The sequence below is a fragment of the Pecten maximus genome, chromosome 5 (assembly GCF_902652985.1).
Source record: "Pecten maximus chromosome 5, xPecMax1.1, whole genome shotgun sequence".
NCBI lineage: Eukaryota > Metazoa > Mollusca > Bivalvia > Pectinida > Pectinidae > Pecten > Pecten maximus.
This window is the reverse complement of record NC_047019.1, coordinates 13,501,626-13,573,714: the sequence shown is the minus strand read 5'-3', so window position 1 is coordinate 13,573,714 and position 72,089 is coordinate 13,501,626. Positions and strand designations below refer to the sequence as shown.

General features: G+C 37.0%; 1 protein-coding gene across 1 annotated transcript; it reads right to left on the bottom strand.

Annotated features, from left to right (window-relative positions):
- Nucleotides 1-14,227: 14,227 nt before the first annotated feature.
- Nucleotides 14,228-50,085, bottom strand: LOC117328317 (mucin-2-like). The gene is made up of 2 exons (XM_033885840.1): nucleotides 49,831-50,085; nucleotides 14,228-15,916 (listed from the first exon to the last, which is right to left on the bottom strand). The coding sequence occupies exons 1-2, from the start codon at nucleotides 50,083-50,085 to the stop codon at nucleotides 14,228-14,230; spliced, it is 1,944 nt and encodes a 647-aa protein (XP_033741731.1).
- Nucleotides 50,086-72,089: the final 22,004 nt, after the last annotated feature.

Genomic DNA, 72,089 nt, shown 5'->3' with positions numbered 1-72,089 from the left:
CAGGGGCTTGGGAATTTGTTACAGTTGTTTGATTGAAATTCGGTAAAAATTACATCCCCGGTTCACTATATAATGAACACCGGGGGTGTCATTTTTATCGAATTTTAATCCAGCCCCCCCCCCCAAAAAAAGTCTGGGAATGTGCTATACACAATAAATGAGGTCCAAATACATGTAGATTGTTTCTAATTCTCAAGTCCCTGTGATTTATTGTATAACAACCTACAGTCGACAGTCGAACATGGTTATCTCGAGGTCAGCGGCATCACAGAGTAAACACTTCGAGATATCTCGAGTATTTGAAGTTACAGTTTTGTGCATTTTGCATTTCTCCATTTTGAGTCGGCTCCAATTCTTTCATAACATTTCATTTATGTAACACAACATGTTTCGATATCGTCGGCTAAATTTATACCGATATTAATTAGATAATTAAATCACAATGCAAATGACCATCCTGTTTTTCTTCGTGTACTATTGTCACCATTTGTTTAAATATGTATTTTCTAACTCTTTATTGCTTATGAGATTAAAAGAATTGCCATTGCGCAACAACTATTTATTTATATATTTATTCATTTATTTATTTATTTCAGAAAATAATATTTATAGTATGTGTTTTTAGGCTAAAATATATCACATGTTCTGGAAATTAGAATAAACTTTGATTTCTATAAAAATATCTTTAATCTGTTACGTTCTGTGACAATATATTTAAGGTTATTTCTTGTGTGTCATTATCTATACGAGATCATGATACAATGAACCTTGAAGTGTTGACACACTTACACACTCCACGTGATGATACGCAGATTTTTGCAGCGTCACGACTACGTTTGTGTCAGTTAGGTTTACGAGACAAAGGATGACTGAAACAGATTACCCAACTCGCGTCTAACGACATACCTCATTAGCAATTTAATCACCCTGACCGTCCAATGGTCAGGATGCGGCTGTCCCATCTCGTAGTCCAGATCACATCAGCCAAGCTAAGGGCGAGGCCGTCTAATGTGAAAATCTGAAATTGAAAACGGGCCGGGGATGGATGCTCAATGAGTCCGGGATTCTTCAAGCTCAAAAACCAGACAGCAATCAGTCAAAATGTCTAGTCCAGAGAAAACTAGGCCATACTTGTGCAGGTGCATTATGACAATTGTGCTCTTTAGTTGAACATAAAGATCAAATTACAAAATACTAACAATTAATTCCTGTAATGTACATAAGTAAATAATACGACTCCGCGCCGGTTGATTAATGTCGGCGTAGCATTCATAAGCTGATAAATATCTCGACAATAATTTACAGATAATAAATCTGATGGTACTGTCTCGTGCAGTTATTATCTACAGAGGACCATGGTCGTATTGTCTCGATACAATTTACTACGGTATCAGTTTTTTTTTCTTACCGAGGACACAATTTATATCTATTTGAATTTGATCCACTGCAATGTATATATACGTTCCTGGTACTTCCAAGTCACGCGCTCGGCTTTGGCTAGTAATTGAAATTATATCTTAATTGCTAATTGAATAATTAGGGACGCTGAGCGCTGATTAGGGTAGGATTTCAATAAAAAATGGCGTAGGCTGTATGTATACAATCCTATTGGACCATGTACTTTATGATAATTCACAGCACAATTTGAGACCTTTCGTATCTCTATTGACATATATACACGTTAAAAAAGAATGACGTCATGGTATCACGCGCTGATGACACCAACCAGCATATTAACATAAAACTACAACGAGAAAATGCCAAAATGCCGAAGGTCAAGCAATCTGAAGCAGCTGCCTATCGGACTTTGAATCCGTAAAAGTGACACAATGCATACTGTAATAGTCATACGGGTTTTCGATTGGTGCGAACCTTTGATTTCTAGGGGAGGGGGATCGGAGGGACATTTTTCATATTAAGTAATCATGTTGCGTACTACGAGACTAATATGAATATATTGCTAGCGACTGAAAAATAAAGACACAAAACCCAGAATTGCGACAACTTCCACTGGCGAAATCTGGACTTCCGTCCAGTATCACCAATAAATGACCTTGTGTCAATATGGTTTAAAACAATTCCCAATAAAATAAAACCAATAAGGCCTGCCAGGATTTAGATATTTCTAGTTTCACAATTGTTCCATTGTTTCTGATATTAATCTCTTGCATTGAAAAGTAGATTTTAAACGAACGTTTATTTAAACAATAAGATGAATTAGTTTTCATTTGAATGTGGATTTGTGGGGTACAAATAACGCGTTTTGTCCATTCACAAGTTTGGTCGAGAAGCCGAAGAGATTTCTGGTATAGCAAACCCTGAGCGGGATTTCTGGAAGTACCATGCTCTGCATTATGGTACCCCAGTTATGGCAATTTGTTAACTTTTTGTTTTAGACAAATTTAACTACCAATTATCTTGACCGAACTAATCGCACGTTTTTATGTGTCCAGTACATCAACGAGCGGTCATTTACGATCGTGTATTGTGTTTCAGAAGCTGGGAGATACAAACAGCCGACCCTTTGATCAAAAAACATCTGTAGATTCTCCAGGCCAGTTTTGACAGGAGGTCATCTTTGAAATTCTTTGAAGTATCAGAAGTTCTAAAAATACCCAGGAAAATTACCCTGATATACAAATGCAGCTGACTGAACTAATTTGTGTGAAAACCTATTTGGTTTCGTTTGACCTCGCTATCGTTTATAAGCATCACGCTAAAGATAAAAAGGCCCGTGTTTAAAACACCACAGCTTACAGCAAGGCCAGCAATGTTTGAGATATCGCATCTGTCAATATATCAACGTATGTATATACATGTTTGTATGTGTGAAAAATAATTTTTGTGATAGTTAATGATAATTGTTGCTTCATGCACGAATTGCATGTGTTACTTCGATAATATTGCAGTTAGCATGACCCAGCAAATGAAATGCACTTTTGAAAGTTTTATTTGAAATTGAATACTGAGCTTGAGATACGATATCATTGCAAGTTGGCACATTGCATGCTTTATTTTTTGAACTTTGAGAAATGAGCACATTTTTTAGCGCCTAAACTTAAAAAAAAAACACTATATCTCTCCATCCGAAAAAAAAGTTTGCTGAGCTGTATATTTTCATTTCAGAGCTTTTACGTAGCAGTCAGTCTCCCCCTCTAGATCAAGGTCACCGTGGTTATGCCGTCAGAGATCACTACGTAAACAAATACTTCAGCTACAGCAGCCGAATTGTTGTAATAAGGTCAAGGTTTTGTCATAAGAGCTTAAAAGTATTTTTCAGACAAATTATCAATTACGGCGCGCCATCTCCCATTTAACCGTTCATTATACCGCCATTTATGCACTTGGTGTATTTATTTTGGTTGTATGTCTATCATTTGCCGAAAAAAAATGAAATAGTTTTTCTTCTTGTTTCTGTCCAAAACAGTTAATTAAACAGTGAACATGCACTTGCGTTCTCTCTTCTTATGTGTATATTTTGAACCAAGCAGTAATTAAAACATGGCATACAGGTTACGGTAAACATCGGGGACAACAGTCCACCAGCAGCGTATATCACCTGGTAACATACAGGTTACAATAAACCTCAGGGACAATAGTCCACCAACAGTGTCTACCACCTGGTAACATACAGGTTACGGTAAACCTCGGGGACAACAGTCCACCAGCAGTGTCTACCACCTGGTAACATACAGGTTACAGTAAACCTCGGGGACAACAGTCCACCAACAGTGTCTACCACCTGGTAACATACAGGTTACAGTAAACCTCGGGGACAACAGTCCACCAACAGTGTCTACCACCTGGTAACATACAGGTTACGGTAAACCTCGAGGACAACAGTCCACCAGCAGTGTCTACCACCTGGTAACATACAGGTTACAGTAAACCTCGGGGACAACAGTCCACCAACAGTGTCTACCACCTGGTAACGTACAGGTTACGGTAAACCTCGGGACAACAGTCCACCAACAATGTCTACCACCTGATAACATACAGGTTACAGTAAACCTCGGGGACAACAGTCCACCAACAGTGTCTACCACCTGGTAACGTACAGGTTACGGTAAACCTCGGGACAACAGTCCACCAACAGTATCTACCACCTGGTAACATACAGGTTACAGTAAACCTCGGGGACAACAGTCCACCAACAATGTCTACCACCTGGTAACATACAGGTTACAGTAAACCTCGGGGACAACAGTCCACCAACAGTGTCTACCACCTGGTAACATACAGGTTACAGTTAACCTCGGGGACAACAGTCCACCAACAATGTCTACCACCTGGTAACATACAGGTTACAGTAAAACTCGGGACAACAGTCCACCAACAGTGTCTACCACCTGGTAACATACAGGTTACAGTAAACCTCGGGGACAACAGTCCACCAACAGTGTCTACCACCTGGTAACATACAGGTTACAGTAAACCTCGGGGACAACAGTCCACCAACAGTGTCTACCACCTGGTAACATAAGGTTACAGTAAACCTCGGGGACAACAGTCCACCAACAGTGTCTACCACCTGGTAACATACAGGTTACAGTAAACCTCGGGGACAACAGTCCACCAACAGTGTCTACCACCTGGTAACATACAGGTTACAGTAAACCTCGGGGACAACAGTCCACCAACAGCGTCTACCGCCTGGTAACATACAGGTTACAGTAAACCTCGGGGACAACAGTCCACCAACAGCGTCTACCACCTGGTAACATACAGGTTACAGTAAACCTCGGGGACAACAGTCCACCAACAGTGTCTACCACCTGGTAACATACAGGTTACAGTAAACCTCGGGGACTAAAGTCCACCAACAGTGTCTACCACCTAGTTACATACAGGTTACAGTAAACCTCGGGGTCTAAAGTCCACCAGCAGTGTCTACCACCTGGTAACATACAGGTTACAGTAAACCTCGGGGACAACAGTCCACCAACAGTGTCTACCACCTGGTAACATACAGGTTACAGTAAACCTCGGGGACAACAGTCCACCAACAGTGTCTACGACCTGGTAACATTTAGGTTACAGTAAACCTCGGGGACAACAGTCCACCAACAGTGTCTACCACCTGGTAACATACAGGTTACTGTAAACCTCGGGGACAACAGTCCACCAACAGTGTCTACCACCTGGTAACATACAGGTTACAGTAAACCTCGGGGACTAAAGTCCACAGTGTCTACCACCTGGTAACATACAGGTTACTGTAAACCTCGGGGACAACAGTCCACTAACAGTGTCTACCACCTGGTAACATACAGGTTACTGTAAACCTCGGGGACAACAGTCCGCCAACAGTGTCTACCACCTGGTAACATACAGGTTACAGTAAACCTCGGGGACAACAGTCCACCAACAGTGTCTACCACCTGGTAACATACAGGTTACAGTAAATCTCGGGGACAACAGTCCACCAACAGTGTCTACCGCCTGGTAACATACAGGTTACAGTAAACCTCGGGGACAACAGTCCACCAACAGTGTCTACGACCTGGTAACATTTAGGTTACAGTAAACCTCGGGGACAACAGTCCACCAACAGTGTCTACCACCTGGTAACATACAGGTTACTGTAAACCTCGGGGACAACAGTCCACCAACAGTGTCTACCACCTGGTAACATACAGGTTACAGTAAACCTCGGGGACAACAGTCCACCAACAGTGTCTACCACCTGGTAACATACAGGTTACAGTAAACCTCGGGGACTAAAGTCCATTGTGTCTACCACCTGGTAACATACAGGTTACAGTAAACCTCGGGGACTAAAGTCGACAGTTTCTACCACCTGGTAACATACAGGTTACTGTAAACCTCGGGGACAACAGTCCACTAACAGTGTCTACCACCTGGTAACATACAGGTTACGGTAAACCTCGGGGACAACAGTCCACTAACAGTGTCTACCACCTGGTAACATACAGGTTACGGTAAACCTCGGGGACTAAAGTCCACTAACAGTGTCTACCACCTGGTAACATACAAGTTACAGTAAACCCCGGGGACTAAAGTCTACCAGCAGTGTCTACCACCTGGTAACATACAGGTTACAGTAAACCTCGGGGACAACAGTCCACCAACAGTGTCTACCACCTGGTAACATACAGGTTACAGTAAACCTCGGGGACAACAGTCCACCAACAGTGTCTACCACCTGGTAACATACAGGTTACAGTAAACCTCGGGGACAACAGTCCACCAACAGTGTCTACCACCTGGTAACGTACAGGTTACGGTAAACCTCGGGACAACAGTCCACCAACAATGTCTACCACCTGGTAACATACAGGTTACGGTAAACCTCGGGGACAACAGTCCACCAACAGTGTCTACCACCTGGTAACATACAGGTTACAGTAAACCTCGGGGACAACAGTCCACCAACAGTGTCTACCACCTGGTAACATCCAGGTTACAGTAAACCTCGGGGACAACAGTCCACCAACAGTGTCTACCACCTGGTAACATACAGGTTACGGTAAACCTCGGGGACAACAGTCCGCCAACAGTGTCTACCACCTGGTAACATACAGGTTACAGTAAACCTCGGGGACAACAGTCCACCAACAGTGTCTACCACCTTGTAACATACAGGTTACAGTAAACATCTGGGACTTAAGTCTACCAACAGCGTCTGTCACCTGGTAACATACAGGTTACAGTAAACCTCGGGGACAACAGTCCACCAACAGTGTCTACCACCTGGTAACATACAGGTTACAGTAAACCTCGGGGACAACAGTCCACCAACAGTGTCTACCACCTGGTAACATACAGGTTACAGTAAACCTCGGGGACTAAAGTCCACCAGCAGCGTCTACCACCTGGTAACATACAGGTTACGGTAAACCTCGGGGACAACAGTCCACCAGCAGTGTCTACCACCTGGTAACATAAAGGTTACAGTAAACCTCGGGGACAACAGTCCACCAACAGTGTCTACCACCTGGTAACATACAGGTTACAGTAAACCTCGGGGACAACAGTCCACCAACAGTGTCTACCACCTGGTAACATACAGGTTACAGTAAACCTCGGGGACTAAAGTCCAGCAGCAGTGTATACCACCTGGTAACATACAGGTTACGGTAAACCTCGGGGACAACAGTCCACCAACAGTGTCTACCACCTGGTAACATACAGGTTACGGTAAACCTCGGGACAACAGTCCACCAACAGTGTCTACCACCTGGTAACATACAGGTTATAGTAAACCTCGGGACAACAGTCCACCAACAGCGTCTACCACCTGGTAACATACAGGTTACAGTAAACCTCGGGGACAACAGTCCACCAACAGCGTCTACCACCTGGTAACATACAGGTTACAGTAAACCTCGGGGACAACAGTCCACCAGCAGCGTCTACCACCTGGTAACATACAGGTTACAGTAAACATCGGGGATTAAAGTCTACCAACAGCGTCTGTCACATGCAATCTTAAAAGATTGTGCAATCAACACACAATCCGTTAAAATACAACTGGAGACTTTGATAAAGTAAAGCCAAAAACGTTCAGCTGTCCATGGGCAATCCCTGCTCAAGATGTGTTAAATGCGGTTTATTCGACTCTGCCAAACTGGTGACATCAATGGCGCAGATGATGTTGTCTCTGATGCTACGGATACTTTTTCGAAGTTATCGACTGATTGTTACCGGAAGTTAAATTCGTGGATTTTCTGCCGACCCTTCAACAGAGAAGTTATTGATGGTAAATTGCCTTTAAACAATATCGCCTATTTGTTGGTTGTTGGCATTGTTCACTGGTTTAGCTCACAGGCGCTTGCATAGAAAATATTTTCTATGCAAGCGCCTGTGGTTTAGCTTAGATTCTACGACTTCCAGGATGGAACCTTTTCTGGAAAACTGGGCTACACCATTCCGTGACCGCGTTTCCTAGCGTTCCGAGAAACTGTCATTTGGGCGATTGATTTTGTAAGTTATTTAAATCGATATCGAAATGTTCTGTAAGTTGTTTTATATGGATCCTGGGGAAAGACTTTTAGTAATGTGCAATATCTTTACGATAACACCGAACTGAGATACTGTAAACCTACTCATTTTCGCGTTTGATTACTTTCGCGGGCGATTGAAATTCGCGAAAATCAATCGCCGCAAAATAATTTCATCCATATGTACTAAAGACCTTTTATGACTGTAAATCGCGAAATTATATCTCCGCGAAAATAAGATGATTTTCAGTATGTTTGACCAAATCAGACTGTGCTTATAGGTGAATGAAGTGTCCGCCGACAAGTCACGCCGAGATGATTTTGTTATGGACAGCGTACATAACGCGTATGTTTCACGTGGGAGGTCTGGACTGTCCGAACCAATAGCTTTAATCCATCCCACGACAATAGCTATCTGTATAATCTGTGTATCGTACCCCCATATATTGTTAAACGAAAATAGGCAGTGCAATGTGCGATCATGCTATTAACATTCCGGAATATAATCGGCCATTGTAATGAAACGGCAATTTTTCATGAATTATTTTTTATATTGTTCAAGTCAGAAAGTAATTTAAACTGACCGCCAGTTCATATAGGTTTATGTAAAGAGACGCAGCTGGTCGGGATTCTTACACAAGCTTATCCTACCTCTCCCCTTAAAACTTATTACCAGAAAAGAAGTCCAAGAGATGAAAATTGGAGGTCACAATTCATTTATTTATTACCTAAAAATTTAAAATATCCTAGAGACAGGTCACACACATACTTATTGATAAGATGGTCTACATCAGCAAAATCTATTTTCAAAACATATATAATACAAGTTTATGCAGAAGTTACATGGATGTTAACATAATTGAAAAAAAAAAATCGTTTGTGATCTAAGACACTGTTCTATCACAGCACAAACACTCACATAAACACCAACACCAACACCATCACCACCGCCCTTTCCCCACTTCCGTTCACATCAGTTGCCTCTTCCGATAGCCTTTACCCCAGAAACTCTCGAAGAGACGAAGATTCATCACGAAGAATATTGCCTACAATTTGAACACAGAGTTATGCTTCTGTGTCTTGCTCCAGGGACCGTATTATGTCTCCTAGATCATTTAATCGCCGTGGTAACTATTAGATAACTATCTGTACTAACACTTGTTTACCACTCGATTATCAAACATGTATGACAAGATTTGTAGCTACATTTTATTTTTGCAAATTCTGAGATTTGTCTTTATAACGACGATATGGCAATTTTTACACAAAAATGCCAATTTGAATGAAAAGTTATTTCAGTTTTTGTCATTATACATCTAAAATATCTGTTTCCGTGACAGGTCTTTGAGAGGTATAAAAAGCTCAGGCGAACATTTGTAGATCAAAGTTTGTCATTCTTAAGGTGCGAAACATGTCTTTCGAAAATGAATTAATTATGAACAAAAACTAAATTGCCTTTTCATCATTTTTTTTTTACAAATAGTTAACCATATGATCGGAGGATGTAGTGAGTAGTTACTAGTCACCGTGCATTATCGTGTAAACTATTAAGTTAACATACCTTATCTACAAAAAGTGATGCGATACGTAAAAAGGCATTGTCGAAATAATTTAAGGTATGAAACATGAAACATCGTTTTACACCTTTTAAAATTACATGAGCGGAGTTCAATTGGGTAGGTGTGTGTCCAGCCCGGCCGGAACGCCTTTCGGACCGCCGGCGAATTACTCTCGCGCGCCCTGTCGACTTTGGTGACACTTTAATATATATCGACTGCTAGATCCAGTTTCAGAGCAATTTATTTACCCGAGTGTACACGTAATTTTATCCACCAAAAGTTAGATGTCAATAAAAACCTCATTACTGCGATACATCAAAAACGTGATTTTTTTTCTACATATCCGCCCACAAAAAGCTTATATCTTATTTTCCGGATCAGAGATCACGCGTTCAGCTTCAGCAATTAGAGGCAACCTACGCCGTCACCACGCTTCGGATAGACGAGAGCCTACAGTAGAGGGAGACACGGATCGTCTCCAACGTCGTCGGCATCGTTGTCATCATCATGTTGTCTCTATATCTTCGTCGTTGTGATCCTTCTAGTCATAATGACGACGGTCATCATCATCATTGTGGTCGTCGTCAGCCTTCAAATTATCGTCAAAATCATCGCCGTCGTCGTCATCATCATCATCATCATCATCATCATCATCATCATCATGTCGTTGTGGTCGTAATGGTGGTGAAAGTAGTCCTCATACCATCAACGTCGACGTCATCTTTATGATAATCATCCGTATTGTCGTGTTCAAGAGTGGATTTTAACATCATTTCGTCTATCTACAACAGACTATCTTCAAACATTTCTCTTCTACAATTGAATTTAAAATCCATCCTCTCCTTTTCTTTCAGTCATTCTCGTTTAGCGCCTCCTCGCCCCGAAATGACCACAGGTGAGCCCCACAGGGCCTTTTCCCCGTCAGCCTTCTCCCCTGGTGGTCCGTTTTACGAGCCTGTACATAATAAACAAGTCCTACCCAATGGACATTTTAATACTCACACGTGCGATCACTATTTTGTCACTCACGTCTGTACGAGTAATTGGTCATAAGAACTCTATCTCATCTATACACGGCTTAACAGGTGCGCTGAAATTCCACGCAGAGTCTCAAGGGGATTGCAAAAATACTCAATTGATTCTAAAATGGAATGCACATCTTGAGGTAGTGTTATTGTCGAATTATTAGCATCGAGGAAAAAAAGCATTGAACCGCTGTAGGTGTAAAGGTTTAACACTTTAACTTCAATGTTGGTTTTGAAATAGATAGAAAGCTCGTCACGATATACAATTACAACGTTCATTGTTTTTTCAAGCAAACATCTTTAGATATTAGATACGAGGAGAGAGTGAACTTGATTGTGTCACAAAAAAGGAAGCCAAGGAATCCTTTTATTTGTTTAATTTTTGTGTGCACCTTATTTTCCGATCTATGCATAAGTTCTGGCCGGGATAATAATAACAGCATTGCTATTTCGATATGGAAATCCGTTCCATTTGGAACAAATATTCATTTAATAACATATTTAGAGATTAAAGTTAGCTGCATTTCATTTTAATTTGGAGAGACGTAAATGTTCACGTTTTTTAAGTAATTAAACCACAAAAACGATCTTCCCGCGAAAATAAGGCAATTAACAGTAACTGTATTTGTTTCGTATACTCAACTTTAATCTTTCACGTTTCAATATTAGCAATAAACCTCTCTCAAAATGAAGTGATTATCATTAGCCCCAGTTGTATGTTATACATATCTGCATGTGTTTAAAGTACATGGTTTAGTATACTGTTAATATGTTTACTAACGGATCCCTTTAATAACGCACAAGAAAATTAGTTTTCCACAAAAGGGAATTCAAGTCCCTAGATAGATACAGTTGATGAGCGATTTCATTTGTAGCTATTGAACAGAAATCCAATATGTTCAACAAAGGATCAGATAAATTACTTTCAGCGGCACAACATTGCCGGATATTGCGAAGTTTTATCCCTTTAATCAGTTTCTACAGACAACGAAAAAAATCAAAATAATCAAAGCAGGGTGGAAACCGAAACAATTGTCTTCTAGTTCTAATATAATCTGTAGACTTCTCGAAAACCTTCAATGTCTTATTACGGTGATTAGAATAGACTCTCGAGCTCTGTTCTTATACACCTGCCAATCAATATCGTACCTGTCATATGATATACACCTGTACTTTAGCGCGAGGTAGAGTTTCCAGGACCTATTTGTCAGCAGGTAACCATGGCAAACATAGACAGCCACAGGTGTTTTAAAGTATACCCAATCCCCCGTCTACGGCTAAAGACATGATCAGTTTTCAATTTCAATTTCGATGGCTTCTGACGTAAACAAGTACGTTGCTAATTAACTTTTCACTAGAACTTCAGCTAGACGATGAAAACATAGCTAGTTAGCATTAAATGCTGAGGGGTAAAAGTCTTGACAGGAAATTATTCTGGCGCTAAAATGAACACGGTAAAATGTCAAATCTAGGTTAAAATCATAAACATTTCCCTACCACTTAATGCACTTTTAAATGTAGCAATTTTGAACCCATAACCAAACAGCAGTATTTTTCCTGACAGCTACGAACACGGATGCAGGTAACCGAATCTTTCCTCCCGATAAAACCTGATGACATAAATACAAGTCTTTAACATCGGCCATTTAAACACATCCTACAACCCTTCAATTCTAACCTTTTATTTCTGCTTCATTTAAAATCTGTCTGACACGTTTACAGGTGCGCCAGTCTAGTTAGTTTGATAGTGTGTCCGTGTGTAGGGATATATACCACTGTACAATAGACACACATGGGCAAATGTGCAACATTGTCAAAACACAAGGGGGAAATCAAGGGCGAAATGTACAACAGTCAACAAACAAAGGCACATGGGGGTCTAAAGGGGGAAATGTGCAACAATCAAATCACAAGGATTAATGTGCAGAAGTGTCTTAATACAAGCGGTCTAAAGGGGGAAATGTATAACAGTCAACTCACAAAGGCAAATGTACAGTAGTGACACAATGGTCCCTAAAGTGGGAAATGTGCAACATTGTCAAAACACAAGGGGGAAATCAAGGGCGAAATGTACAACAGTCAACAAACAAAGGCAAATGTGCAGTAGTGTCTTTACACATGGGGGTCTAAAGGGGGAAATGTGCAACAATCAAACCACAAAGTTAAATGTGCAGAAGTGTCTAAACACAAAGGGGGTCTAAAGGGGGAAATGTTCAACAATTAAGTCACAAGGGTTAATGTACAGACGTGTCTTAATTCAAAGGGGGTCTAAAGGGGGAAATGTTTAACAATTAAGTCACAAGGGGTTAATGTACAGACGTGTCTTAATTCAAAGGGGGTCTAGAGAAGGACATTTGCAACAGTCAACTCACAAAGGTAAATGCGCCGTAATGTCTTTACACAATAGTCCCTAAAGTGGGAAATGTGCAACAATCAAATCACGGGGGGTAAATGTGCAGTATTGTCTTAACACAGGGGGTCTAAAGGGGAAAATGTGTAACTGCCAACTCACAATGGGGTCAATAAATCAATCAATCAATTTTATTGCATTCTTCCACCAAACAAAGGATTGAAAGAAAAAACAGGAATTTGTCCTTGCAGTAGAATTTATTTTATATTTCAAAATAAAACAAACTTCACCTTCCATAGTATTACAAAGTTTACATAGACGGAGTTGTCGGGGAATGATTTTAGTACTGTCCACTTCAACCTCCAAGTTGCGGTTGCTAAGGTTTAGGTTTGCCAGCAATTTTCTATATCCAAACATCCATAATGATAAGTAACTTTCCTCCTACTACTTTTTCTTGATATTTTGGTCAATTTGATCAGAACAGGACTTCAGGAGGGGTAAGCATGATGGAAACATGATTACATGGTATAACGACTGATATCAAATGACGCTATTGTAATAAGCACTTGAATATGGAGTATGTGTCATGTAAACAGCGTAGGTTTGGAATGCGGGAATGTTACTATCTAGAAATGCAAATATAAAATAAAAGTGGAATTGAAATCCCTTATCATACAGTTCAGTGTAAGTTATTAGTTGATTATGTCCAAAATATGGCAAGGGTAAACAGCTGATCTTGATGGTCGGGGTAAGAGGCTGATGTTGATGGTCGGGGTAAGAGGCCGATGTTGGTGGTCGAGGTAAGAGGCTGATGTTGGTGGTCGAGGTAAGAGGCTGATGTTGATGGTCGGGGTAAGAGGCTGATGTTGATGGTCGAGGTAAGAGGCTGATGTTGATGGTCGAGGTAAACAGCTGATCTTGATGGTCGGGGTAAGAGGCTGATGTTGATGGTCGGGGTAAGAGGCCGATGTTGGTGGTCGAGGTAAGAGGCTGATGTTGGTGGTCGAGGTAAGAGGCTGATGTTGATGGTCGGGGTAAGAGGCTGATGTTGATGGTCGAGGTAAGAGGCTGATGTTGATGGTCGAGGTAAACAGCTGATGTTGATGGTCGGGGTAAGCGGCTGATGTTGGTGGTCGAGGTAAGAGGCTGATGTTGATGGTCGAGGTAAGAGGCTGATGTTGATGGTCGAGGTAAGAGGCTGATGTTGATGGTCGAGGTGAGAGGCTGATGTTGATGGTCGAGGTGAGAGGCTGATGTTGATGGTCGAGGTAAGAGGCTGATGTTGATGGTCAAGGTAAGAGGCTGATGTTGGTGGTCAAGGTAAGCGATTTATGTTGATGGTCGGGGTAAGCGATTTATGTTGATGGTCGGGGTAAGAGGCTGATGTTGATGGTCGAGGTAAGAGGCTGATGTTGGTGGTCGAGGTGAGCAGCTGATGTTGATGGTCGAGGTAAACAGCTGATGTTGATGGTCGGGGTAAGAGGCTGATGTTGATGGTCGAGGTGAGCGGCTGATATTGATGGTCGAGGTGAGAGGCTGATGTTGATGATCGAGGTAAGAGGCTGATGTTGGTGGTCGAGGTGAGCAGCTGATGTTGATGGTCGAGGTAAACAGCTGATGTTGATGGTCGGGGTAAGAGGCTGATGTTGATGGTCGAGGTGAGCGGCTGATATTGATGGTCGAGGTGAGAGGCTGATGTTGATGATCGAGGTAAGAGGCTGATGTTGATGGTCGGGGTAAGCGGCTGATGTTGATGGTCGGGGTAAACAGCTGATGTTGATGGTCGGGGTAAGAGGCTGATGTTGATGGTCGAGGTAAACAGCTGATGTTGATGGTCGGGGTAAGAGGCTGATGTTGATGGTCGAGGTGAGAGACTGATGTTGATGGTCGGGGTAAGAGGCTGATGTTGATGGTCGAGGTAAGAGGCTGATGTTGATGGTCGAGGTAAGAGGCTGATGTTGATGGTCGAGGTAAGAGGCTGATGTTGATGGTCGAGGTAAGAGGCTGATGTTGATGGTCGGGGTAAGAGGCTGATGTTGATGGTCGAGGTGAGAGGCCGATGTTGATGGTCGAGGTAAGAGGCTGATGTTGATGGTCGAGGTAAGAGACTGATGTTGGTGGTCGGGGTAAACGATTTATGTTGATGGTCGAGGTGAGAGGCTGATGTTGATGGTCGGGGTAAGAGGCTGATGTTGATGGTCGGGGTAAGAGGCTGATATTGATGGTCGAGGTAAGAGGCTGATGTTGGTGGTCGAGGTAAGAGGCTGATGTTGGTGGTCGAGGTAAGAGGCTGATGTTGATGGTCGGGGTTAGAGGCTGATGTTGATGGTCGGGATAAGCAGCTGATGCTGATGGTCGAGGTAAGAGGCTGATGTTGATGGTCGGGGTAAGAGGCTGATGTTGATGGTCGGGGTAAGAGGCTGATGTTGATGGTCGAGGTAAGAGGCTGATGTTGATGGTCGAGGTAAGAGGCTGATGTTGATGGTCAAGGTAAGAGGCTGATGTTGATGGTCGAGGTAAGAGGCTGATGTTGATGGTCGAGGTAAGAGGCTGATGTTGATGGTCGAGGTAAGAGGCTGATGTTGATGGTCGGGGTAAGAGGCTGATGTTGATGGTCAAGGTAAGCGATTTATGTTGATGGTCGGGGTAAGAGGCTGATGTTGATGGTCGAGGTAAGAGGCTGATGTTGATGGTCGAGGTAAGAGGCTGATGTTGATGGTCGAGGTAAGAGGCTGATGTTGATGGTCGAGGTAAGAGGCTGATGTTGATGGTCGAGGTAAGAGGCTGATGTTGATGGTCGAGGTAAGAGGCTGATGTTGATGGTCGAGGTAAGAGGCTGATGTTGATGGTCGAGGTGAGAGGCTGATGTTGGTGGTCGAGGTAAGAGGCTGATGTTGGTGGTCGAGGTAAGAGGCTGATGTTGATGGTCGAGGTAAGAGGCTGATGTTGATGGTCGAGGTAAGAGGCTGATGTTGATGGTCGAGGTAAGAGGCTGATGTTGGTGGTCGGGGTAAGAGGCTAATGTTGGAGAGTCTGTAGTGTCCTTTGTTTGCAGTTCTAAGGATAAGGATATACCTTATATACATGGTCAATAAACTTATTCTTTATCAATATACCTCAAGGCGAATTAAATGTACTTAGATTTAAAAAAAAGTTCTGATAAGCTTATCTATGAATTCAGTCTCGTATAAAATAAATAAATAAATAAAGCCTTTAGATATGTGAATAATCTGTTGAAAGATCTTGTCACAGTACTGGATAAAGATACTGTAAACTAGAGATGTAATGTTCACAAATTCAACCTCAGTATGTTTCATAATGAATGCCTTGGCCGAATTTCACGAGTAGGGCTCACAACCATTATATTAAAATATCGCCGGGCATTTCGTTCTTATTAAAAAGGAAGGTAGGCGTTCTTCAAGTTTAGAACGAGATATATGGGAGCATGCAGAGCGACCATATTTCTTTTCATAAACTAGCCTGATTTTTTTTTAATATTTCTTCAAGAATCGACATTAATACCAGTATACGGCTGACAATGCTGTCTCCAAGATAACGAGGAACAGAGCTGTCAACGTTAAACGCCAATCAAACGAACAAGCTCATAAAGTTAATGTATCGTGTACGACACGAGGTTCGACTCGATAGATACTAAAATCAGCTTAAATCCGTAAGTTTCTGTGTACTATTATGGTATATCTTGTATATATAGGTATTCCTGACCGGCCTTTATATATGGGCAATTTAAAATTTGGAATTGGATAATTGTCGTCTTTATATAACCTTCTACAAAAAATAGCCATAAATTCAATTAATCATATATTAAATGAAAATTAATATAATTCAACATCTTGGCTCAAAGTATTGCATAAATGACACATATGTGAAAACTACACATTTAAACATTAATTAAGTCAAAGAAACAGTATATTCCGAATCATGAATATAAAACTGCACCATTCAGCTGTTTGTGTCCTTCTTAGACTTGTCAGAGATGTTAAGAACAACATTAGCTTTTCGTCCTTCTAGGACTCTTTAGTGATACTAGGTGTACAGGTAAGCTGTTTCGTCCTTGTAGGGCTTATCCGAGATGCTAGGGGCAGCCTTCAGCTGTTTCGCCATTCTATGATATGTCAGTGATGCTAGGGACACCATTCAGCTGTTTCGTCCTTCTAGGACTCATAAATGATGCTAGGGACATCATTCAGCTGTTTCGTCCTTCTAGGACTCGTAAGTGATGCTAGGGACACCATTCAGCTGTTGCGTCTTTCTAGGACTCGTCAGTGATGCTAGGGACACCATTCAGCTGCTTGTGACCTTTAATGATTTGTCAGTGAAGTTAGGGACACCAAACAGCTGTTTATTCCTTCTAGGACTTGTCTGATATGTTAGGGAAAGCATTCGGCTGTCTAATCCGTTTAGGACTCTCCAGTGGTGCTTGGGGCACCAAAGATCTGTTTCGACCTTCCAAGACTCGTCATTGATTCTTGGGACACCATTCAAGCTGTTTCTTCCTTCTAGAACTCATTAGTGATGCTAGGGACACCATTCAGCTATTCCGTTCTGTGACAGTATTCAGCTGTGCGGCCTTCTAGGACTCGTCAGTGATGCCAAAAGTGTCGAAATGCTGTCGAGCAAAACAAAATGGGCCAACAAATTTCAAAATATTGTAGAACATGTGCAATAACCCCATAAATAGACCAGTTTCATAAACATTGCATGTATTTGAATACTTTTAACGGGACGTGAAATGCACGTGCACATTCTGACCTGGTGTCATCATTCAGTAGAACTAATGTATGATTTACACGGTAACGACAAATCCCGTGACTAAAAACCCACAAGGAGAGCTTACTTTCTAAATACCTTCTGTGCAATGACACCGAATACTTATGACAAAAATAGAAAATAACAGTTTTATCTTCGTTAACATCGAGAGTGTTTTCTTTCTTAATTTTGATTTTTTTATTTCTAATATTTTTTCTTTTAATAATATAGAATAGAGACATTTCATTTCATCAAGCAATATTGATATTACAGAACTTACTGTCAGCTGACAAGAGAGAAGCGTCTCTGTATTATATTGTGTGGGTACAATACAAATGACAATGCCTGCTTTAGAAGGATGACAGTACACTCGTCCTGGTTGAAGGAATGTGAGAGGCATCACTAACACATGTGTTGAGATCTATTTACGTAAACTCAATTCGACACATTTCAAGTATGCGTAAAATTTGCACGCGACATCGGTGCATGAAAGGCTGTTTGTGAACCGTGAACCATTCTGTACGCATAGAGAACAGATATGTGTTTACATGCGTGTCTCTACGATTACAGAATTTTATATTTAAGATAACATCATAGATTTATCTACAAACATCCATCCTACATATTTCGTTATCATATTATTTTTATGATGCTTTAAGTTCAGGAAATGTCACAGCTGTTTGTAATATTAAAATTAATATACGGCATGTCAATAAGAAATAATTTCCTCTGTTCGCAATGCGTACATAATTATATCAACTTTTGGAACTGGACATTGTGTGACCGGGACACCTGTTTAGATGACCTTTAGGGAACACTTGACTCCCTGGGCGGAGAATCTGTAAGTGAGCTAATAGTTCTGAACGGTGTTTTCCCCGATGAAAGCTTTGGTGCTATATTCTACTCCGCAGTTCACGGATGGGGGATTAAAGTGTATGTGTGTGTAATTTACATTAGTCCGTCTCCTTTCTGTGTAACAGTTTAAGGTTGCTAATTAAAGACCCTATCTCGTCATTAGAGTGCCCGGGTGTCCGCTAAAGTGTCTGGTTCAGAAAGCCATGACCACTAGAATCATCCCATGTGGCCACTTCAGGCACCACGTGAGTAATTTAGCTTCATCACGGCATTGACTATTTCACGTGCGTCTCTTTTCTCCAGTAAATGAACACAATTTAAGGTATGCTTACGATGGAGGTATGTTCCTCTTGAACCACGCCCCAGAGATCACAGGTATACATGTCTAGAGAATGTGACAAAGACCTCCCCCTAATGTTTCCCACTTCACCGTATCAGACGGAGAGAAGATGTTTGTAGTTCTTTTCATCTTTGTAAGGAAAAATATCCATTTCCCTTCGCTTAAGAACGTCTACATGACAACGACTGAAATGAACATCAAACGACAATGTACAAACGTAAATGTTTGAAATGAAACGTGACCCTGCCATCGAGAACATATAAAATCCACAACAATGTTTCACCCAACCAGTAATTATAATACACCCCACGTTGATATATATATTTACAATACCCTCGTCTAAACTGTCAAGAATCGTATTTAGCTGTGAAAAGGTCTGGGTATCGTTTTTATTCACGCTGTATAAAATATATAGCATGGTTCTGTAGTTACATTTATACCGTTATAGATGAGTTAAACCATGAGTGTAACATTTCAGAAACTGTCCTTTGAAGGCGGATGTGATATCAGGAAAAAACATCCGCTAGACAATTTCATTAAAACATTATTGATTGACTTTTATTTATCTATTTGTTTATTTATTCATTTCTTTCTTTCTTTCTTTCTTTCTTTCTTTCTTTCTTTCTTTCTTGTACATGTATATACTTTATTTATTTTATTTATTTTTTATAGAGTGTTGGGTTATTCAGCAGAAAAGACAACGTTTCAAGGGGCAATTAACAATCATATTCTAGTTTTATGAATACGAGCCTGGATGTAACTAAGGTGAGCCCTGCATGGTCTTTATTATTTTTATTTGTACTAAATATGGTTAAATGCATATAACAGCCATAGCCATGTAGTGAAAATACCCGAGGTCATGACTTAATAACATATTATTAAACTATAAAGAACTTCATTTGTAGTATTTTATAAGACAATGCAACACTTTTTAATCAACTTAAATACACATTGCAATATAACACAATATAGCACAGCTGTATTAACACAATCAATATAAACCAGATATAATGTATATTCTTATTTATGTTTCTCTATACTAAATGTGTTTGAAGGCAAGAAAATAAATTGAAATTGAATTTCTGCCTGGCACAATGAAACGATACCTAGAAATAGCATGAAAGAGGTATGAGCATTTACATGGACACTTTGAACAGTAAAAGTAGCCAGAGTTTGTAACTACTATTTCCCAGGCAGATAAATGATAAATGATATTTTATATTATACATATTATCATGCAATATATTGTTGTAGATGATAAAACTTGCTTTATGATATCATTGCCGTTTCCCTGCACTTCCAATCGGTCTCTTCTTTCACCCCACTATGTATAAAATGTGCTGTTTATGTTTGACCTCTTGTAACACACGTGTGTGTCTGAGTGATCAATACAAATCTGAAATATGATTTCCAAATTCGTTTCACTGTATACAATGTACATAGGTGTCTATTGTTGTTGTTACATTGATGAAATAAATTGCGGAGGAGGGCTTCTATAATTTGCCATAACTTGTGCCCAATCTTCTTGGGTTTTTTTTAAAGAAGCAATAAAATATGTTTAAACAAAAACAGTTTTATTATACATCATTATATTACTACACTTATGGCATGTCTTTCTCAATTACATAGATTTGTATAATTTTATGTATACACTATGACATAATTATACAGATTTCTGATGATGAGATGCGGGTTCCTTATATAGAGTATAGCATTATATAAGATAGAGTTATATTAGAGAATAACAATACAATAAAACATTATAAAATCATGCCAATAATGTATGACATGCAGACTTATTATAAAGTATCATATTACATTTTGTTTATAATATTATATAACATTTATGTCCTGTCACTTGAAGTCAAGTACAGTCCACATTCGACACGGGGAAATAGCCACTGCTCTTTAAGAATTGAAAGGAAGATACGATTATCAATTTCCTTGTTCGGATTATCAGGTCACCGAAACCGGAACCAAATAGATTCCAAAAGTTCACTTCCCGTTATGATGTCGGAAAGGAAGCATTTCGACGGCGCCGACAAGGCATGTGCCAAAAGGTTGTATTCGTTACTCGCATAACTCAAATATAAGTTGTTGTTTCAAGCGTTGTGTTGGCGATATCTATTTATAATGCGAATGCAATAATATTTTTTCACATTAAGTAAATACATTTATTTTTCCAGTGAGCATGTATCGTACTCGCTTGAAATAAACTGACGAAAATCTGTATGAATTATTTAAATTCGATTACAATGCGAATATAATCATAACTCTTTTTTCATTCAGCAAATAAATTTTTTTTTTCCAGTGAGATGTATTGAACTCGCTTGAAATAACTTGACGAAAGTCTTTCTCAATTGTTTAAAATCATCTGTTATTGGAAACCACAACTGTAATTGGAAACCACAATATTACCTGTTTGTCGTTTGTTATTGTGATCCAATAGAGCTAAAACCATTGTTATAATCGACACAACTGTCATATTGTGCTGTAATTTGTCTCCCTGTGGTTAAACAATTTATTGCCAGAAGCTTAAATACATAACCAGCCTTTTGTATTAATAAATGAATTATTGCACGGGGAGGAACGTCAAGGTGCCCCCCTCCACGAACATTGGCCCTCCTTTCAATCTAAACACTCGTAAACACACTGGTGATAGAAACTCGCGCCATCTACAGCCATATTTGTTTTGTATCTGATAATTTCGTGATTTGTTTGAACTGGTAGCTGTATGTTCCTGGTCACCGATTAAATTGGAGTCATGCAGAAATTGACATTAATTACAACTATAGCTGACATTTTCATTGCTATACTAAATTATTTCAGGTGAGCTTTCGAAATAGCAACGATTTTATCAATTTTATATCTCTAGTCATTTGATGAGTGTACAGAAATGAAAATTAAAAACTTGTAGAGTAATTAACTTTTCCGAGATACATCACACTCCAGGCTGTTTAGGTGCGAGTCAAGTGTACCAAATGAACTTACAACCCTTCAAAGTAATGACATTAGCCGATAGATCTAGAAATGACTGCATGTGTTGTGCAGTACATTCGAAGATAAGATCTACATAGTGTAGGTTTGTGTCTTTATAAACGATGATGTAAAGAATAGTAAGTAACCACAGCTTCGGATGCAAATGTTTTCCTGAAAGATTTTATTGCTATGTATCGTGATTTTCTACCTGATATCTTCGTCAAACGATACATCAACGGGCTTACATAAGTCAATTACACGCGACGGGTTATACATCTATTTTTAATCAGAATGAGGTAAGCCGTGTGTGTAATCACGAAATCGTTTGCAGAATTATAAAATGTTTATAAAGTTTTCAAAGTATCGTAATTGTGAATGTACCGTGTAAAATGACAAGAAAATAGTTTTTGTATATTTAAACCAATTATGGTACACCTGGATCACTTTTAAGTTGTGTTTTTTTTCGGAACGCATATGAATGTTTAAACTATATAATCACCAACGCCAAGTGCGGAATTTACAAGAAGGTAACATGTTATCTTCGAATTACCTTATTTATAATTTAGTAAAAGGGACTGTAAAGTCTACCTCAACTGCTCCATTTTTATTATAAGGAAATCACTTAAACCATTGTTTGGTTAACGATCCAACGCTTTCAGCGAATTAAAATGTCATTGTCGGAGTCATTTAAGGCTAATTTTACGACATGACTGTCTCTCTAGTTCCTGTGATGAACTCATTACTCTAATAAACCTATACTGTAGCGATTTCTCGCTCCATAAATAAAAGAAAGTGCCTTCAGTACCAACCCTACATATGCTTGCTTGCTAATTCCTTGGCAGAGTTAATAAGTAATAATTATTCTCATAAAGTCTTTGACTCATTAGAAAACTCAAGATTTTATCACATGTTTTCGAAATGATGGTTAATTGGGACAGAGATGGGTCATTACGGTGCAATTATATAATATTGAAAAGTGGTAATAGTGCTGGTATTATTAGTGTTGAGTATAGCTATTCCATTCAACATCTGCTTTCTTTGGTAAAACAAAGGAGAAAGCATGACAATACAGGATATATAATTTCCGAGTCAGCATTTATACAGACATTACTTAGAGTTTTAGTATCTGACATAAATCTGGTTCCGTTCACTTGATGTTTCCACAAAGGTTCTCTCCGAACCATATGCCTTATCACTTTAACACTGCACTGTTCTCTAACGGCGATGATAAAAACTCAGACACGCTCAATTTCCGGAACTCTGACCCATGTCCAACTCCTTTTGGCCTTATGTAATCGCCGTCTTTCTAGATCCGGTGCGTTATCACAGATGAAGAATTGGGCGCACGTGGCCGACCTGGTCTCCCACCTCTGTTTACTAAAGTCGACTAATTATCATCAATACACACACAACGATTTTTATATTTGTGCCAAATTGCAGATAAACAGCTTATAGAGTTTCGGTGATAACCTCGACGAACCTTTGAGAAAGTTTGCTTTAACCACTTCCGGTGTTTTCGTTACCGAGTTGTAGATAACGTTTCGTGGCAGATCTGTCGATTTGTTGACCTAGTTACCTTTAATTTATTGCAACCTTAACACTCACTCAGAAAGGTGGTTCTTGATTAAAATACATGGACTGAAATGCTCACTTGTGAATGACCGACACAAAATATATAATATTCGGCAAGACATTGTAATCTTTTTTTTAAAAAGAACACTGAATTTATTATTGCGTGACTTACAAACTTTACACTATCATATTAAAGCTACCCCCCCCCCCCCCCCCCCCCCCCAAAAAAACATAAGAAGAAAATAAACATTGAAATTTCTCTAATACAATTTGTAGCAGCTCAGATACACCAATAGATTTTCAAGATGTCTAGATTTCATGTGTGCTGAGCTGTAAATTTTCCGCCTTCCGAGCAATAATGATATTGTGACAGAATAAAACAAAGCTGAATTTTTTTCGTGCCATTTGGTCATTTTTCAGTGTACTAGGGCAGAGGGTGGCGACGGACAACTGACCCGAAGCTAGCCACAGTGTATGATGAAAAGTCCACGCCAGCAGATGTAAATATATCGCCCGCTCTCGTCAAGTGATGGATGGTAGGGGGCGCTGTTGTCGGAAATGATGAAGATAATATGTCATAAGTATCTAGGCAATGACATACTGGGGATTTTATTTATATTAATTTGTCCAGGCAGTAAAAGGTGCTCGTTAAACACGCCAAACATGTCTAAAGTTTATAAATCATTTCATTCCTCCTTCTGGAACCGCTAAGGTACAAAAAAATAATAGAGCCACAATCTTCGACATCCAAGAACTAACATGTCGAATATAGTTTGGCATATTCTTCTCTGATCCGCGAATAACAAAGTATTCTCTCCTGATGTGCTTATCTATTTTTCACAGAAAAAACTATAACAATAAGGAAATTCATGGAACCATTTTCGTGGCCATAACAAAGTCTCGTTGTTAGCTCTGTGACTGGTTGCAGGAGAAAATAGTTCATCGCATGGCTGATGAGCAGCACAACCATTACTGAAGATCAGATGAACGAGGCGAAACTACGCAATTTTACCTCGATGATGCTACAGTCTTAATTACTTAATCACTATCTGCGAATATATGTTGACAATTGACGTCTGGGTATTATCAAGTAATCCTTATTTACTGTCACAAGGGGCCAACAACCCTCTCATTCACTGACGCAGACTGATGTGACCCACCGTAGCCGGAATGTGTGGAACATGGCCTTGTCCCTTGCGAACTAATTCAATGATATTCAGACTTTCCTCCGTAACTTTCTATAGAGATATCGACACTAAAGTCCTCAGCCTCACTGACGAGACATAGACGGATAAAATAGCGATATGATGCAGTTTAATTCATATTGGGCTCTTATGCATTTAACTCTTTTCTTTTTACCTCTTTGTACTGAAAGGTACTGAAACCTGTAGTTGCTCTGTACAATCCTTCTACCAAACTAAAACCGCCATTATTCTAGGCCTTCGATTGTTAAACTGTACTTTAACTGAAAATACTGTATTACAAGACATATTACTATTTCAACATAGATAGGCCATATTTATATTATTTTGAACATACATCAATCTCTGTGCCGTTGAGTTATGTTATTAGATTTTGCTGTTTCTTTTGTATGACACTATTTTTTTGTAACGTTGGAAATAACTTGCGACTGCGTAATAGACAGTTTTGGCGATATTAACTAAAGAATTTCTTTTTATTATTCATTTCCAAATTGTAATATATTTGCTGGGAGATTAAACAGTTTAAATCAATTTTAGAGTTTTACTTAATATTATATACATGTACAATTCAACGAAATTATAGACATGTCATTGTTTGTGACCTAAAACTAGAATTACACGTCTCGAGATGACAGAGTGACAGCTGTGTTGTTTTTAACGTACTCAATGCACATATTCAAAATTTTCTTATCAATTGTTACAGTAATCTTAGCACCCCTCCCCGACTATGTAGTACAATTAGCTTGCGTTATCCATGTATGTTAGCTACACAGATGTGCTACACAAACACGTAATATATTTTATGAATGAATGTCCCTCCCTGCTGCGTATGAAGCCAGAAACAATTTACTTGTGTATATATATGTTAATTTTCAGAGGATGTAAGTCAACAGCTTGTTGTAAATGGGAAATTTCTACGTTCATAACAGAGGATGTAGTTCGTGACTGATCCTAAAGTATACAGATAAGATAATCTCATTATAGACCTGGGTGATATACTTCACAGGTGGTAACATGGTACAATGTCACCCTGTCCCCTTCTGTCTCACTATCCAATCCTCATTATCTCATCTTTTCACTTCCCCTTTCTTTGCCTGTCCCATTCCCCCTTATATTTTGCCCCGTCCAAATTTTCTCTCCATGACACGTTCCCCTTATTTCTTGCCCCGTCCTAATTTTCTCTCCATGACCCTTCCCCTTCTTTCTTGCCCCGTCCCTATTTTCTCTCCATTGTCCCATTCCCATTCTTTGTCTCGGCACCCCTTTCTCTACCTGCCCTGCCCCTGCTCTGTTCTTGTCCCGTCCCACCTTTTCTCTCCTCTTCTCCCGCCATCCTACTATCTAACAGTCTCATCTTTATCCCTGGTCTGTCTAGCTACCTTCTCTACCTATTCCGTCACCCTTCTATCCAATTGTCTCATCTTTATTCCTGTACCTGTCCAGTTACCTTCTCTACCTATTCCGTCACCCTTCAGTTGTTCTTCCCCTAAACCCTTACTCTTGCTATCCCTCCACTTATCCATAAACCACATTCTGCAACCTATCTTCTTCTCGTGCAAAAAGCTGTAGCCACATCTCCCGTATCCCTACTCAATTATACACTGTACCCTTCATCTATTCGTCCCTGTACCAGATGCCATGTTTGACTGTATATCCCCTCCCCTACCTTCCCTACACTACGTACCACATTCTGTATCCCCCACCAACGTCCCTCTATCCCCCGCGGCCCCTCATCCTGTGTCAATACATCAGCTTTTTCGATGATGTATCACAGCTTCATTGTCACTCGTTTATAAAAATAAGTGCAGTCTTGACAATTATTAAAATAGCTTATACATGACAGTTTTCCCAACACGCTAGCCAGGTGGCAAAGTTATGGGATTGGAGGGTTTACATAAAATATATGTCATGTTAAGGACCGCTTGTTTGTGAAGCAATGAAAACTGTAGGTAAGTAACTGGGTAGTTTAAAAGTCTGTTTAGGATTTTAACGTCAATAAATTATTGCTAAATACTAGCCTGTAAATTGAAATTTTATCGTCTGGTTTTCTTTGCCCTTAGGACTAACGACAAGAGAGATGTATAAGGCGATAAACCAGGTATTGGGTATTTGCGATTGACGACTTACATGTTTCAAGACCGTTGCTGCTAGCCATTGGACCGCAGAGAGCATCATTTATGACAATCAAGATCAATGTCTTCAACAAAAAATGCAAAACAATGTCAAAACCTCTATATAAAAGATAACAAACCCAAAGTTATAACTTTTGGCAAGCCATGCACCAATTAAACATTTTCTTCAAACCAGGCATCAAATTATTCCTGACAAATCACTGACTGAGGAATTGTTATATATATTATTTTTTGAAGAAGGGGTCAACACAACAAAAAACAATTGCCTCACACTGATGGTAGACTTGTATTCTCAAACATATATTTGAAGATAACTGGATGACACGAAAAACGGCCCATTGTATTTTATTTAGTAATTCATTTTGAAGATCTTATCCTCTATACAAGCTGCTATCATGTCCTGTTTGTTGTATTGTTGTAAGATCCGTCTATACTCAAAGCCATTTAGGGTTGTGTTTAACACGATAAAAGAAGATTGTTTATAGAAGGAAGTGGTGTACTGCTTTATTTTGATCTGATTAGATGATGACACTCGGTTTTAGTTCCGTGAACAGCTATTTCAATCATGTTCTATGTGTATTAATCAATGGTGGAAATTTGTAGATAATTATACGAAAAACATTACGATCAAAGGTGCAAAGTGACAACTATACCAATGGGGATTTCACATCATTCTGAACTATGACAGATTCACCACACCAATTCAATTTTCTTGTCATTCATACCGATAAATAGACCTATATGCGATCGATTTACATCATGATCCGGGGTATGTGTTTATCCTTAAATTACACGCTCGGGAATCCTCTATACGTCACCAGGGTTACGCGACTGTTGTATCGCTCGAGGGGCGGCGTTCGTGAAAATGTGTCGCCAGACATTGCACTTTTATCATTTAGGTCCGGAATACATGGTCCGGCCGACAACCATGGTGTACTTTTAAACGCATAACTGTATATAATTGTCAACACAAATAGAACTGACCGTAAAATTTATAAGGGTAATGGTCACCAAAGACCAAGGGATATATCGCTATTGTCATTTCAACTAGCGTTTTTATAAACGCAGAACATGTGTGAAAGAGGAGGATTTACTTCTGTTTTTGTTAAGGTCGTTATTGCGTGTAATACTTCGTCTGTGGTACACAGTTTACTGAAATAGTGCGCATTGCATCACTCGTATACCTGCGCGCGCGAAAACAATAATTATGTACTTTTTGAGACTTAGCGTTTGTCCAACGCTTCAGCCTCTTTTGAAGAGTTGTTGCCCTTGATATGGTAGTCTCTGTATATTGTTTGGATTAGTTTTCTCGTCGTAATTTGTACACGTTTCAGGTTTGTAGTCCGTTGTAGTTACGCATGCATCACGTCCTCAGGTTGTCATTATTTGTGTTCTGGCGTAGTAAGTCATACACGTTCCAGCGTTGTGGAGATTCGAGGGTTGTGACGGCCTGATGTATCAGAATTGTGATCAACCAGGCAAGTATTTAAATCTTTAAGGATGGCCGCGCTCAATTGAATCCTGCAACAAAATTACTTTTGAGTCATCAGGTTTAAGTGTTCACATGTTTAGACTCTAAGAATTACAAATGACGTAAGATTTGAAATTGCATTTACATCAATAAAATCACGAAAAAAAACACATTGATCGCAAAGTTTTAAAGGTTCACAATTCGGCTTACGAAATCTAACGCATGACCACTTTGAATCGTAATTACTGTTGGACGTTTAAACAATAGACCCAACAAAAACTTTAATACAATAACAAATCATACTGGAAAAAGTCTATAATCAAAACAAGTATACATAACGAACACTATAATGATGTTTTAAGATAATTTTGTCATCCAAATACAATGTTTAGCCTTCATGGTATGCAATACATTTTGATTACACAGTAAGCACATATTTTTTGATAGAAATTTATATATCCACATTTAGTTATTTGAGATTTTGTGATAATTCTTTTTAATGATGTACATTATAATTTGAAACGAAACATCTCTGTTTATGCTCCTTTATGTTTTAACTTGACAAAATCAGTTATATTTATTTGATTGAAAACACCCAATATCAAAACATATATAATTGGAAGCGTTATTGCCATTATGGTAACAGTTTGGAGATTGAAATCTCTTATAGAACAAATACAAAAAATAATAATAAAAAATGCTGATATTAAAACGAACTGTAAAGTAGAAAAAAAGGAATTTGTTGTTTGTCATGTGAATCTCTGCTTGCCTTGTGGGCAAATTCAACGCAAACAATTTCCCTTTGAACATTTCAAAAATGTAAGCTTAACATTTAAACTTTAAATCTGAACATCATTAAAATTGAAATATGTCCCGAGCATGTCGCTTTAAACTGAATGTGCGCGTTTGGAACTTTTACTTCCCTTTGTTGTTCGCGAGATGCTCGCCCGATAACATCATCTAGTCGGGATCTGTCACACTTCGGTATTCACAGATAAAATCAAACATACCTTTTATTTTTTCACACTGACATGAAACATTTGCCCATAACGGTAAGCGGTTTCAGAGAGAGCTATTCTTTCCAATGCTCAAGATAACGATCAGATCAATTAAGTTCAAACATATTCTCATATCATAACGCTATCGGTGAGTCATTTCACATCTTAGTAAACTGATGTCTGACTCTTAATTTTCCCACGTGAAAATTTTGTTACTTATTTGTTAAATAGAAAGATTTTTTAATATTTTTTTTTCAGTCTGTATGTTTATGTATATGGAGAATTACAAACACTGAATGGTGACCAGCATGTATATATGTTATAGTTTGTATTTAAGCTGCTGAAGACGCATTGCTCACAGTGTGTGATTCATATGCGAATGTTTTCTTAGATCTTGAGAATTTTATGTGCATGTAAATTGCTCATAATGATTCTGAGTATAAAATTGAGTCAACCGAAATGTGATAAAATCTCAAAATGATTCAGAACATATTTGATATACTTTATAACATTGACAATTGAAAGGTGAAAATAATACTAAATGCTTTGTGGCAATCATTATTTGTTTGGCTATATAGATGTGTAAGTCATACGTTATTGTAGCATTAATATATAGACAATGCTAATCTTTATTTTACCATTGATTCTAGCTAGAATGTAATTATTTACAGAAGGAAATATCTCGTTTTCTAAAAATATATGTACAATGAATGTAGCCCTGTCTCATACTCAATTTGTGATTTGACGATATATTTAGCAATAAGTGATGATAACTTCAGCCCTATGATTAACGGCCATACAAATATCACACACTAAGGAACAAAAGGTGGGAATTGTGAAAAAGGTACACAAACTATGAATTATACATGTACAGATGAATTACAAAAATATACAACAGGTGTAAATTGTACCCGTACAAATGGCCAACCGGTGAAAATTGTAGTTGTACAAATGGCATATAAAAACATACAACGGCTGTAAATAGTACCCGTACAAATGGCATACAAAACAAATACAAAATGTGTGAATTGTACCCGTACAAATGTCATACAAAATTATAAAACAAGTGTAAATTGTACTCGTTCAAAAAGCATACAAAAAATACATGTAAAAAATGAACCCGTACAAATGGTATACAAAAAGATACAACATGTGTGAATTGTACCCGTACAGATGTCATACAAAAATATACAACATATGTAAATTGTACCCGTTCAAATGGCATACAAAATTGTACTTGTACAAATGTCATACAAAAAGGTACAAAATGTGTAAACCGTACCTTTAAATGTGAAAATAGCAACATATAGAGAAATATTTGATATAAAACTGCATCCTATACAACTGTTTAATCCTTCTAGGACTTGTTGTTATTATTTTACTTATCATTATCACTATTTCCTCCTAAATGAAGATCTTATAAACAGAACACACAATTGAATTAAGACAATTATCTTATAAATATGCATAGTTACTTTACATGTGGTAATAATTGAATAAATACTCATATTGAAAAGGTTCTTACTAGAGTGATTCACAATTTAAAACTCACTTTTCAATATATTCGACTCTATTACACTGTAGTTATAAGACTTCAATCAAACTTACAATAGGCATTTTCTAAATAAACCATTGCACTTAGTCTTACATTCAAACCATCGTTATAATAAATATTCTCTCTAACAAACTCTTTCCTTTAGACATTCATTCAAATCACACGCAATAAATATTCTCTCTAATACACTATTTCAGTTAGACATACATTCAAATCACACACAATAAATATTCTCTCTAACATACTTGTAGAGATCAAGAGAGGAAGTCAGGAATCTCCAAATAGACCTTAACAAATACAAATAGAACAACATACGCACTAAACCATAAAATAATCAATTTCGTACTGGAGGTAAAGAGAGGGTTAGATGGAATGATACGATCTTGTCTAGTGTTTTTATCTTAAACATAATTCTATTGCCATAAATGATACAAATAAAGGCCATAGGATATTGTTTTATAAAATGAACCCAACAACCATTATACACGACCCGTTCTTGTATTTCTCTACACACAGTATACTGTATATAGCGACGGCCGTACACTTTAGAGGATAAGGGATTCGTGGTTAGACAGAGGACAAGAAGAGATTGAAGAAGCAGTTGACATTTTGTTTAAATAAATAATTCCGTGTATATCCTGCACCTCAAGTGAGTCAATTTTTCAGTATTCGCATGGGTATATTTATTTAGCTTTCCAAACGGCAACTTATTTATATCCATCATCTTAATCCAAGATCGTTTTGACTTCACACGTTTTTTTCTTCTTTGATACAGTTTCTATTTCTGTTATTTTTATCAATGTTTCAATGCAACGATTTTGGATGCAATATCTAATTTATATTCACGGACATTCAATGTATCAGAGTGTTTAAGTTTTGTCATTTTTCGTTGAGGTACTAATTAAGACAAACGTACGTCATCAGTATGAATCCATACCCCCAGATCTTATTTAATACATAAAGACGCTTTGAACAGTAATGCCATACATATGTTAAAGTGCTTAGTTGCAAAGATTTCGTGAGAAAATTTCAGCTGTATCATTGACTGGGATATACATTTCATATATAGGTGTCTTCCTATTGTGCTGTGCTAATTGTAGCATGTGATACAAAGGAGAATGTCTTCCAATACTTTTAATGTTGTTGCAAGTCAACAAAAGAAGGGATGACACCGGAACAAAAGTCCTCACCCACTGCAGACATTCTCACGCTTTTAGGCGATAGTTATTGAAATTCGGAGCTTTTAAGGCAATTAAATATCATAAATAGATGTTACATAAATATTATCATGTTTACATCTGATGGCAAAGGGATGAAACAAATTGTTTGCTCGGTCCAGTGAACGATATCGATGTCTAGGTTCTCTTGTATACTTATATTGAATAAAGCGTCTTAGTTACAGTGATTTCCTCAGGATAAATGTCGGGCGTACTTCAGTAACTAAGGTTTGAGAAATGGCGTGCGGTGTAATGATATTCAAATTACCTTTATCATTTTTTTTGCTATCTCTATCATTATTTTTTTCCGTATCTATGATGCTTCAAATGCTCATGAACAATAAGTTAGATTACTTTTAATCTTTGTAATGGATAAAACTGAAAACAAATATGTATGTTTGTCCTCAGATTCAAAAGGAATACCCCAAATAACTTTATAAATCATTGTTTTGATGTTGAAATATACCGGGATATGGTGCTGACAGAGCTACGAAATAAAAAAATTTTTTACCTTCGAAATAATGACTACCCCCACACTCGCTTGACTGTACTTATAATTTCATACAGTTTACACTAAAGATAAAAACTACTTCAAATCTTGAATTAAAGAATTTTCTCAGTTCAAAATAAAAAGATATATATATCTTTCCTTGCATATTGTCGCTTTGTGTATGCTTTGTTAATCAGTGTCAGAAAATACTATTGAAAAGAAATACATGAACAAAAGGCTTTGTCTAACATCAATTAAAATACTGCATTCATACACTAAGATTCGCGGAATTAATGAAAAACAAGTAACATAATCTTTGCTTCTAAACTATAGGTTGTTACTAAGATTTTAAACGTTCTTATGTGAAATTCCGATACAATACAACAAAAACGCGAGACTGTTCATCAGGACACTGTACTTTACCTCCTTTATGTTTCCCTGTTAGACTTTGTAAATGATAATTTTGATGTGCAGTATTTATGTGATGTTTGATTTACTTTCTTCTAAGATGGATACACAAAGACATAAGTTGTTTATGACTAACTATACGGACTTTCAACACTTGCGGTTTTTCTGACTCGCTCACTAACTGGTCCAATTGATGTCCAGTGTTTTGCACTCCAATAACTTTATAACCATGACGTGTTTAAATATGGGAGTATAGACATATCCAAAGGGCAAATGAACTCTTTTTGTGCAGAGGATGAATATGAACATGCCAGAGTGATGCGGCATGAAGTATATTTAAGCCCGAAGCTGCTGTCAAGATCTGTATCATTCCGCGTCCGTCGATACTACTTGAAACTTAACCACGCCCTGGGCCTCTAGCGAATACACCTAACACGACCCACCTGGGACCCGACCTCCCCTGACATATAATATACTATAGTATACTATAGTCCTCGAGATTTACCGAAGACTGTATACACTGTATCATGTTTTAATTTTTAAACGTTCTTGACGGTCCTTTGGTTTGTTTCATTGTTTGCACTACTGTATCTCACTCTTATGTTTTTGAAAGGTGTTGATATCTTTTATTATCCTACAGCTAAACTATATTTTCGTTCAGTTTGAAAGCTTCAATCGATAAGTTCCGCATTATTTTGAAACTGTTAAAGTGTATTATAACTAGAAATATTATATATAAAACGATCTAATTTGATATTTTCTCAGAATTTAACGCACGTCATATCTTTCCTGTAATAATATATACACCAGGAAGATCCGTTTTAAAATTTTACTTATATCTGATTATTGAATACGGATGTTGAACGCCACGTATATATTTTATATAACGCTCGTGCTGCAACTCCGTTCTAAAATACGATAAAATGACCGAATCGCCTTGTTACGTGCGAACATAAAATATCCTCATTTCATTAATAGTGGTCTCCGCTGAAGCAATTAACACTTTTTTTTATGTAATTAAATAAAATACTTATATCAAATGTCTCTGTCCCTTACTAGATTCCACATTGGCCTGAGTTCCGAAACAAGTGTAATTACACACATTACTCTGGAAATTATGCTCTGACCAACTCGTCCGTCTGTCAACGTAACATGCAAATAATGGTATCAGTCTCCGCCACACACAAAAAAATCCCAAAGATACGTTTTGGAAAAGTGTTGATTCGTTTGAATGACGTCAAAGAAGAGACAGAATTAACTTGTGTTTTGTTCAGTAAAGTAAAGAAAATGGACAATTGGAGTATAGTTTTACTATTTTTCATTTTATGAGGGATGGCCACCTTAAAGGACGTTAGGCCATGTCTTCACACATCTGTATAATCAGAGACATAATCAATCTACCTATCATATCAGACGAGCTTGTTTATCAAAACTGATCTTTATTACATTCTGATATTTGCCAGTAACGCCCCGCAAGAGAATTGTACAAAAAGTCTTAATACTTTATGATTTATATATTTATATAATGAGCTGGTTGGATGCGTCTTTTTCATTTTATGCCACCTTCCCGAAGTAATGTACTAAAAACACAAGATACCAATGTATAAACACTTTAGAAAAAAATAAATAATAAAAAAAAATTAAGCTGTTTCGTCCTCAAAAGGGTAAACAATATTGGTACTTAGCTAGATGCATCGGCTCAAAATTGGTTGCATGAAATGTCAACACAAATTTGGATGGGTAGGCGAAATATCCCCAGGATACAGTATATGTTCATTATATATCACAAATTCGATACCAACTGCCTTACGAACGGACTGTAGATTATTCGGGCTTAGTTTCATCGCCTGGGCACGCTTATCTCATTAGGAACAATGAAATGTACTACTGTACACCAATCTTTTGATAAGTAAATAACATACCCTTTAATCCAATGAGCATTGAATGCTTGGAGACGCTAATGTTGACTTCCATCGTGGGAAAGTAAACTTCCCCTGCATTACATTTCAAAGTGCATTACATTTAATTGCAATTACATATAATTAACTTGTCTAATCAATCCGAGCTCAACATCACAAACATTTTTTTCCGGACTTGAATCACTTTCCTAACGCTACTGCGGCTAAAAATCATCCGTGCATTATATAGACGATTTTCTAAGCATTTAAACCATAAATTATTTCTTTAATCCACCGAGTAAGAGGGTAATTTATGGCGACGCAAGGCTGTTGTGTATACACACTACAGCTTGGCGCTGCAGCAGGGCTCATCCCTCGCTGAATTTGATTTCGTTGATGAGGGTGGCATTTTCGGAGTCCCCCGATGCATCCACGTGGGTTTTATAAAGGCAACATTGTTGAGGTAGTGGCTAGATTATCCGCAATACCTAATAACCTGTTGTTTCCCATTGCATTTGATATGTTATAATGATATTCGCTCTAAAAGTCTTCTTGAATGTCTTAAAGTAATGGTAGATTTTCGTAATTTTTCCGTCTCTGGCATCAAATTACAAACAATTTGCAATAAAATGAAATAGACGTGGTTATGATAATAATGATGACACCATATTTCGAATCTAATATTCATTGTAACACTCATTCTGAAAAAATCATGTTCCAGAAATTGAAACAATCACTGAAGAGGAATGCCCTTTTAAATAATATAGAACATTGTTTTTATCAGTTTTGGAAGAAAAAAACAACAAAAAAAACAAACAAACAAACAAACAAACAAACAAAAAACAAACCTTGATGGATTGTGAGCCAATGCAATTTCAATACTTCCGAAAATATAAAAATGGCATGACGGAGCTCAAGTGTAGAAACCCATAGCATGACTTGCAAATTTATGGTCTCAAATGACGACCTCGTGATAAAAGAAACGACTTAGCCACAAGAATAACATGAAGATATGATTTAGGAAAGTGTTCAATCGTTTGAATGACGTCAAAGAAGAGGAGACGGGAGCAGTTCCCAATCTTTGTTGATGTCCTTTACCCTTGTCGAGCAGTACACTAGACCGTTTAGCAATTTAAAAAAGGAAATGGACATCTGACAGAGAAAAATATTTAGTATGGAAGTTGATAGTTTTCCTATATCTTACTATCTAAAAGGAAGGTCAAGAAAATACAAAAAGACCTAAATAAATGTTTGAATATAGAAGGCCCATACAGCTAATTTGAAACTCCGTTTCAAACTTACATACGATATCTAATATCGCAGTTTTAATTATCCATCCTTTTTATTTAAGAGAAGAAATTCGAAATGAAGAAAGTTGCTCAGCATAGTAGGGCCTTTAGACACAGTTTTAACTTATGTTTAGAAGTAAACAAAATAACACTGCCTCAGACAGATATTTTCAAAACGTTCTACCTCAGATAAAAATTAGTTGTACTGTATAACAGACATTTGCCATATAATGAAAATGATATCTACAAAACGAGCACGAGTTATGTGATAATTTACATATCAAAACGACTAGGGTTTAAAGTCATGAACATCCATACATTATCTATGTTACATTCGTAATGGGAATCATGCACGAGTTTCTCTTTTTAATGTCGATTAAGTGCTTCTCGGTGAAATCTTGTTAGTGCAAGTATGTCATCATTAAGCAAACTGCTATCTTTAATAGTTCAAGAAGAGAATTTATTTGAATTTGTTTTTTATGTAATCAAATATCAGTCTTCTGGTTAGTGTTTTAACAAAATATTATAAACACAGTTTTTTATTAGATATTTGCATTAACATTACCTAATTAGTTTTCTTTATGATTGGGAATCTAATTTATTTTTAACATTGGTCTCTTCTCCTAGATAAATTCGCTTAGACCGTAGGGTCATATGGTAAGTATCAGCATTGAGAACCAACCCATATGTACTCGGTCAAGCTTGTATAATGTTGCCAAGTTTTAATTTGAAACTCGTGGCATGTGTTATTTTCCAACAGTCCTGAACATTTTGAAAGGATCATCACAGAAAAGCTTTTAAGCGAATCTGTCAAACTCCAAATGGTCATTATACGTATGTCAACGGTCATTACGGCCTTGTCAGTTTCGATCTACGGCCCACATGTGTGTATTCGTATCCAGCATGTTGTTGAAATAAACCTGGACAAAAAATGTTTAAAATGCCATGATCGTAGACCAGGTCTGTGTTTAGTTTTGCTTCATACCATATGAAACCGCTAGTCCATTTTGTGTGCATTCCGCGGGCTTGACACTTTGACACGAGATTCGGACGCTGTCTCTGATTGGCACGCCCAATACGTGTCAGCATACCGAAGGCCCTGATTATGTATACCGTGACTCAGTGTTTACGCATATATGTCTGGCCTGGACAGCCATTGACCGGCACGACCGAAGCATATAAACTAATAAACAACACTCATTGGCAAACTGACATTCCTGCCGAAATTGTGCATTCAGATAATTGGGTCCCGATGTCATGCCAATAGTAAGCTTTTCAGCGACCCGGATTGTATATGTTAATTTATTAATGCACGTGTATATCATTTAATCTTCTACTTGGCATGCGCATAAATTTTCCGCCATGCACATTTCTACAGAGCATGGAATGAGCAATAATCTGCCCCGTCGCATCACGGAATGGCGATACTGCAATCACAAATCCGTTTAAAGGAAATCATATATCCTATTTTAACGATAACACTGGAAAGTACCAGAACTGACATCAAATAAATCGTATAAAATATGGCTCCTTCATCATTTGGAAAGGGCGGGCGCATTAAATAGATAGAGGATACAAACTCTTTGTCCACTTACGTAGTTGCTCGCAGGAACAACGAAAAGAACCACGTCTGTATGTATGTGCGATATCAATAGCACGTGCTGTAATTCCAGCCTCGGTTTGGATGACTATCTTTCTGTTTCTGGAATGCTAGTGTCTTTTTTTTTTTGTATGGATGTTGGATAAGGTTTAACCTGAAGATCGCTTTTTATGAAATCAAAGATGCGTATATATATGGTTATAGTTGTTGTATACATACCATGGTTATTATAATAAGTCGAGAGGGCCTAGTTATCATGTTGCTATAGAGAAACCATCACAAATTACTAGTATTTTAAAGTTGTAAGTCTAGCTTTTCAAAAATGAAAGCAATAATGCAAACGAAAGAAAGAAAGAAAGAAAGAAAGAAAGAAAGAAAGAAAGAAAGAAAGAAAGGTCGTCCTTGAGTTCCTAATACCGGTGTGTCGGATACATTCCGAACATAATTGGCGATAAAATGGACAGACAGGTCCATTACGGATATGTAGATGAGGGCGTGACTCACAGAGGAGAAATATCTTGTCTGTCCCCTGTAGTTCTAATGAGGCGTGTCCTCAGGTACATCGTCTCCATGGTAAGGTGCACACAGCCACACCGTGTCTCTACTGCTGCACTTTGTAAGGAGCATTCCACAAAGGACATCCCATTAGGTACAATACTGATTAAAACCCTAACAAATTGACATGCATTTTTAAGGACATCTAAAGCATAATATCTTTTTGATAAAAATCGATAGAATCAGGTTTCATCCATTTAAATTTGCATCTGTACAAAGCGTCTACAGTTTAATGTTTCTTTTGTGATAAAAAAACCCACAAGGTTTGAATTATAGAACATGTATCCTAAATAAAATACGCTGGTTTTTTTTTCGATATTTATCAATTGATCAAACATCCAGAAGAGAAAATGAATGAAAATGATAATACTAGTCGTGACTTTCGATTTTTTTAATGAAAGCACAAATATACTAACACCAGGTACTGCTGGTAGGGACTGTTACACATAATAAACATTTTTTGCACATTTCTTTTCTTAATTTCTTTACAACCCTAGGCCTGTCGCCAGCGTGTCAGCGTTGTATATCACATGCCGTCGACGACCATAAGTCACTCAACCGTATATTTATACTTTCTCGCTTGAATCAACATATTTTATAAAGATAATACTTCATAGGTTTCACCTGATAAAACTCGATTGAGATTGAGGTGAGGAAGGTTATATGTGTGTAGAGATGGACAGATTGTATTTAGTTTGAACGTAGTAAATTTGTACAATCTATATATACATTAGCTTACCCTCCGACTCATGTAGAGATGTCGACGATAAATAGTACCTGGCCTGAGACGTATCTCTAACGAGTATATGTTTCATAACCCCTTTATTGAGGTTTAGAATCTATGACAAAAAATACACCTTTACGCACAATTTACCTTCTGGGCAATTTATTTCAAGCGAGTAAACATCGCCTTCTAATAAAGTTTAACATAGAACGTGCACATTGGTTTACATTTCTTACATGTCTTTAAAAGGTATTTCGACCTCGTCATACTAAAATGTATTCAATTGCATCTATAAATAATGCTACCTTATCTTCGTAGAACAATTGTTAGTGCATATGTCCTAGATTCATGGGTTACATACGCCTACATCAATCTATTGTGGATTTCTGTTTTATAAACATTGTTGTGAAGTAAATAAGGATAAAATGAATGTTGAATTAAGAGCTGGACGAGGAGATAATGTCAATTACCATTGATATTTGATATTAAAAATAGGAAGCATTTACCATTAAAACGGGCAGCCAGAACGATCTAGAGAACGAAAAAATCTCATTTTATACAGGAAAAGAGTTCGGCCTCACCACTTACTACAGGCACTTGGATGCTTTTGGGTTGACCCTGGTGAACATTCTGTGAATTCATATGCATCCGAATCAGCTTCCATCAATTTCAGCTGTGCAGAAAACACAGCTAGTATATTTCTATAAGATTCCAATATTCCACTTATAAATTGAAACATGTTGAAAGCAAATGCGTCTCCGTAACCTTGGTTTCAATGCTGCGAAGCTTTCGATAATGCAATAAGGAAATCTAATATGCGATTCGTGCATTTGTAGTGAAGAATAAGAAAACTTTGCGTGTCGGCTCTTGTAGAGTGTTTTGTATAAGAAATGCTTATTATTATGCAAACATTTAAAAAGAAAGAAAACGTTCGAAAAAGCAACAAGAAAACAATACCAATAAAACTAAATAAAGAAATAATTGATTTAATAATGATAATAAGATCGTCAATAACTGTCGAAAATATTTATAAACTGACGGCTCTACGACTCAATAATAATTTTACTAATGTGAACGACCTTGATTTTGATCTACGACAATTTCGCGGTTGAGTTTCTTGTCGAACTCCATAGGCAAGTAATTTTCGTCCTTCATGTAGCCTCGCTTTACGCTAGAGTGAACATTGATTTGAAATAGATGGGGGAAACATATGCGTGTTGATGTGGATCCCTGGAGGCACCAGACAAGCCCCAGTTAGTGTCTGCATGTAATTTAGACCAATGTCGGATTGGTCGGTCATTGCCTTCGCTATAAAGGTCCGACCTTACATGACCTGAACAGTCCTAATACCCTACAAATTTATTTTCGTAATTATCGTATCGCTAATTAATTACGTGCGGCTATTGTTTCGCGATTGCCCGTACAATGTAGTTCATGGAGTATATGGTTCACTGCCTTTTAAAGATAAACATCTATATGGTGATGTAATCCTAAAATTGTTTCCAGTTGTTTTATTCACATTTCTATAATTCATCCCGAATATTTTCGTTTGTTTTGCAGAATGTGTTGTTCAATGCCGTGTTCAAGTAAAGACACATTTCTTCTTTTCGTACGCGTTAACATGGAAAACAATATTTAACATCCTGTATACATATCTTTCTAGATGAAAGTATCATATCATAGCTGTAAGTACATTATCATTCCTGAAATGGACGCCAGCTGGTTTGTCTTTACCGGGATCAAGACGGACATCTCCACCCATGACTTCTGCTCGGCTGGACTTTCTGTTATAGTAATCATTTCCAATTTAAGTTCTTACAACTGAGTCTTTTTCTCAGATAAAAAAACAGCTACATGTATCAGAGCACTGACCTCTGATATATAATTGGTCAGCTGATACACGGGAGAGTTAGGGCCGTAGCATCGCGGAGAATGACACGCGAGATTGAGGTCACCAGAGCACGTGTCTGTTGTGTTATTACTTATATAGCGATGGCCGTGACAATGAAGATTGTTTTGTTGAAACTGGATAACCACTTAACCGGTTCTTGTCAAACTATCTCAATTAAGGATTTCCGTTTTAACAGCATCATGGAGTAGTTTTAATACGTCGGATGTGTTGCTGTTGCGAGAGAGTTTGACCGCTTTATTTTTTGACTGTTTTTTTTTTTTTTTTAATTCTTAAATTTTCATTTTAAAGGTCAATAAAAGATTTTCAGTTTTCAGATTTTTAGTATGAAACTGAATTATGACATCAGTATTCTCCATCACATTTCATTTTTATGTATCAAATACTAATAGATATCGAACAATGAGCCATTATCAACATTCCACATTGACTCTCATGTCTTAAGTATCTCTTATGAATTAACAGAAACGTAAGCATTGAAAGCAAAATTACTCACTAAGACTAGTATTTGAAATGCTATAAGCATCCAGAAGTCTTATTTCTAAGCGATTGTACACTGGCTAGGTTGTACAAATTCTTTTTCTCTATCAGAATTTTTGGTTTGTTATACATTCCATGAACTATGCTTCGACAATGAGAACTTATATTGAAGTCTGTAAAAGCTTTTTATATTTCATAGATGTTGGATAGTTAGAAGACAAATACACAGTTAGCTCTTCTCCTGGTTAGTATCACTTTACGATAATGACTTACTGTTACCCATCGACTTTTCTGTATCACTGAAGGAACTTTATCGCAATTCTCCTTTCACTATCATGCATCACAAAATGCCCACAGATGACTCTGAAAGTGAGGAAATGAACATCATACAGAATTCAGAAGAGAGTGAAACTTGTAGAATGCCGTGTCATTCATCAGTTTTCATATCAGAATCAAAGGCGATCTTGATTTATTCACAGAAGATAGTACTCGCATTTCTGAAACAAATTGAATTTTTCAAATAAAGACAATATTAGAAACAAAGATATGATATGTGAGTATTCGAGGTCACGACTACGGGTTAATAAAAGTAAATAAAAAAAAAATAGGATTGATATTGACTTCATCACCGAATTTTTTTTATGACTCATCAGTATCAATTTTATTATAAATCGGTGTCATTATAAAACACAACTCCTTTCTATTCATTGTCAACATCCGGGCAATAGATAAAAACAAAAATGGCGACACACATACCGGATATTCACACCAACTGACGATATATCTTATTCTGATGGTTATAAATGCATAATAGTTACCTATCGCTTATAGACAGTATGTCGGTGAGGTCATAATACCTATATGGGAGAAACAAAACCGTCATGTATTTAACTTGCTGTTCCGGGGTCAAGGTATTGACGTTCTGCCTCCAATATATCAAAAGAGAAATGGCGCGTATGAGACTACAGGAGTTTATTGTACAGTATCAGCATGCTCGAAGAGAGACACCTGTTCATAAGCTGTTAATTGATGACCTGAGTCACGGTATTGAAATTTAAAATTACAGCTATATCCTCTCGATAACAATAATTGTTTTTAAGCTAAAACGATCCATTTTATTGTATACAACAGCGAAAAAACCATGTCCAAGGCTACAGGGTCACATTACAGATATGTACACTTGACAAATTGTTCAGAAATAATTTGTATTTTTAGATGTCTGTTTTTTTCCCTGATTATGATAAATCTTATGTTTGGTAGAAAACAGAATAAGTTTCCCGCCTTACGACGGATAGGCATGCATTTTGCTCCAATATCATTTTTGTTTAAGAAAAACAAATAATTTTAAAGCAAGAAATTGATAAACAACTTATCTGTTCTTTTACACCCGTGTTTCTTCCCACGACCTGCTGTAAACACGTGGAACCTCAGATATGGTTTTGGCGGGCACAACAAAAGAGAACAATCTTATCTAAGAACACTGCCCGGGTATGTTCCGCGCGGGATGTGCAGGTGCATAACCTTCTTGATAACTCTTCGTGTCGGAAAATGCATGCACGTGCGTTTGATGAAAGGAATACATTTCGAAAAGTTCGTTCCGTCATTAAATTCACATTTATCAGATGTACGACACATCGCACCTGGACACATGTTGTTTAAAACAAAAAATAAAAGATCTTTACTGAGCTTGTTTGCTCGTGAGACGAGACACCCCGAAAGTATTTTTATATTGCACATCCATATCTGTTAAAAGACTGACTAGTATCAGACACGGACTTTTATTTAGAAAACATCCCAGAAGCTCTTTATTCTTTTTGAATGTAGTTTAAATATGTTGTTTGGCGGAGGTGTCGTCAACTTTAAAGCCAGTACTAAAATATTATTGAATTTGACAAAGCACCATCACTTAGGCACTTCAAATATCAAAATGTTTTCATGATATAACCATTTTCGTGTCAGACCAATGATATTGAGATAAATCATTTCATGAAATAGCTGTATGGTAAGTTTTATCAATGCCTGGCTCTACTGTATCTAATTTTCAATTTGCATTGTTTATATAATTATTTCACGTAATGTTTATATGTATTTTTTGCACGATGATGTAAACAAAAATAACACTGCCATAATATGAGGGACATTCAGACGTATGCATGCCCCTGATAATATACTGTTAATGTATTTTAGATATCTAATAATACAATATAAGGCGTGCAAGTATAGTATGATATAAGTCTACAGAAATAAAGGGTGATCACGTGTAGATACCTAGCTGTCAGTGACATGTAACTTGACTTTGAGGAAGGTTGATCAACTGAGATTCAAGGGAATACACTTCTTGTCGTTGCGCATGCGTATTGCATTCATCACATCCTACAGTGATCTTTCTGTAATAATACCATTCTGAGGTATTGATGGTATGGATGCATCAGTTCGCGATACACTTAAAGAACCATAACCAGTAATTGTGTAAAATACAATCTTAGACTTCCGAAGTATATGTCTATCTCAGATATTATACCGGATATCTGGTTGTTTATGGAGCCCCATACTAAAAGGTACAATTTCTATGCTGCAAATCTGAAGACATTCGCTCTATCGCAAAGTCAAATGTTGGTCTGACAAATGATATGATCATATTTTAGCTCACACACTGCTATAACCGTGTTATACCGGTTTACCGTCATATACCCCTACTGAGTTAAAAAGTGTTTTGACTTGACATTCAAAAATGACAATTAGAAATCGTTTTCAGGAAGTCTAGATGTTTGTAAAACACAGTTAATGTAAAACCATAATGCTGAATGGATATGACTACAATAGAAAGTTTTAATATGTTGTATCTTATTACAAGTGGTATATTAATAAAGTTTGAACTGAAATGAATAAAATTGAGATGAGAAATCTAAAAAAAAAAGTTTTCTTGTAGTTCATAATAGTATTATGCACTTCACTGGTATGATCTGACCACCTGCCATACTTGATAGGAATGTCAACAAATAGCGTACGTTTGTGTATCACGCAACTTTCTACAAAACATGCTGGAATTCAAAACATGTACGAGGGAATGTTGATACAGTAACCGTATGTTTTAACAAGGATCGGTTTTTAGATGGATGTAAACAACATGTTTGGCACATCAAGTATGTTACATACATTCGTCACAATTCGTATATAGGTCAATGCCGACATGTTTATCTCGTATGCCGTCTACTGAAATAACAACTTAAGAAACTTCCTTTCATATATTTTAAGCTCTTGAAAATTTCTAGTGCTAATCTATTTCAAGCACCACGTAACTATGACACACATTTTAGGTTTTGCCAGATATGGTCTATAAACATTACCTAGATATCATTATAGTCCAGTTTTTTATTAAACAAAACTGAAAATGATATTTTCATGTAGCAGATTCTTTTAACATACGTATGAACATACCGGAAGTATTTCTTAATGGATTTCACAATTGATGAATATGATTTGTTCATGCTTCGAGTGTAGTCAACCAAGGGAGTGTTAAATCTTTGTCTATAAATTTGTTGGAAAGAAAATGGTTTACGCACTACACGACACAAACACTGCACTAATTTCAGGACATGCTATTTACGCAATGGAAATATTTGAAAGGATTGCCCAGGCTGTTGCTTTTTTTATGTTTGAAGTGATAAACATGTTTATCAACCGTAATGACCCACAATATATGTAAACACACAAGTCTGTACATGTTGCAGTGTGGCAACCGAACATGTTTTAACGCGTTTCAGATTCGCTGTATACGGATCTATTCATACAGAATATTTGTAAATATATCTATGTTAAACTAATAAATCAACATCGCTACTATAGATATTTTCTAAAAACATATATTTAAAATAATATGTTGAAACATTGCACAATTACGATACATTATCTATTCATTTTCTAAACTCCATGTTAAGTACAAAATAAACACACTTTAATGATATTATTGGAAAATGACAATATGCCTGCTCTGGGCCTATCATAACAAATCTGATTTGATCATGAATTAATCATAAAATAAGGCTAGACGCTGGTAACCTGATACTCTTCTAAATATGTGTCGGTAGCATCAGATTCAGAAGGAAACATCAGTTATTGACCAGTCCTTGATAAATTACAACCGTTATCGAATCTCCAAAAATGTACATCGCAGTAATATTAATCTAGAGTATTTTTGTTGTTAAACTATCATTACAATCACACGAAATGAATAACAATGATCTAAATAGCAATTGAGTTGCGACAATGGATTTTTTGTTTATTGACTCTGTAATCAAATCGCCTGATCAACAAAGTAACATTTTATGATCACGTGCATTCCATAAAGTTTTTTTTTATGACAGGAATGTGATTATTGCATTTTAACCATCTTTATTGCATATGTAATTCAGCTTCTGTAGCATTGGTGCTCCGTGACGGTTAATGCACTCATCTGTAATGACACCTTGCAATGTAAGACGTTCTATATTCATAAATCATCACCTTTTTTAAAAACGGAAAGCACGCGAATAATATTTATTGTAATTCATTCAAATTAATGGGAGTATGCAATTATCGACCGTTAAATTTCACTTTTTTGCTTCAAATGACTGATTTTGAATTTTTTTGAAGTTAGGTAATGATGACAAACAATATACGCACAAATATAAAAATATATTTGTCCAATTGATAGTGGCAACACGTACGAATTAGCTGTTGACCTCTAGTCTTTTTGACTTACATTTTTATCTTATATCACATTGTTGACTGGATAAACAATGTACATTTATATAGGTTAAAGGTATCTCTCGGAATAAATATGAGAGATATGGCTGACTGAAAATCATCGTAGTTGGTGCCCGGATGTCTAACTGCAAACTTTGCTAGGTTTAGTGGCCAAATCTTCCATCCATGAGAACAAGCCGTGCCTACCCATAGGCCGATTTTTTTTCTGTTTGTATACGAGGATGATGATTTTAAAGATCTTATTAAATAAGGTAACAGAGGCCTTAATTAGTCCCTCATTTTCATCTATAGATATCTTGGTAAGTATACACACCCTCTAGAACTTGCAACCAAGCACACTGCAGACTCTTCACAATTAGCCGTTCACCGCGATCTTCACTTACAAAGTAACCAACAGGGACAGCTAACATCCAAGCTGTATAACCAGTGTGATCATTCGATTTCCCAATTGTTGATTTCCATTTCTACATAGTAACATCATGCTTTCCCTACCTATTTTGTTATATTTTGTTCGATATTGAAGGTCTAAGACTAGTCCAATCATCACAATTTCTCTGACAGATGTCGACAACTGAAGAAAAACCTGACAACACGGGTTTCGTGAGATGTAGGTTACTGGAGACAAGGGGTAAGTTTTTAGTCGACATCATAATCTCATGGTTAATACAATGTATTATACTTCTTTTTTGCGGTAGGACGTCAGACATGTTCGATACTTGTTGATAAGTATAGTATTCGACGAAGCAGAAAACGTCTACTCTTCCGGAACATCTGGTCTAATGCTCCATGAAGCTATTCTCCCGGTACTTTTTAACGGTCTCATAAAAAAAATCGTATTTTGCTATTGCGAATTGAATATCTGGTTGCCCGTTAATCCTTATGTTTGAAATGTCGGACTCCAACCCAAGCAGTAGTGGGGAAATATTATTCTTGCTGTTTCTCACTGTCGTAAGAGGCTACTAATTGCGGGGTCCTCCTGCAGGGTCGTGAATAGTGGCCAGATCTTACACCACACAATAGGCATATTTGGTTTGGTTTTATTTGTTTAACGTCCTTTTGACAGCTAAGGCCATTTAAGGACGGCCTCCCGTGTTTGCGATATGCATGGATGTGGTGAGTGCGTATGTGTGTTTTGGGAGGCTGCGGTATATACGTGTTAAGGTATCCTTGTGATAGGCCGGAACTTTTGCCGATTTATAGTGCTACCTCACTGAAGCATACTGCCGAAGACACCCAGGCGGACACCCCAACCGGTCACATTATACTGACAACTGTCCCACTCCCAAAATGCTGAGCGCTAAGCAGGAGCGTAGCAACTACCATTTTTAATGACTCTGGTATGTCTCGGCCAGGGCACAGAACCCAAAGCCTTCCTCACAGGGGTGAACGCTCAACTGAAGACCAAAAGTGAGGCATTGTCAAGGGAGACATTAGAAAGAAGAACGTTGTTCAGAAAGAAGAGAAAAGATAAGATCCCAAATTTAGTAGCATCTTACGATCATGCAATGGGGTTAGCAGGTACAATTCTTACGCCCTACCTGCAGAGCAGCGATAGGCATATTAATTGGAACAGGCCGTGCCCATCAATTGGCCGACTTTTTTTTTTTTTATTTCTACACGAGCCTGATTATATTGAAGATCTTATCAGTTGAGGTAACAGAGACCTTGAATTGTCTATCTTCTGATAAGGTGACATTGGAGAGCTCAAGAATAAGGCCTGTGGTATTCCACTCCATGTTGATCGTAGAATGCGACTAAAAGTTGGACCCTGAAGAATTAGCGATTTTCTTCCGTGAAATTCGAAAATAGATCTTCTGCCCCCATTACAACACCTGGAAACTTAAAATCTTTCCTTTCGCTCCTAACTGCTGTCTTTCTGTGCTTTGTTTTATTTTATATTCGTCATCTTGACACCCGTCCTCGTGTGACCCTGGCTGTTGGTGTCTCCTTGACACCCGTCCTCGTGTGACCCTGGCTGTTGGTGTCTCCTTGACATCCGTCCTCGTGTGACCCTGGCTGTTGGTGTCTCCTTGACATCCGTCCTCGTGTGACCCTGGCTGTTGGTGTCTCCTTGACACCCGTCCTCGTGTGACCCTGGCTGTTGGTGTCTCCATGACATCCGTCCTCGTGTGACCCTGGCTGTTGGTGTCTCCATGACATCCGTCCTCGTGTGACCCTGGCTGTTGGTGTCTCCTTGACACCCGTCCTCGTGTGACCCTGGCTGTTGGTGTCTCCTTGACACCCGTCCTCGTGTGACCCTGGCTGTTGGTGTCTCCTTGACACCCGTCCTCGTGTGACCCTGGTTGTTGCGAGGACGTCATTAGACCCAAAATAACATAAACAAAACAATGCCTGATTATTGTTTCAAAAAGCAATACCTGGATTGGGTGTGTGGTTAACAAAGGTGCCGGTAGCCAGTCTGGTAAACTACGTATATTATTACTACGTATATATGCTTATATTTTTGATCTCTTATTCAACTTGAACTTTGATATATATGCTTCACATCCGCAGAGTTGCCTATATTCAGAACATGTAACACGAACGTTCTTTGATCAGAACTTTATTAAAATAAGAAGTTTCACAGAAATCCGCTTTGCTTTCTGCGAAACGTCAAATAAAATACATTGTATCACTAGTCAGAAATAACTTGGTATGATGTGTACTTCTAAATACATCCAGAGTATTTATAAAATTTCTGTAACAACGTTGATATAGACATCTACATAAATATCGTATATCAAATACCACACTGTTAGTTGTTTAAAATATTTTTGAAAATCTCCATAACCTAAAGTTTGTTATAAGGTGAAAAATATTAACATGTGTGAGAGATAAATTCTAGGTCGGGCGGACTGTGTAATAGATATATAAGATACAGTTTACTATTGGTTGTTAGATAAAGGATAGGTCGGGCGGACTGTGTAATAGATTTATAAAATACACTATTACTGTTGGTTGTTAGATATAGTATAGGTCTAGATAGATATACCTTACTATTTGGTTGTTAGTATGTATCTGGGCCTACACTGAAGACAAGTTCCAACATGTTTGTGATGTAAGACATATCTAAAGATAGATTTCTTCCTCTTGTGTAATCTCTATCTTCTGGTATTAATCAGCAGAGCGAAAATGTATCTAATACTAAAAAAAAAAAAAAAAAAAACGAAATTGCTCGTGGACCATCACGATCGTTCTCACGTGAATATACAGTTTCAAAATGAATATCAAACATATTTTAGAGACTTATATCAAGAAAGGAATGTGTTAAGAGTTTTTTTGTAGCGAATATTAAACGCGATATATAACGAAAACGAAAATACCTGTTGAAGTAATCAGGCTTTTGTTAAAAGGAGGATTTTCGTTAATTCTATTTGAGTACATGTATTATTTGTATGGTTATTAAAGCCAGGTAACCTTTACATGGTTGCTATAGCCAGGTATAGGGATCTCTAGAGAAGGTCATTATAGGAAGACTGTGTCTATGTAGTCAGAAAAGGTACCTATATATATATGTGTGTGTGTATGTGTGTGTGTGTGAGTAAAAGTTGAAGACATGCAAGATACTTCCTGTCTGACCTAATACACTTGTTTTGATGTTTTCTTCAAAAACTTCCTTTCAGGAAATAATGAATTCGGAATAATTCTCGAAATTCTATTTAGTAACAGAAACACTAAATTGGTATTAAGAAGAAATACTGAATGGGTGTTAAAATAAATTACTGTATGGGTGAATGAAACCTACATCTTCATCCCGTTCTGTAGAAACCCCTACCACCACCATCATATCAACCACACTCCCTTCATCCCGTTCTGTAGAAACCCCTACCACCACCATCATATCAACCGCACTCCCTTCATCCCGTTCTGTACAACCCTCTACCGCCATCATCACCTCAACCACAATTCCTTCATCTTGTTCTGTAGAACCCCCTACCACCACAATCACCTCCACTACATTCCCTTCATCCCGTACTGTAGAACCCCCTACCACCACCATCACCCCCACTACATTCCCTTCATCCCGTTATACTGAACCCCCTACCACCACCATCATCTCCACAACAATCCCTTCATCCCGTATTGTAGAATCCCCTTCCACCACATTTCCTTCATCCTGCTCTGTAGAACCCCCTACCACCACCATCATCTCCACCACAATCCCTTCATCCCATTCTGTAGAACCCCCTACCACCACAATCACCTCCACCACATTCCCTTCATCCCGTTATACTGAACCCCCTACCACCACCATCACATCCACCACATTCCCTTCATCCCGTTCTGTAGAATCCCCTACCACCACCATCACCACCACTACATTCCCTTCATCCCGTACTGTAGAACTACACCCCTCTCCCTTAATAACCAAGACTTGATATCGATACTGTAAAACTGTCGTTTATTAACTATGGTACATAAATGTTTCCTGAGACAACGTTTACAAAAACCAGGTAGGTTAAATGAAATTCGTGTTGTTTTCCATAAAAATTCAGTTAAAAATATCTCTGGTCAGAAACACTTATGTATGACGTGTAGATATAAATACAAATTACGTATTTATAGCAGATGTGTACTTTCAACGTGACTTATGAATTTTATCAAATAAACGAATAAACCAAAGTTTAATATGTTAGTGATATTACATGGGAAATGCATCAATCTTAATCAATCAAACTTCATAGAGTTTGATAAAGGATTGATCACGTGGCACAAAGATAGTACGAAAACATAATCATAGTCACTTTGACTACGTATTACGTAATGTTCGCATATAGATACAAAGTAAATATATTGTAAGCCAATACACGTCTCTACGCCCACATTGACAAGCTCCAACATGTTCTGAATTGTCATTATGACGTAAGTCATATCTAAAGATAGCTTTCCTCAAGAATCGCGTGGTATTACTTTAAGAGAGAAATAGAAAAATGCATATTAAACATGTGATATGGTTGTTTATATGAACATATATGGCATCATGTTATCCTTCAGGTACAGTCAAAGTATAACAATAGAAATCATCAAAAAAAAAAAAAAAATCAATAACAAAAGTCTTTTTCCTAAAAGAAATTCGTGGACTTTTAATAATAATACATAAGGATTGAGAATTTCAGAATGCATACATACATACATACATGAACGCATTATTTTATATGAAAATATGGGAATTGACCTTTATTGCTTACCTATTGTTACGTTTGTCTATAAAGCCTATCAACATGAACAACAACAGGCTTAATCGACATTAGTCACTAGAAATAACATCCTTTTATTGCATATATGGTCGTAAAGTGAACTTCAGTTATAATATATATATACATACTGTATACATGTAAATATCTCGTTTACAAATTTGGAGGCAGAATAAACATATTTCTTTATTGTGGAAAAAGCAACCCCTAATTTCAACGATTTCTACAAAAATCGATAAAAGCTATATTTCCCATGAGAAATCCGTATTAAAGTAAGTATGACTGTCTGCCGCATACTTTTAACATGGGACAAAAAGCTATACACAAGCATAGACACGTTTACCGGACCTACGAAACATGTATTGACACGTGCTGAAGTGGCAGTATTACGTAAGACAGTTTAGGTCTATTTACGTGCTGTTATCAAGTCTTTTTTTCTGAAAATGTAAGCCGTATTATTCATGTTAATATCAAATTACAATTGAACAGGAAGATACCTATAGGGATCGACATTTTAAAAACATTAGTTAGTTACAAGGATGAGTCATAATTTCTAAGTTGCTCGGATGTTTGAGGTTTAAAACAAATGTTCGGGGCCCAGTTGTTCAAAAGATTATTGAGCTAATCACAGTTTGACAGCAATTTGAAATCCTGATCAAATCATTTCTGGTAAAACTAACTTCTACTCCTACATTTTACCATATAGTGACAAAAGTGACAGACTATGTTTATATTTTTTGTTTTATTTTTATTAACCTAACAAAAATATCACGAAACTATAACACTAGGTGTTATCTTCCTATCCGCATACTTTATTGAATTGACACTCAACAGGTTCTGAAGTAAAGGAAAATGATTTTGACACTAATCAAATGATTAAGCTAATCACCTTTTGAACAACTGTGCCATGAAGACAAAGGCGAGACTGTGTTCCAGATTTTAGGGAAGAACGTGTTTTTCTTTACGTGATCACATTCATCTCAATCAACTAATACAAAAAATGTAGTTTCTTCATTAGTGGCGTAGTAAGTATCAGCATTGCTAGGGATATTGCATGGCTTGTATTGTTTTATGTTGTTAAACGGACTTAATATATTAAATGTAGGTGTGTTTCGGGGGGGGGGGGGGGGGGGGGGGGGAAGTTGCTGTACAGTATGGTCGTGTTTATCAACCAGTGAAAGTGCGGAATTCACGACATCACTTTAATATTACTATTCCACATTAATGAAGTATTCTACCTTTTGAACAACTGGGCCCAGGTAACATAATATTGACAATAAATCAATTGTCCCAAAAGAGTCAAAGAGATGAAAAGATGAATAAGGAAAAATTCAATTTAAGGATATTTTTTATCTGTACATCATCCCCTGATAAATATATATACACCATATATATGGACGGGTATATTTCTCTGAACAGTTTTCAATTGGAAGTTTTACAAATCAGTAAAGTACTGAAGCACACTACAGCTGTATGAAGGGTTATAAAGTCACTAGTTTTCAATTATATCTGCCAAAAACATGTCTATACAAGTTACTACGCCTACTTACATGTTTCAACATGAATAGGCAGGCAAGTACTCTGACATAAGCAAACTTCTAAAAATACATCAGAACAGTCATGGATACCGAGAATAAGTATAGCTAACAGTTTCCTTTTTGACTATCTTATGTAGCAATTGCAGAATATGTTCATTATAAAGAATCAATTAAAGTGATTCTGAACTATAATTATATATAACTGTAAACCTGACTCCGACACTTGACGTAAGTGATGTCGACTATTGTTTCTACATCTTTCACACAAATGCTTCAACGATACACTGTGTCTTAATTCGTGTTATTACGCCGATTACTACTTACACATTTCTTACCTTGAACTATATAAGTTATCCCCATAAACGTGTGATTTCATATTGTTTATATGCAACACATCACAAAGCAATTATTATATAGCGTTGTTTCATTAGAGAAAACGGTGAGAAAGTGAAGAATTCCTAGCTACTCGAGAGAGATCAGTCTTATTTTAAAATATTCCAAGAACATCATGCTAAACTTATCTTCATCTTGTTTGAAATCTGGGCTAATTATTCAAACGGATAGACAAATAGGCTTACAGTTTTATATATATCCACTGTCTATATATATCGTAAGTCATAGAGACGCATGTGTGATGTGTAGTTATATATATATATACTAATTTTCCTACACTCAGACCTATAGTATTATGATTTTTACTTAGCTTTACTACCGCTTTGTGTCACGCACGCTATTCGCTATATCAGTGTGATAGATAGGAGATAAGTATTGACTTTTATGTTGTCCTATTCCACATGTATATCATAAAGAACATTTAGGTGGTTTTTTTCTTATTACAAGACAGAATGGAATCCCTTAACAAGGTATATGGGCAAATTGGCGGCGTGGCACTCGGTAGAAGCTCTTATTCGATTTTCAATGCATTATGGGTATAGAGATTTCCCACGAATTTCCATCCAACAGTCCAGATTTGTTATGTCCATATGTATGGACCATCGGAGGGAAATTCGCTGCTGTGTGTTAATAGACTAATGGGTGCATACGAGAAAACTAAACAACTACCAGTTGTGTTATTTTTCTTTAAAGCATTGCTTTGTTTATAAAGATAATTTTCTTTGTTTTGTGCATGCCTATATGATTCCCTTATCCATACATTGTTTATCAAGATTTTTCTTTTCTCCTTAAAGTTGTTTCAGGCAAATTATGAAAACGTTTTTATCCAAAATTCCTTTTTACCGTGGGCGTTACCCAGAGACAGTTTAAGAAACAAATGTACTTTGTTTACGACTTTATAGATGTTCGTCTCACTAATAATATCTAGAACAGATATCATTTAGATCCCCCTATTACTCGATCATATACCCTGTGTGGTTGTGCCCGGACTTAAATATGGGTTTCCATGTACTACACGTAGTCGTGTCAGGCATCCTCGGGGTGAATTAGTACTATCTCGTACAGGAATTAGGTGTACATTAGTCAGATCATAAGATGAATTAGCTTGTTAAAGTTAATTTCAAGAGTGATGTTGAGTAAAACAATATAATTCATAGAACTATACCCTTGAAAACTGATATTGTTATGACTAAGTGTTTGATGGCTTTTGAATTTCGCTTTGTCATGCTACCTTTAAATTGACTATCAAGCAAACGTTATCTAAAATGAACTTATTTTACAAATCGTATGGATTGACGAATTCCGTGGTTTTATTTTCGTTCGATTGATTAGTTATGTAATATTACACTGTTCACTTTTTGTGTGGATTACATCACACTATTTTCAGATTTCTAAAATTAACATCATTTTGGGATTTTTCTGTTTATAAATACTTCATATTACATAGGATACTTATAGCTTAAACGGCCGAGTTCATAGACCGGCGTCGAGTTGAGCACACGCAAGATAGTAAATACTACAAACTTGGACGCGGTCCAAATTTTCACCTAGATACACATCGACCATACTTATATTTAAACCCACAAGGTCACCAACAAGTACACACAAGTGTAAATATGAAACAACACGCTCCAACATGTCGCGTTTGTAATCAATGCACGCATGCGCAAATGTTGACACGTCCACGTGACAAAGATTGTACAGGTAAGTCATATCTGCGGTACGCGGCTCAGGTGGAATGTTATCAATACACATACGTCCTACACAGGTAAAAACAAGCCACGGCTTGTCCGTATAATCTTCAACAAGCCTAGTCCTGTAATAAATTTGTAGACGCCGTCAAACGTGACAAACCCATACAAATGGGTCATTATCGAAATGTGAATAAACTGCCGATTCCCTCCACGCTTATTAGCATTTCATTTCAATGGGGATCTATACTCCAATCTGAATCCAGATAAAAGTTCATTATTTGAAAATAATTCTGTAAGATTAGGAAGTGGGAAAAAACGAAATCATTTATGATTGAATGATAAGAGTTCGATAGTGGTTCATTGTTCTTTGTATACCGCTGTTTGTAAAGTTCCGACAATGACCATTGTAAAGAGAGTTACCATGCGAACATGAGATCACATATTGTTAGAGTACAGCAAGACTAGGGGGAACTTTAGATATTTACTAAGGCAAATAGTTACATTTTAAATGTATTGAAAAACAACATGTCAAATCTGTTTGGGCGTAATACGAGTCCTCGGGTGAGTTGGTACGGTTCTCAAGTACTGTGAGAGTACACACTCAGAAAGTCATGAACTGCTTCTATGAATTAATTAAGCTCCCCCCCCCCCCCCCCCCCCCCCCCCCCCCGAACTCCCCACCCACCCACCCACCACTGAAAAAAAAATCAATAAAAGAAAAAAGAAATATATATATATAAATAAAACATTGCTGCAGAAAATTTTGAATTCATAATATTTCCTAAACTAATGAGGTTTCCTTTTGGTTTCAGGTTCATGTTACCCGTTTTGGTGTTTGGTATCGGAGCTCCGATTTCCCATTTTAGTTTGAAAATTAAAGTTGTAATCAGTGTTATGAGAGTGATTGGTGTTATCAGAGTAATCAATTCAAGTTTGACATATTATGCGTTTTGGGCGAAAAGCGCCAAGATAGAACTTTCTATAAAAATGTACATGTATACATATACTTGTTTTCTTACTTTAGAATTATTCAACACTGCTTTGAAACCAACAAATCGAAAGAGTGCCAATCTTTCCTGCTATAAAGTCCATACTAGAGTAGACAATTAAATACTTCTTCAATTAACATCATCTGAAATGTACATGAATCAGAAAAAATACACAATCCCTAATTTACTGTTAAGATGCAGACACTGTCAAAACATTCTTACGGAAACTATCTGAAGACCACAGTACTACGTAATGTGTCAGCTTATCATGAAGATATCACGGCAAACATCTATAAGAAAAAAGTCATTTAGGTCTCAAAAAACCATATACAAGTCTTTCTCGACTACTATAAAACTACTGGCCCTTGTGAAACTGTTTACTAGATGGCTAGTAGGGATGTCTATAGTGGTCGGGTAAGCCATCAGACATTCAGTCTATAAGATATAGACACAAGAGCATAAAACAGATATAGAAATGAAAATCATAGACGTCTTGTAGTGATCCTTGACACGCCTGTTTATCTGACACACTATAACTTGGTATACACAGATATACCCCGAACAATAACAGCCAGACGGATTGTAGTCGCCCCATCAGGCCATAAGTTTGCTCAGTAATTGTCATTAATGGACAATTTTACCTACCCTATTCATATGCTTTTATCCCTAAACAATTTACAAAGAATAAAAAGGATATGTTTGCGTCTATGTATTATTATGTACTAAATTAACGTATGTGTTTGTGTAAAGTATTTTAACCTATTACATATGATCAAGATTTAGTCTATAGATCAACAGGGGTCGCGTCAAAGATTTTTATTATCATACCTAAATTCAAAAGATCATATTTTATTTCCAATTTACTTTCAATTTAGTATCAATCTAAATACAGATTGTAAAAACATAAAAAGATAGTTTAAACAAAGTAAATGTTTTTGTTTAATTCAGTCCGGTTTCATGCATCTCCACTGACAGTTAATTGAATATAAATGTAAATTTTGATGTTGCATCTGGTAACACGATACTTTATAACAATAAAGACAGGGAAATATTTTGTTTAACTTAAATCAATCCATTTCCTGATGTTTTGCATAAATGCCCACTGCAGATCATCATAGCACATCCATTCTAGAACAATACATCGCCACAATAATTATTTTCATGGCATTGTTACGGTCTGAATGAAATAAATACAACAAAACACCAGGAATTATTATGAACAATTATGTTTTGTTACTGTGATAACAATCGACAAGTTTCTATCTGTATTTACCATTGTTATCTTCTTGTGAATTTCTTCTCTGAAGCACTTTAGAAACATAATTCGTGACTTGAAGAGATCTCAGTCGATGAATTAAAGCAAGAAACAAATTACGTTATAGGAAATATTATTTAAAGCTATACATTTTAACTAAGTCAGTTCCTAGAATCAACCTTTGACTGTCAACACCAAACAAATTACCGCGTCCCCTGAAAGTTCTGAACAAATGGGCCAGAGAGACGTTGCTATTTTTGAATGCCATGTACATCAAATACCTACAATGTCAAACAATAAGCCCCTTTGTTGTACTTGTTGGATTTCATTAAGACTGTAACAATGTCATGAAAATAATTATTGTGACGATGTATTGTTCAACTCTTGAATATTTTGCCAAGCAATTATAAACGGAAAGGCCTACAGAAGTATACCGACTAAAAAGATCGATATCATTGAAGAACTCCCGTTTGTGACTTTTTAGGCCGAAATTTAGCCCTTTACTTGATTAATGATGCTTAAGAGAATATCTTTTATGTTCGAGTGGCCTCCACTTTTCAGACATCATTATGGGGACATAATTATTTTTTCAAGAAATAAACTAACCGCTTTCTTCAATTATAAGATATAAACGCTGTAAAAAAACCCATCAAAATTCCTTTATGGTATCTTATAAAGATAACACACAATTGATCCATATCTATTGTGTCGCAAAGAAAAGACACAGAAACATTTAATCGAATCACTCATGTCTGTCAGTAGTGACGATTTTTCCAAAACATTTTTGGTGCCACATTGCATTTCATTAATCAAATAGAATATAGTCTCTGATAGATATTCCTGATGTTTTATGAACACGAACGGAAGTGAAAAATGTACTTTTTAACAAAAAGATTAGTGTTATAAGTCGGTATGACCATTGAATACAACACTTAACAGATAGTAAGTCCTTGTTTTTAAAACTATTGAGTCTGTAATCATTCGACCTATTCTTTTGTTGTTGATCGCTTTAGAAATATCACATTGTGAAATGAAATCAGACGTGTTAGATGCTTGTTGATTTGTTTAGTGGTTCCGTTGTCACCACCCTAACTCTTGTTGGAGGTGGTGATTTAACCCGGATTTGACCTAGATTTGACCTAGATTTGACCTAGATTTGCATGACGGGTGTCGTTGTTGAATCAGAAGACACCTGGTATTGTTCTTCTGGTAAGTTTTCAAGGGTATCCATGCAAATCTGTCTTTAATTGATTTTGAGTTTGAATTATGATTTCGTTATTATGTCGATATTCTTTGTTGCTTTTGTGCCGTCTGGACTTACGAGTTACCTGACTTGCTGTTTAATATAATACCATCAAATATGATGTTACCGGAAATGAATGGAAATGAATCTTAAAAGGAGGATTTCCGGCCAGATGATGGTGTTCCGGTGGAACAATATTTCCCGCGGATTTCCGTAAACTTGATTGTAAATAATAAGTACTTGACAAAGAATGTCTGATGGGTGTATCTTCACCTTCTACAAAGTTAAACAGTTCTTTTCCTTCAGGAAAATGCTATTAACCACTTATGAAAAAATCTATTTTGAGGTCAAATCAAAAAGGTCATATTCACGTGAATTGTTTTCCATGTGAAATCCACGTGAATTTTTTCACATGAAATTCACATGAAAATTACCATGTGAATTTCACGTGAATTTCACATGGTAATTTTCATGTGAATTTCATGTGAAAAAATTCACGTGGATTTCACAGGGAAATTACCTGTGTATAGATAGCACATACACAGTAAATACAAACATAATATATGCATGTAACATAAAATATCAAATTCGTCATTATTTATGCTGTTATTTATGTTTCAATGTAGATTTAAACTGTCAGCTGAATAATATTCTTCGGCTTCAACCAAATAATTACACCATTTTTAATTCAAAATCATATATCATTTCCAGAAATAAAGGAATCACTAGGTCTGAGATCTGAAGCAGAGCGTAATTCTACCGGACACAAAACAACATTGTAAACATCTGGACAGTACCACGATAAATCATTTTGGTTTGACAAGTGAAATTTGTGACATTTTTCGAAACATTATTATCTGAACATGATTGAATACGGACGCTTAAAATATGTACTTATGTGATTTATCATCAATTAACCCTTGATGACCACTGTTGGTTGTATGTAGCTGCCTCGTCTGACCCCCGTGTGACAGGCCCGGTCATTATATTAGGAAGGTGTCAAAGAAGGGGAGGGGGAATTAGGTGGGTGGGGGTGTCACATCCATCATAGGGATACCAATTTGTCAACACTTGAAAACCATACCCTGTGTAAATGTAGATCAATTATCTTGAAAATTCACTTTCCTTATACCGCCCTGATAGGTCAGACTACAACGTACCAAACAGGAAACGTTGTATCAACTCCGGGAAGCACATATCCATTTTTAAAAGAATAGTTCCTTGTTTCGGAAGGAAACCCGATAGCTTAAGAGATACACCGAGGGGTTATCTTGTTGAGGGAAATTTATATCATCATATAGAACAAGTACAGTGTTATGCAGAAGGTTATATAACACATTTGTCAGGATTTTACAGAAGACACACGTCATATAAAGTGAATAGAACCTTAAAGTCTGAATAGATACAGTATATGTCAAATCTTCTATGTAATGTCGGTGATGATAGGGGGCGAAAAAGATGGAAACCCAGAGAGGAAGACGAGCGAGCAAATCATTACATGGCTTACCAATGTCCAATATAATAATCTGTATTGTCTATTGATTGCTGTCATTTGCATATTTTCCTTGTTCTTTAAATAGGTCAATTACAGGAAAGCAGTCGACATCCGGATGCACGTGCGATGTTTAAAATGTTGACAAACAGTGTTGTTTTCTGGAAATGACTACTTGGCAATGCTGTGTATTTCTATAGAAAGGCAGTAAGTACGTTTGACGATTTCCCTGGACATAAGGGGGAGTGTTATTTATCAGAGGAACTCCTTTTTGTCGGTGTTAACACATTTTATTGCGCATTAAATAGCTTAAAGAAGGATTATACATATACTCTCACTTAACATAACCAACGCCCTATCTTAAACTTCATTTTTCTCTTTGACTGGGAGATAATTAGGTTGGGCAAAACATCATGTACGTATGGACTAATTTTCACCGCGTGACGTCACAAGTTAATGGCCGCACATGACACGCTCTAATTTAATGTCATTGACATCGTAAAGGCTGTTACCGGTCTTATAGTCACCCTTTTACACTGTAGAGTAAGCTACATTAAAAATCGGTTGGTCGTGTGTACAGATTTGGCAGGACTGGAGGTAGGCTTCAATTGGTATCACGGCAAAGACAAAATTATTTTCTATTCACATCAGTGTGTTTTGTTTATAAAGAGCTGAAACTGGTATTCGTATAAGAAGTTGAACGTTATGAAGAATCTACATACATAAGTTTCATGGATAAATCTAAATTATGACTTGCTTTATCCCGCGTTGATTTTAGATGAATCGTCTACTCTCAGCCGTCTTATTTTAATGTCTTCTTTTTCTCCCCCTCTTTTACAAAATTACAAATGAAGCTAATCAATCGTTTAACTTTTATAGTCTATGAAGAAAATATTAAACACTTGATCAATATTTCTATTTTTGTAATCATTTAATAAAAGGGACGGTGGTGCAGGACTTACCTTTTACCACAAAGCGTGCTATATTTGAGATGACCATACTTATTCAGTTAATATTTTTAAATAGTCAATATATTCTATCTATTAGATATTTATCTTAGATACTGCTGATATGTCCAAAACGACTTGCCACTGTCTCCTGAGTAATAAAATTATCAATAAACTCAGAGTTTTATACTTTTGTTTTCTTGGATATATGGCTTCAAACTAGGGTGAGATATTCTAATGTCTGGGCAATTTTGCTAAAATTTACGGGCTGGTATTAAGTCTAATGTCTGCTGTTAGTCCCGATCTTAGAAGCATGATAGAAATCACAACATGTTAAATAATTCCGCCGAACTCAAAGTGTTGTGGATGCTACTTTTTCTCTTCAATTGTTCTTGGTTATATCACTGGAAATGACACATTGACCAAGAAAATGGACCACACCGAATAAAAGTTCTCGATCATGGATTCTGACGTCAGTCATTCAATCATTTTCCCGATTCCATTGGCAATATAAAATTGTCCACAGATATTTGAAATTTCTCACAAAGTACCATTATGCAATTATTTGGCCGAGCGAAGTATCCAAACATCTTTAAAATGCCAAGCCAGTGAAAGAAACGACAACATGAAGGTGTTTATTTTTGCTGACATCTCAAAATTGAGACCATAAAATCGTCTCTATCAAACATAGGCTGTCAGGTTTTACTTTGCCTTACAATGGTCATTGCGAATTTCTATACATAGAGCTATAGATAACGTTTCCCAGTAGGTTGAAATCAATTACGGATCCCAGGGGGTCATCACACCTGACACGAGAATTTAGTCACGGCGGGGAGGGTACAATCTCCCCTCATTTACACAGGTGTGGAAAACATCAGCCAGTAACGACCACAAGCCGTGAAGACAGTTATAAATGCTAGAGGGTAGACACGACACCATAAAAGATGTAGATAATCGGTTAGCACTGGTCACTCGGTTGGTCATCGGACTAAAATGCCTGGAGGCTTGACCAGTCTGGGCAGGGCTGGTCATCAGACAGCTAGAGAAATGGGTTTTTATGGCGTTCAGGAACACCTGTTGTGGCCAACACCTGAAAAAACCTTCAAGCGCTGACTCAACCCTTTTTATGAAAAATTGAAACGTTTTCAACTTTTAAACATATTTCGATATGTTACTTGTGACATATAGATGAAAGCTTTAGGGGACAAGGAGAATTTAAAGAATTTTGAAACATTGTTCTTTTTACCACTTGTAACCGGATTTCGGCTTTTTCTGTTACCTAGATATATGCATTCTTCAAAGACAGATTGCAAATTGTCTGTTTAGCGGTAGAGTGAACTGTACATTTCTTGTATATTTCTGACCCTGGATGACCAGAGGGACTACAGATGGCTTATCAGAAAACACGTAAAAATAATCTCATGTCTGGTTCACAAGTGTTAGTTTGTCCTGGGCATATCGTTATAATCGAAAAAGTCTTCAATCACTGACAACAAGCACATAAAAACAGGAAATTCATGTAATGCATATAATCTTCGGCATTCTGAGTGCGGATTTCCGTGACATGATTTTATTTCATAATTTTTTTATTGATGTAGTACTTGTGTAACCATATTTCCAACAGCACAGTTATACAAGCATCCAATGAGTATTTGATCATAGAGATATCATGGTTATAAATGTATTCATTAGATTATTAGATTGTTACCATGTAATTAATAACGCTATCACTTATATCAATACTTATGCTTTGACTTATCGTTTACTTTCTTTCTAGTCATCACCCGATATTATAATATATTGATATACATGTCGTTTCTTAAATACCTATCAAGAAATTCACGATTTATATTTTATATTTTTGTTAAATATAACATTCGACGTGTTTTTGGGCCGCGGTGGGTGAGTGGTTAGGTTTCCCGACACTTTATCACTAGCCCTCCACCTCCTGGTTGCGAGTTCGAAACCCCACGTGGGGCAGTTACCTGGTACTGACCGTATGTCGGTGGTTTTTCTCCGGGTATTCCGACTTTCCTCCACCTCCATTATCAGGCACGTCATTAAATGACCCTGGCAGTTAATAGGACATTTAACAAAATAAACCTAACCAAATGACGTGTGGGGTGTTCATTGATACGCATGGTTGATCAGTTGTTCGTCAAGGCTCTCTACCTTCCGAAATGCCTGAGCGTCTTTTTCATTGCTTATCCTTGTAAGTTCATTGTTTGTTATTATATTTTTAAAAAATTTTCGATATTATTTTATGACGTTCTGTTTGCACATCGGAATTCTGTCTTCAATGTTAACTTATTTCCGATTTTGTTTGAATTGTTACATTACGGGTGTCATATCTATTTTCTGGAATTTCATTTAGTATTGAGATATAATGATAAAAACTGATTAAAAATGTACCGTAAAGACCCCTGGTGATACATGGCTCTAGAAACACAGCGGACCACAGCTGTCCAGAGGCCGACATGCTGCCCGATTAGTCAGTGTATCTTTGTCGTGTAAAATACCTTTGTTGTGGCGTTTTTGATGTTGGCGCAACTAATCAAGCTTTCAACAAATCCGACAGGTATGAACTTTAATATCTACATTTCACTTTTGATATCATCATTCTTAAAATGTGAGGTACTTTACCTAAAATGGATCTAAGAACAAAGTAACTAACACATCAAAAACACAACAAAAGTGTGTTAAAGTGTTAAAAATGGGCGTAAACTAATTTGTGTTCAGGGAAAGGATTCTGAAGCCTAGATTTCCGCTATACAATGTGCAAAGGAAAAAAGTTCATATGTACACAAGATATTATCACAAAGATTGTCTTTTTATATATTACATAAACTAATCACTTAAGAGTAATTCGACGAAAAAGGAAGATGTTTATTTTTGATGATATAGACAAATATACACATAAACACAAGTTTAACCTACACACGCAAAGTACAATAACAACAGAGAAACCCGACAAAATAACGAAACCGTAATTCTACCTCAAACAATTTAAAATCCTTTGACAGTCAGATCATAAAACAACATGCATTATCATGATTTTTTTTATTACTGTGTTTTCAAATAAACATTTTGTGTATTGTTTTTCAAGTCTTTTTCTTATTCGTACTAGATAATTGCTTTGCTGTCACTTCGTTCATCACATACTATGATGGAGGTTGTTCCACAATAGGTCTCTGGATAACTGTAAAGCATTGAACCGTGAATTATCTTGATACACTCTGCGGTTATTGTCTCCTGTTATTGAACCTTAAATAAATCTAATAAAGAAAATATATAAAAACTCTATTGTTATTTATGTCAATCAAATCGGAATTAAAGCATTCATTGTGAATACTGATAAAAACAACACTAGAATATCTGGTCTGAATACAGAAAGTAAAAGCTCATTGAGAAATCAGTCCGCACCTTGCTCGATTTCGGATGTACTGTGATGAAGGGTAGTGTAATGTAAAAGGTATTTCCGTATTTCTAATCCTTTGCACAAGGATTAAAATGGGGCTTATGAGGCTTTCCAGGACTTCTTTCAATCCCAATTAATTTTGTTGGTGTTGTCCCGTCCTCAACACTCCAGTGGTTACGATCACATGCGCTGTCTTCAGAACACGCATGGCTGTTATCGTACCACTGGAGTATGCAGTATGCATTTGTCCTTGAATTATTGTTATCAAAGAGTGAAAAAAGAATGTGGAAAAATGGATTAAAAATACCCCAAGCTTAGATAAGCCGATGATTGTTTGCGACGGATGCTATGCCTCCACTTTGTGCCCTAGGTATAAAATTCTATCAGTCGGTGTACTAGACTGGCTACCTGTCCTTAGGTTTTTGTTTGTTAAATAATAATACTAGATCATCTCCTCCTAGTTAGAATCTTAGGATCAGACATTTTCCTGGAGACCAATATCATAACGCTAAATATTATTTATAATTTTGATATTCTAGAGACAGTCTACCGGTGTACATATAACAACATTTTTATGATGTCACCATTTATACAGTTGAATGTTAGCGTTATGAACGCTTGATGATGCATAAAGCAATCGACATGTCAAAAAAGGGGGAAATAGGACATTAAAGTTTGACGAGAATTGAGGCGCAAAATGAAATGAAGGGCATACAATCGAGGTATTAACTTTCTACATGTGCATTCAACAAAATCAGCCGTTGATGTCTTTGATTGCGAATTTGTGTCAAATTTATGTTCACATATTGTGTCAATAATATAAAACTATGTAATAAGTGAGTGTCAGACATTTTAGATGAGCTATTTGAATTTCTTTCTTTACAAACTCCTATAATACCCAGTGATCATAAATCTATAAATGCACGACCACCTGTCGGGTACATAAACATTAATGTGTACATAAGTACTGTTCGCGACTCTAATGTTTCTAAATCGACACACTCTGACATAGATGTGGATCAATGGGGCTGCTGAACTGACCGATGACATGCCGGACAACAGAGCATGTCGCCTATGTCCAGTGACACTTACAACCTATTTAGCGGCATTAAGCTTAATGTAATCATGTCGAACATTGATAGCGGTCAGTAATGGCCAGCCTGAGGTCAAAACTGACCAGAACTGACCACGAGTAATATCGTGTTATGATAATTGTCTGCGGGACGTTTACTTTTGGAAATGAGTATTTACACGAGTAGAGCCCGGGAAAACATGACTTGGACGTGAAACTGACACGACACGTGGCGCTAGGACCAGGCAATAATGATCACAAACTGACCACAGTCTGACACGCAGCCCTAAAAGCCTGGTTAGTTAAATATGGAGAATCCAGCATTCCTTTTTTTCTTAATGTTTGTTAAACTACCATCGTAGAATGTGAAAAACAGATGTTTAAAAATTGTATGTTATATTGTCATAGAAACGTTGATACAATAAAATGCATTAATTGTAAGGGAAGATGACTGCGACAGAGAACCAAAAGAAAGTGTAACATGCAACCTTAATTCAAACGGTCGTTAAGCTTGTCAGACTTTGCCGAACTAGGATGTTGGTGTGGGCTAATAAAATTGTTTCACTTTCTCTGAGTAAGGCTTACACAGAAGCGATTTCATCGTATCCGATTTCTGTTTTCATTTCTATTAAGTAAGCAAGTTTTGTTGACCATAAAGACAGGATGGACCCTATTGTAGTGTCCAGCTTGACCATCCATCATCCATGATTTGTCATGACAGTAGATAGAATTGACCATGTTTATCTAAGTCGTTTAATAGAATGATTTCAAATGTTGTTAAATGAACCATACCTGTACGAAAGATATTCAACTTAAAACAGACCTCGGACAATTCCAGAATGACAACTGTATAGTAAAGAGATGTAATAGCTGGCCTTCTGACTCACGATCTTTTCTCGTCGCCATAATTACATCTACCACCGAACATTGGAACTAGGATTATACCCCATTATCTGTTTAGAAGTCTCTGATCTTTTCATATCTTGTTTTTCTCTGCCCTTTAAATTGGTTTCTGTCACTTTAGACGAAGCTCTTGAAATTATTACACAACTATACCATCAGGATTAGTGTAAACAATATCTTTATTAACATTCAAGTACACCCATCACACTACAAATCATACATACATATAGGAGTTGAAAACAAGGTAAAAGCTTATACTAATTCCTTACCATCAGAATTGTTCCTCGGGCATAGAAATTAACTGGAAACCCCATCAACATCCGGATTTCAATTGTTTCATTGAAAATACGAAACATAAGAAAGCATTTACTATTATTAAAGATAATTAAATTTAGCTCGAAAACTCATCAACATCCGGCTTTCAATAGTTTCATAGAAATAAGAAAAATGGGGAAAATAATATAGTAATTATTGTACAAGACCTCAATAAAGGTAATGAAGTATGATAATATCTATTGGAAGTAAGGCAGTTCTGTGGTTCTGTTTTATCTGAAGCCGACAGACGAGGTCCAGGATTAAGCAAACACTAATGAAAGCAATAACTGGTGTTGATTGCAGCGTGACATATATACTGTGTTATGTGTCTGTGTTTTACGATAGCACCCTAATCACAACGCCAGACGACAGTTTGCTCTGTCTCATATCAAACAAATCCTGCCAATCTATGACGTCAGAGAAGACAAATCAAATAAATACTCGTTGAAAGGTAATATTGATGTTTGACTTCCCAGTGAGGAAAATCGTTTAGGAGATCAGTACTTAGGCGTTGGTGATAATTGTCTAGAATACAACTTAATACAGCTATATACACTGATTACTGCAAATACGGCAGGCCAGGGGGACTGCTAGGGCGTGTTTTAAGTAGTTGGCATTATCAACATATGGATAACAGTTCTCTGTTTTTCAAGAGGAATTAGTAAGGACATGTTGGTATTGAATACATTTTATTTAGTTGACAAGACAATGAAAGTGACTAAAGGTGTTGGAATTAATTACATGTAGATTTCATCGTATAATATTAATTAGTTTTATTAACGTAAAATATAAAATAAGAGATAGGTATTTGTAACATTAGTCCTCTTACCTTTAACCTTACTTCATATATCATCTGTTTAAAACACGAGCACAAATTCCGGTGAAGAGGTAAATAAACAAATAAATAAATGAATATTTCGCAAACACATAACGGGCACATCTTTCTTTTGGAAATGTTGCGTTGTACGACAGTAACCAGGCCGACTCATTTCCACTTGTAAAGTCTTATTAAAAAAAGATTTCCATCAGATACTTGATACTAACACTAGTCGCGATAATATTGGTCTTTGTAAGGAATATCGACGCATATACGTCCCCGTTTTCGACAAAAATATAAAATGTCGTTAGCTTAAAATCTTTAAGAAATGTAATGTTTCTACATTTGATACCCGTTTTTCGCGGTATAGGCTTAGTTTCAAATGAAATTGATGCAGATGAATTTTTCACACGAAATAAACTTTTATGTGATTTCAACCACATAAAAAAATCATAAACTGATTTTACATCAAACATGTGGACTGTTAGGAGCTTAAGATTAACCGTCCCGGGATAGGACAAACTTGTAAAATATTGTTAGTTTACCATTTAAAATGTACATTTTTTATAGCTGCTGCCCGCTTTTTCACGACATAGTTAGAATGAACTGAAAAGCTATATTGTCCATTCGAGATCAAATTATGTCATCAATTATTCGCATAGTGAGATCATAGACTGATTTTATGTTTAACATTACGGTTTGACAGAGCTTAAGGATAGATTTTAGACACCCGGAATACTTGTCGATGACATGTCAGTGGTCAGATGAGTATCTAACCACCCAAGGCCACTGTCCACTTGTCCACATGATTGAACACTTGTGGCACGGTCAACTGACCTTGTATGATATACTTACCTAATGCTTCATTTGATTTCATCGCGAAAAAATATTGGCAGCTTTGTGTCCGATGTATTATGAAGCGGCTAGCCAGTGTCCTAAGTAACTGACCACGTGATACGGTAGTTTCTTATGTACATACCTACAGACCGTACAGGATCTTAATTAAGATAACAATCCCTGAATGGGTTTTCCTACTGTTCTGACCAAAACCTGCCATAGACATATATGGTTATAACACGGCAGGGTACGTCTTTACCAATACAATAAATATTGACATTCATCTGTCAGACCTTCCCGGATGTCTTGTTGTCCATACACGCCTGAGTGGACAATGGCAGGTTTTATAATGCTCCTAGGTTTATGAGTATCTGTAGACATACAGTTGTACCCGCCAACCCCCCAATAAACCTTGTGACACGGGTTCATATCTTCAAAGATATGTGGGAACCAGCATGATGCTATCAAACACCATCTTTAATGATCATCAAATTAAGATGACCAATTCAGTCCAAAATGACCAAAATTGACCATCAAACTTGGTCGAAAATCAGATAATGGCGTTCAACAGAATCAAACGCACACGGTAACACTAGAGAAGAACAAATAAACAAATAGTTAATGTCAGCCTGGCAGTAGGTATCCCTTTAAATTGGACTGGCAAAACATTTTTTTCAGATAAGTTTCAAAGCCCACTTCCTTTGATTATCGCAAGGTTATTGGAGATTGTCAAATCCATATTAGAAGGAATTTTACGATTATACATGTACCTGATTTTAAACGAGTTTATTCAAGAGGGGTTATCTTGCTAGTTCAGTTACTCGTTTTCTATCGATAGATAATAGCCTGTTTTATTGAAAATGAAATTGAGTATTATCAATATTGAAGCCAAAGTTTTATACAAGAACAGTATAGGAACAGAAGAAAAACGAAAGTAGGAACAAAGGAGAAAACAAAACAACAGTAGGAACAAATGAGAAAACAAAACAACAGTAGAAACAAAGTAGAAAACAAAACAACAGTAGGAACAAAGTAGAAAACAAAACAACAGTAGAAACAAAGTAGAAAACAAAACAACAGTAGAAACAAAGTAGAAAACAAAACAACAGTAGAAACAAAGTAGAAAACAAAACAACAGTAGGAACAAATGAGAAAACAAAACAACAGTAGGAACAAGGGAGAAAACAAAACAACAGTAGAAACAAAGTAGAAAACAAAACAACAGCAGGAACAAAGGAGAAAACAAAACAACAGTAGGAACAAAGGAGAAAACAAAGCAACAGTAGGAACAAAGGAGAAAACAAAACAATAGTAGATACAAAGGAGAAAACAAAACAACAGTAGGAACAAAGGAGAAAACAAAACAACAGTAGGAACAAAGGAGAAAACAAAACAATAGTAGATACAAAGGAGAAAACAAAACAACAGTAGAAACAAAGTAGAAAACAAAACAACAGTAGGAACAAATGAGAAAACAAAACAACAGTAGGAACAAAGGAGAAAACAAAACAACAGTAGAAACAAAGTAGAAAACAAAACAACAGTAGGAACAAAGGAGAAAACAAAACAACAGTAGGAACAATTGAAAAACAAAACAACAGTAGGAACAAAGGAGAAAACAAAACAATAGTAGGAACAAAGAAGAAAACAACACAACAGTATAGGACTAAAGAAACTAAAACAACTGAAAATACCTACATAATTACAAAGCTGAAAATCGAACTCAAAATCTAATATAAGGGGCAAATTACGATACCCGTTATCAGTGGTAAATGTCTTTACATTTCACTTTCATCAGCCCTTGATCTGTTCATCTGTTCTGAAGTATAGATGAAAACGGAAAGAAGATTTGAGAATCAGCCTAGTATTGGAATCCGGACTGACAACATTGGAAATGGAGAAGATTGATATAGTCTTTTTATTTATTTATTTATCTATTTATTTTTATCCGTATTATTTTTTCATTTATTGAAATTGTTGAATTGATCACTTGTAATATTTCGTGTAAGCTTATTGTGCTAAGCAACAGGCATTAAACTGCAAAAAATACGTTGTATTCCTACGTTGATTCATATTATAAAGAAATTATAATAAGAAAATGTCTAGCCGTTCATATGTATGATTCAGCAATATTTATATTAATACGAAAACTTAAAATCTCGAGGACACATTAAACAACCGGACCATATGTACCAGACTTTATAACACATCACTGGTCAGAGGTATATCTAACCACCCCAAGGCCACTGTCCACTTGTCCACATGATTGAACAGTTGGAACACGGTCAGCTGACCCCGCATGATAGACTTATCTAATGCTTCATTTGATTTCATCGCGAAAAAAAATATTGGCAGCTCTGTGTGATGATAAGTGAAGCGACTAGCCAGTGTCCTAAGTAACTGACCACGTGATATGGTAGTTTGTTATGTACATATCTACAGATCGTACAGGTTTTTAATTAAGATAACAACCCCTGAATGGGTTTCCCTACTGTTCTGACCAAAACCTGCCATAGCCATATATGGCTATTTCACGGCAGGGTTTATACGCCATTGCAGTAAATATTGACATTGATCAGTCAGAGCTTCCCGGGTGTCCAGTTGTCCGTGCACGCCTGACTGGACGGTGACAAGTGGGTGATCCATGTCAATGTATTGTCGTGGTGGCTAGTACCCAATGACTCCAGACAAACTTTTTATGACATTATATAGTTATAATAGATTGTCGGTAGTGTATACAATATTGCGGCACTCGAAGTGACCATTGAATTTGATGTCTAGTCAATCTGGTCAATTGATAGAATCAGATAACCTATGACTAATAACTTTATGCATCATCGACAACTTCTTGCACCCAAGTTTAGTCGCCTCGGACTAAAAATGGGTCCCGAGCCGGAGAAAAAACAACACTTTTTCATATACGAACTTGGTTCAATTTACTGTACCAGATTCCAATCCATCCTTGCAGAACTATGAGTTTATGAGTGTGTTTGCTTACGTTTGACTCTCGCGAGACAGTCAATGCCGTTGGAATTGTTTTGCAGAACAATAAGAAAAGACCGCCAACTTCATTATAAAACTGCAAAAACTAGTGCACGCGTGAATTTTTTTTCCATTTGGAAACTGTTGGATCGTTCCGTACTACTTTAGAGTAACCGGTACCCAATCATGTGGAAGCGATAAATGTCGTTTTATGACGAAAAATCTCGTTTGTCTCGTTCTCAATAAGTCGTTGGTCACTTTTTTGTACGATAGATTGTTTAACGTTTTGTCACCAAAAATAGAAGGATTTAGATATATTTTTAGCACATTTATCAATGCATATTAATTATTGAACACACCTCGAATCGTGGAATATATTTGAAATGATAACTGCTGCACATTAATCCGTTATTGAAATTTATGCTCAGGTAAAATAGGACAGTTCAATTCTATGTCTAAGTGACACCTTTTGGATTGTCACCCACAGTTGATCTCTATATTGTCACCAACTAGTCTATTGTAGTTGTTGTTGTTGTTGTTGTTGTTGGGGGGGGGGGGCTCTATATTGTCACCAACTACATGTTGTTGCTGTTGTTGTTGTTGTTGGGGGGGGGGGGGATGCTAAAACAAATTAATGTTACTTATTTTCCTTCTTTTGATTAACAAATTAAATGACCTTTAAGAAAACTACACGATTACACATCCCCAGCACGCGGAGTGTTTACTATGATGGTGGTTTCTTATAACAAAGTGACGCCTACATATATGGCAGTACAACCTAGCGCCATAAACCCGATTTTCTGTTATAGGAAGCTGACACGTTACCGGTATACCTATATATGGTATTTGTATGTCCAGTGACACCGTGTCAACCTCCGGACATTGGTCAGATTTGTATCGTCTACTCTTTAGGA

Coding starts and splice junctions, on each gene's coding strand:
- LOC117328317 (XM_033885840.1), bottom strand. CDS start 50,085: ATGGTGGTGGTAGGGGGTTCTACAGTACGGGATGAAGGGAATGTAGTG. Junction 15,917..49,830: donor CTACAGAACGGGATGAAGAT/GTAGGTTTCATT, acceptor CTCCAACATTAG/CCTCTTACCCCGACCACCAA.